The 72,089-nt window shown below is 45.5% G+C and overlaps 1 protein-coding gene across 1 annotated transcript; it reads right to left on the minus strand.

The window, feature by feature from the left end:
* Positions 1–6,124: 6,124 nt before the first annotated feature.
* Positions 6,125–45,114, minus strand: LOC142559639 (uncharacterized). The gene is made up of 5 exons (XM_075671209.1): positions 44,972–45,114; positions 33,547–33,683; positions 21,908–21,987; positions 20,588–20,659; positions 6,125–6,335 (listed from the first exon to the last, which is right to left on the minus strand). The coding sequence occupies exons 1-5, from the start codon at positions 45,080–45,082 to the stop codon at positions 6,160–6,162; spliced, it is 576 nt and encodes a 191-aa protein (XP_075527324.1). The 5' UTR covers positions 45,083–45,114; the 3' UTR covers positions 6,125–6,159.
* Positions 45,115–72,089: the final 26,975 nt, after the last annotated feature.

Here is a 72,089-nt window from a genome sequence, read left to right on the forward strand (position 1 = left end):
AATCTTTGATGCATTTTCAATGTGTCTGTTAGGAGCCACCTGTGTTAGTTCCCCTTCCATAGCACTTTCTGATAAAGAACTTAAGTTCCTTAGAAGTTAATCAGTTTGGCCTGTGTTCACCATCTTATGGTTACTTTCATATTGTTTAATGTTATTGACGCATGAGCAGCAGGAGTTGACCAACGATGGCTCACCTTCTTCTTTTTTCACTCTCTTTATGCCCCTTGCGAATTGTGTATGTTCGCGCAGGCTCCAATAAAGGTGTTGTTGGCAGTCAGCGCTCGTCCTGTTTCCTCCCTTGTCCGTGTTTTTTGGCGCTGTTTTAAATATAAATGATCGGTACCAAAAAGCTCGCTCCCAAACCCTTCTGAGACAAAACCTTTATTTGTCGCAAGTGTTCGGCTGTAGGTCATTTGAACAGGATGTGCCCAGTTTCTAGAACACAGCCGGACTCGGAGCAGGAACTGTACCATGTCATTAACACCAACCAATCATCTGTTGAAGTGAGTGCGGAAATTGAAGGGTGTACACTGAATATGCAAAGTGACACAGGAGCGGCTGTCGCGATTGTCGCGGAGCGGGTGTACCTGTCTGAATTTCCACACGTAAAATGTGATCCATTCAAAATGTCGCTTCGCACGTATGCTGGTAAGCAAATACAGCTAAAAGGGCAATGTGACGTGGTTGTTAAGAATAGCGGCCAGTGCATGACTCTACCAGTGATTGTTGCAAAAGACAACGGGAGGAAGTCGCCTGTACTAATGGGGCGAAATTAGTTGGAGCGTTTGAAGCTTGACTGGCTCGAAGTTGGCGATATTGCAGTAGAAGACAGACTTTACGTGCTAAAAAAGACGTACCCTTCCATGTTTTCTAAAAATCTGGGGACAATCCAAACTTTGAAGAAAAATTTTTATGAAACCATGTACAGTTTCTGTATTTTGCCACGCTAGACCAGTTCTGCTTGCGTTGCAGGAAAATTGGAGCGGCAGCTGCGAGAACATGTGGAAAAGGGCATGCTGCGTCTTGTAATGTTAAGTGACTGGGCTACGCCCCTTCTCAGAGTTGTGAAGGGAAACGGCAGTGTCCGGTTATATGGGAATTATAAGACTACAGTAAATCTCTCTCTCAAAACAGATCAGTACCCCCTTCCCAGACCAGAGGACTTGTACACTGCCACAGCAGCAGGAAAGGTGTTTAGTGTATTAGACCTTTCTTCGCCATACCAGCAGCTGTCACTCACTGCGTAGTCCAACCATTTTTGACAGTAAACACTAGTCTTGGGTTGTTCGGATTTCAGCGCCTTCTGTACGGGGTGGCAAGTGCACCCGCTATCTTTCAGGCAATGAGGAACGAGGTACGTCATGGCATCCCACTCGTAGGGTGTAATATTGACAGCGTTATCATCACAGAGATATCGGCGACTGCCAGGAGACGCTAGAACGTGTCGTGCAACGCCTCAGTGAAAAAAGGCATTTATCCTGGTTAAGTGTAATGTTGTGTTAACATTAGACTTAACCAGGATAAATGCCTTTTTTCCAAAAAAATCGTTTACGTACTTGGGTCACACAGCGTCTGAGCAAGGCATTTACCCTACCGACACAAAGAAGAGCCCAACCTTACAAGCCCCTGAGCCCAGTACAGTTACAGAGCTTAAGGCGTATTTGGGAATGCGTTACTCAAAGTACCTAAAGAACGGCTCAACACTTGCAGACCCGCTTTATCGGCTACTTATAAAAGATAAAAAATGTTCGCGGAAAAAGGAGCGCAACACCGCGTTTAAAGATGCGAATCACTTGCTAACAAGCAGGAAGGCGCTCACATCCTATGACGTCAAGAAAAGCTCGCAATGCTTTTCGATGAATCGCCATAGGGCTTAGGAGCCGTTATTTTTCACGAGGTGGCTGAGGGTGAAGAAAATCCAATTCATTTTGCTTCACGTACACTGTCAGAAGCAGAAAAAAAGATACGCGCAGTGCCAACGTGAGGCCCTGGCGTTAATCTTTTGCCTAAAGGAATTTCACCTGTACCTGTGCGGCCGAGAATTCACTATATATACAGACCACCAACCACTACTCGGGATGCTATGGTGTGATCAGCGTATCCCGACTATCGCTGCCGTGCGTATGCAACGCTGGATTTTAACCCTAGCCACTTACAGGAACAGAGGAAGGCTAAAAGCAGTAAAGAAGAAACTAGGAATCGGCAAGAATCAGATGTATGCGTTAAAAGACAAAGCCGGCAATATCATTACTAATATGGATGACATAGTTCAAGTAGCTGAGGAGTTCTATACAGATTTATACAGTATAAGTGGCACCCACGATGATGATGCAAGAGAGAATAGTCTAGAGGAATTCAAAATCGCACAGGTAACGCCGGAAGAAGTAAAGAAAGCCTTGGGAGATATGCAAAGAGGGAAGGCAGCTTGAGTGGATCAAGTAACAGCGGATTTGTTGAAGGATGGTGGGCAGATTGTTCTAGAAAAACTAGCCACCCTGTATACGCAATGCCTCATGACTTCGAGCGTACCGGAATCTTGGAAAATCGCTCACATAATCCTAATCTATAAGATAGGGGACGCCAAAGACTTGGAAAATTATAAACCGATCAGCTCACCGTCCGTTGCTTACAAAGTATTTACTAAGGTAATCGCAAATAGAATCAGGAACACCTTAGACTTCTGTCAAGCAATGGACCAGGCAGGATTCTGCAAAAACTACTCAACAATAGAACATATTCGCGATATCAATCAGGTGATAGAGAAATGTGCGGAATATAACCAACCCGTATATATAGCTTTCACTGATTACGAAAAATCGTTTCATTCTGTCGAAACCTCAGCAGTCATGGAGGCATTACGGCATGAGGGTGTAGACGAGCCGTATGTAACTCTATATATCTATAGCGGCTCCACAGCCGCCGTAGTCCTCAATAAAAAGCAACAAAATCACAATAAAGAAAGGCGTCAGGCAGGGAGATACGATCTCTCCAATGCTATTCACTGCATGTTTACAGGAGGTATTCAGGCTTATGAAAAGGGCTCTACTTAAATTGAGTACGAAGCAACGAGCTATGGAAAGAAGAATGATGGGTGTAACTTAAGGGATAAGAAAAGAGCCGAGTGGGTGAGGGAAAAACGCGAGTCAATGACATCTTAGTTGAAATCAAGAAAAATAAATGGGGGACATGGGCAGGACATGTAATGAGGAAGGATAATAACCGATGGTCATTAAGGGTTGCACACTGGATTCCAAGGGAAGGGATGCGTAGCAGGGGGCGGCAGAAAGTTAGGTGGGTGGATGAGATTAAGAAGTTTGCAGGGACGACATGGCCACAATTAGTACATGGCCGGAGTTGTTGGAGAATTATGGGAGAGGCCTTTGCCCTGCAGTGGGCGTAACCAGGCTTATTATGATGATGACTTACAGGTACAGGCTGAAATTTAGGAAAAATATTTTAGAAGTGGCAGACGCCTTGTCAAGGCTGTCCCAACCAGGATCGGTGCAAGGCGAGCCATCATATAGCATGTCAATATTTTAGTGTCTCCTGCTGACAGCAGAGGAGATTGCAAGGGTTTCGAAGCGAAGCTTGACTCTATACTGCGTGGCACAATACACCCTAAATGGGTGGCCTGGACAGCAGGCAGACGAATTGAAATCTTACTATGTTCGCCGCGATTAGCTGTCCCTAGAGCAGGGCTGCGTGACGTGGCACGTAAAAGTCGTAACTCCGGAGCTGGTGAGGGACCGCGTGCTAAACATGCGGCCTGAGGAGCAACCTGGCCCCAGCCGCATCAAAATGCTAGCGAGGACTTTTTTATGGTCGCCAGCAATCGATTTGGCCATTGAATAGTACGTCCAGAGGTGCAAAATTTGCCAAGTAGTTCAGCCAGCTTCTCGGCCGCTACCTCTTCCCCCTTGGCAATACCCCGTGCAGTGTTGGTCACGCGTCCAAGTAGGTTTGGCACATAAGGGTACGAACGTGTTTCTGGTGTTGGTTGACTCATTCTCAAAATGGGTCGAAGTATTTCTGATGTCGTCAACATCTGCAAGAAATACATTGAAAGAACTTCGGCGTACTTTTGCCGCTTATGGCTTGCCCGAAGTATTGGTGAGTGACAACGGGCCACGGTTCCCCTCAGCGGAGCTTGCAGAATTTATGAGCACCAACGGTGTAAAACACGTTTGTATTCCTCCTTATCACTCAGCGTCCAATGCTGCTACAGAACGAACAATACAAACCGTCAAAAGGGCCTTGCTTAACAGATGCTCGAAAGTGAGGATTAGGGTAAGCAGCCGACAGCACAGGAAAGTATTGATAGTTTTCTCATGGCCTACCGGAACACACTGAGCAGTGTGACAAGCAAATCACTAACTGAACTGGTTTTGAGGCGCCAGCCACGCATAAAGCTTTCACTGCTGAAACCTGGTTTTGCAAAAACCATGGCAGACAAACGGGAAGGATGCCTGCTAGAAAAGAAGATTTGTAGCCAGGTTAGAGTGAGTGAATCCCATTTTAGTGCGGATAATCCTACAAAGGGGCAAGAATAAGCTGCGCGGTCAAACGCTTTTGAAGAATCAGGATGCCGTCAGTTTGTTACTTTCAGTCCATGCAAAAGTGCAAATCCATCGTTCATTTCAGCACGTGCGTTTTACGTGAGAAATCTCTTGGGAAACCATGCTGCTTTGTGAAAAAAAAAATGTACTAGATACCTGGCGAGAATAAACACGGACGCAATAATGTGCTGCATCATTTTACAAAAAACGCACAATAATGATTTGGGTCAATAGTATTCAACTAGAGTTCCGTAATCGTTTTTAAATCTAGCTACTACTTTATTGGTCTTCTAATCAGTAGGCATCTGACCAGCTGTTAGTGACTGCTACAAAACGTGAAGTAGAATCTTGCTTAAAATTGACGCTATCCTTTAGCATTTTGGAATTAATGTTATCGATACCTGCTGAAGCGGAAAGCTGGAGGTTACTAATTAGGTGCGCCACACCATCAGTTGCCGTGTCTAGGAGTGCCACATACTGGTAGTCTAGATGTGCAATCTCGGGCAGATCATCTAAACCTTCCATCATGAAAATGGATCAAAATAAACCATAGAAAACTGAAGGAAACTCGTTTTCTAGAAGACGAGCACCGTTAGCATTGTGCAAGGTGATGTGATTATCGCGACAATCAGGATATCGAATATGCAGAATTTCTTGAGGTTAGATTTGAGGAGCGAGGGAACATCTTGTCAAAAATGTTGCCCTTTTGTAGCCTTAAGAGCTTGGCGGTAGTTTCTGGCGTAGTTGTAATATTTTTCCCAAGATCAAAGTCTGTGGAAACCTTTTATGGCTTTATAGAAAAGCTTAATATTTCGGAGCTTACAAACATTTATGGTAAACCATGGATTGCATTTGTCTGCTGTTATCTTTATTAGAGGCACGGTTTCGGGAGCCAAAACTTATGCCTTGGCTCCAAACTTTAACCAGTTGTCCTCAATAGGCCATGTGTAGAAAGAGAGACGAAGTGTAATGTTAAAGAAGGAATCACGTCCTCCATTATTTTCGGCCTAATTGCCCTTGTGATCACGTTTACTCTTTGTGGTTACTCCCTCAAATTTTAATGAAACTATTGGTAGTTTGGAGTTAATTGTGATCACTAAAGCCTTCTAGATGTGTAACCTCACCCGTAGATCCGGGGGCCTTCGCAAGAATTCGGTCTATAAGTTTAGTTCCTCGAGTCAATTGATGGATAATTTGGGATCAGTTATAGTCTATGGCTAGGTTGATCAAATCTATTGAGAAACTATATGAAACGACAATTGTGACCAATCAATTATATTGTACATAGCTTCTAAGAACCATTCTTTGACAAACCACGTACGATTTGCATTCCGTGTATGTCAGATCCACTTTTTACAACGTGGCCACTAAGGTATCCATGGCAGCGCATCAAAAAAATAAAACGCGCGTTAGTCATCTATCGTAAATGTGCTAAAAAGCGAAGACACTGAGGACCTAGGATTTAAAACCAAGAAGTGAAATTGCTCCCTATAAACATTTGGATAAAATGTCCAGTGCGTTTCATTGCCGGCGCTACTTGTTCATACAGTGAGTAAATTCGATTAAAACAGATAACGCATTTATTCTTTTGCCTTGCCTACATTTAGCAACGGCTCTTCAAACCGACGCAAATATAATCTGGATCTATGCAGCTGCGCTTGTAAATCTGGTAGCTCACACCGCCACAAATTGTTTGGAACGCTTTGTCACATTCACCCGTCGTCGTTGCTACTTTCGAATTCCAGACGTGCTGCTCGCACATGCTGATAGCACTCGAACCTGGAACAAACGACAAAAAGTGGCACCACAATTTCGACGCATTTCGTTGGTTTTCAAAGCACGTAAACTACACTGCAATCCAATGTATTTATGGTTTTCAAACTTGTTTACTGATGCATGTTCCTTGTAGCTTTAATAACCTTCTATAATTACACTTGAAAATCTATGACTTCTGTGTAAATGATGTGTCTTCTGCAGTGTAGTTTTTGCTGTATAGAAATAGAAGGATTGGCTGTCGACAATTTAGACGGACTGTAAATGACCAGACATAACATAACTTGACATGTATGAAGGACCCATGTTGTAACGAGCCGTGCCAATTAGCGTAGCGGGCACGTCTTTCTTGGATTACCGCCTATGCTGTCTTAACAAGGCGTGGTAGCGCCTTGCTAACACAAGTGGCGGCGAAGCATTTACAGACGTCCACACGTTCAGAAAATGCCAGTTAATTGGCGGTTCATGGGGCTTACTTTCATCGGCGTGAGTGTGATGCCGGTTCTTTTCTTTAATTGTTGCAGAAAGTTGCCTGAGGCGGAGCCTCGGAGAAATCAGTTGAGGAGATAGCCGTTTGTTGCATAACGCACACAAAACTTTTAATGCTGCTATTGCAGAGAGGAACACATAAACACTCAATCAACAAATGGAAACAAGAAATATTGTATACTCAGAGCTATGAAAGTACCAACAGCACTTGAGTATGGGGCAGGCTGTGAGTATGAGCACACGCTACAGGTCGACGCGGAGGGGCGGACACGAGGCGGCAAAATAAGTGGCGTTGGCCTGACCCCAATAAACACATAGTTGACCGATGAGCCAGCGATCAGAGCGTGGCAGCTCTTTCTTAAAGAGGGAATGCAGGTGGTTTGACGGCCCGGAGAGATGAAGGCGGTGCTCTGTCCTGGCATCTGTGCACAAGCTCGTGCCTGTAAACTTACTGCTCCTGTTCTGCCTGCAGGCGCAGAAGTTCGCCGGCCTCAAGTAGTAGTCCGTGCTCGGGAAGAGTAGCGACGCCGAGAACGGGTTGGCAGGAAGTACCGGTCGGGTGAAGTCCTGGAGGTTCGGGTGCGGAGCCCGACGACCCGTCTTCCCCTCTCGTTCGGCGGCCACTCTTCACGCTTGCGTCGTTTCCTGGAGCTCTCCGCCTATTCTGCCTGCATGCCTCGTTTTTCTCCCGCACTGGCCAATTTCCCTTTGCCTGATTGGCCCCTGCAAACACCGTGGACTTTCGAGATCGGGTCACTCTCCTTTTTTTGCGCCGCACGTTGTCATGCTTGACGCTCCTCCACCTCGTCGTCTTCCATTCAGCACGGGACTCACCTTCGCGCGTGCACTCTTTGTAATTCTCTTCTTTTATTCTACCACGGAAATGTATGACGCACTTACACACCACTGTGAGTAGTGAACACTTTCGATGGAACAAAAATTACGGAGCAGTCACGCCATATCCGCTAAACAATAAGGGTTAGGCCCTTTTTCTCAGAGCAATTTTTCTTTATGGCAGGTTTGCGATTTTGACGGTATTTTTAAACATCAAGCAACTCGAAACGAATCCGCTCTTCAGTAGTCAACACAAATTTGAAACTTCACGAGATGGGTGCTTTATGGTGATGCTGGTTCTACATTTAAAGTCCTATCGAATTCGGACCCGTGTACATCAATGAAATTTAGACATAATGCCACTGTGCCTTGCTTTTTGTGCAAATATAATTACTCTGCGTGTTGATCACCTTGGCACTACCTTGGCGTTTGATTATTATTTCTTCCACGGAGGGCAAAACACACCACATCAGGTACCATATGTTAGTGCATTATTTCATTGCTCCTCAGGTATGTGAGCACTGTATAGTGGAAATTCATGCTCTACATTGATAGTTGATGTGTTGAAATAAAAATAATTCACAGATACGCCCTAACTTCTGGCAATACTCCTTTCAGAGACTAAAAGTGATTAACTCTAAATCTACTGTTTGGCACGCAGTCCCTACAATCTGCGTCAAAAGAAAGATACGCATCACATTACACATTCCACGATACGCTGCGCATGGCAGTCATAATTCGCGTTGACATATTGATGTACAAATGCCTCAATATTGGAGTGACTAGAGAATACACCAACATACCGCAATCGGCTGTAACGGCGAGAACATAGGTACAAACTTTGCTTAGACTTCCAATTTTCATTCTGGCGTTGCGTACATGTATTAAATATTGTTATGCGAACCAGGGATGAAACCCTGAATCCTATATAAAATGTATATTTATAAAAACAACTGCAGCGCTGGCCAGTTCAGCGGACAGCTTCAGAAACCGTAGCACTTCCTCTTCGTAGGGGCGTTTCCGTGCATCGTCCAAAAGAAAAACGCAATATGCATGCACCTTTATTCCCGGCGGCAGAAGCACTGTCCCGGTGCGTCTTAATATCGGTGTCAACAGCTGAGTAATGAGACTTGAGGCGTGCGACAAGCAGAACGCCAGTGGGATGACGGGGCAGATGAGGCACTGACATTGACTGGGGCAATATCATACGTAACTGGAGCCACGGTACGCCGCACTAGATATACGTCTGTGTGCCGAAACAGTTTTGCTGACGGCACAATGCCACGGATCTGCGGAGACGACAGTAGTACCAGAGTCCCAGGCGAAAATCCACGTCTGTGAGTTGTCGAGTGCACAAACGCCGTTGGTTTTCTTGGGAGGTCAGGGGGTGAGCCTGTGCAATTTACATGTTTGGGCTGCCCTGGGGTGGCGGCAACTGCATGCTAGAACTGGTACAGCGCAACATAAGAAGGAAGAAACAAGCCGGGCCGGCCAGATAGAGGAATAGAGCGGAGAACAGAACAGAACAGTTCTTGGAGAGAACCGAACCAGAACACCACCGCTCTGTTCCTTTATCTGGCCGGCTCGGCTTGTTTCTTCCTTTGTATGTTGCCCTGCACCAGTTCTAGAATGCAATACCAACTCCCCCATTCCTCAACCCCAGCCAACTGCATATTTCCTGGCCTCTGCTGCATCGGAAAGAAAGGATGTGTCCAGTAACAATGTAGGTTCTTGCCGAACAAGAGCAAGAAGGAGGAATAACGGCAGTTTCCGTGAACAAATATACGCATATGCGACATAGGGCATGGTAGAAGGTATAGGGTTGAACCAGATCCCAAAAGTGTGGCCGGACTACACATACTTCGCAACCAAACTGTCATGGTTCGATGCAGGCGCTCCGTTAGGTTGCCGATGGTAAAACGAAGTCACCTAGTGCCTGGCGGAGCAGTACTGGACGTTTTCGGCGATGACCTTTAAACGAATGTCCGGCCGCATTTCGTGAGCAGTTACATCTTATAAAATAGCGCCGTGTAAAAGCAAATAGACTACATGTGTGGTGCAGCTTGATGGGAACACTGTAATGATTGCATAGCGCGTGGTGTAGTTTGTCGCCACAGTAACCTACTTGTTAACTGGCCTTTATAGAGGGAAAGGGCCAAGCAAGTCATTGCCAACGCTGGAGAACGACTCCGGCGGGACGTCGAGCGGTTGAAGCCGCCCGGCAGAGGCCGCCCATGGTGTTTCTTGGCGCTACCATTTCTGACACGCCGCGACGTATTTCTGGACGGAGCGCGCAAGGCGTGGCCAAAGCAAGCGGTGGTGAATTTGGTCGTAAGTGCGGCAGACGCCAAGAAAACCGGCGGCTCGTAGTCATGAAGCTCATAAGAAACTGTTGACCGGGGGTGCATAGAAATTACGAGGGGCTAGGCAGGGCCATGGGTGCGAAGCTTCAGACGGTGTAATACGCCATCCCGGAGGGCAAACAAAAATGAAGTGGCGAATTGGAAGGTGAAGATTCCAAGTGATCAATAATGGCGCGCAAGGTGCCATCCTTGCGTTGCTCGTCGGCGACGTGCACCAGTTCAGAAACGGAAAAAAAGCAAGCGTCGGTATCGGTGTCAGACACCGCGGGTGGTTCATCCACTGGTTAATGTGATAAACCGTCTGCGTCTTGATACAGGTCGCCCGACTTGTACACTACTATATAGGAATATCTTGTAGCTGCACAGGCCAGCAATGAAGCTGGCCGGTAGGATCCTTGAGTGACGAAAGCCAACAGAGCGCGTGATGGTCCGGTATTACAGAGAAGTGCGTGCTGTACAAATAAGGGCGAATTTTGAGGCCGCCTAGACGAGGGCCATGTATTCGAGCTCTGTAATGGAGTAGTTGCGCACTACTGCTGTAAAGAGACGGCTAGCGTAAGCGATAACAAGGTCTTGTCCCCTTTGGCGTGGGGCTCAGACGGCTTTGATCCAGTGACCATTACCGTCCGTACTCAACTTCTGCCAAAGAGGACGGCTAAAAGTGGGCCAGTATAGGTGGCGTGGCCAGTATGGTGGCGAGGAGGGCAAAAGCGGCACCTTAAGTTGGGCATCACGTAAACGGCAGCTCCTTCTTCAGTTGATGAGTAACTGGTTGGGCGCTCGCGGCGATATTTTTCATGAACCGTCTAATGTAGAGTCATAGTCCTACAATACTTCGGACGTCTTTGACAGACTGACGTACAGGAAAAGACCACACAGCACAAGTTTTCTCCGGGTCTGGTTCATTACCGATTCCGTCAACAAAGTCGCCCAGCACTGCAATCTACCTGTGACCGAGTTGACACTTCGATGAATTCACCTGGCGCCCACCCTTGCGCAGGACTTGAAGAATACCTAGTAAGTGTTCAAGATAGGTCTCAAATGTAGGGGGAAATGTGGGAATATCGTCTAGGCAGCTAAGAAATCTTGGCCATTTTCACCCTTGAAGCCGAGTTCATCATACGTTCGAACGTTGGTGAGGCCTTGCATACACGGAATAGCATAACGTTGAATTCACATAGTCCATCAGGAGTGACGAACGCCATCTTCTCTTGGTCCTGTTCATCCACCGAAATGTGCCGATAATTGGACCAATGGTATATTATTGAAAATTTGTTGGCATCGGGGGAACAATCGAGGACGTCGTCAATGCGAGGCAAAGGGATGACGCCTTTTTTTGCTAATTTGGTTTAGATGACAATAATCTATGCAGAAACGTCACGTGCCACCTTTTTCTTTAGCAAGCACGACGGGCGACGCACACAGGCTCGACGAGGGTTCAACAACGTCTTGGCAAGCGTCTTCTTCTCTTCATCTTTAACAACCTTACGCTCTGATGCAGAAATTCTATATAACCGGCAATGAATGGGACTAGCATTATCAGTACTGATGTGATGCTTAACACGTGAAGTCTGGAATAATTGTCAATTATGGAAGTTGAAGAGGTTTCGACAAGAAACCAAAAGGCAACGTGTAGCTTTTGCTTGTTCAGGCACTAAGTTCACTGCAATCATGGGACTAAATGTGGCATCGACGCAAATTGCATTCTGCGGACATGCGGAAGAATTGGAGCAGACGTCTTGTGAAAAGCCGTGACCTGGTGATATACTATAGCATGTTGCGAGGTAATCAGTATGCCATGGGGATGAACATGCATTGTCAGGTCATAACTGACGGCGGGCAGGCGTGTCTGGTTGTCGGCACCGGCTACGACGGAGAGGGGTACAGTAACATTGAGCATCAAAAGGAGACCAGGAACAGGTGTGACGACGTAATCACCATCAGACATAGGAAAAGGTGACAGCGAATTGACGAAAGTCAGCGCTTTAGGCGGCTGGCAGACGAAGGTGGTCTTAATAAAGTTCGGGAGATCGGCACAAATACACGGGCGAAGAGGAAGTTCGAGCAAAGGGTACCAACAGGACACTGGAACAGAGCCGAATGCGCCGTAAGAAAGTCTTGTCCGAGGACAAGGTGACGAGGATAATTGGTCAGCACCGGAAAAGAACTGGTACGTTGCGGCCACCCATGCCTATACGGCTGTACACATTTCGGCGACGGCAACGACATTCGCATAGGCGACGCATACTGCTCGTGTCGTAGGCGGCGTTAGGACCTTCTTGTGTCGACGACAAACATGATCCCTCGATCCCTATGTGAACTTGGGCTCCATTATCAATTAACGCCGTCCAAGGGACACCGTCGGCGTGAACATCAAGTTCTGGTTCAATAGGAGTGTTAGTGGAGGGTTTCGGCACGATGAAACTAATGCAGGACTACCTACAGGAGTTGCATAGTCTAGTTTTCCGTGCCAGACGGTTCATAACTGGTGAATCCTCCCGCAATAGTGAGATCATAAAGTGCCATGGGCAGTTTATTTATTTTTCTTTGTATTCGTATTTGTTGGCCGCCCTTGCATGTCACTTGGATTCCCAGTGGCTGTTTAGTGTCTCTCTGGGGAGCACTAGAACTCATTGGGTATTAAGGAACGGCTTCCTTTCTAGCTCTCCAATTCGACACCCAAGTCTTGATTTTGCGCAGAATCTCTCGTACTCGAAGCTGTCAAATTCCAGCACTTTGATTTGTATCCAGTAAAAATCAATCACTTTCCATTGCTCCTTTTTTTCAGTTTCACAGGACAATTTCTCTTTAGCTGTAAGATCTACTGGAAACCCTCTATCTTACGATGTCGATGACGCATGCGCTTGACACTGCTTCGCAGGAAGTTCTTCAAGTTTCGTACGAAGGGTGCACCTTCACTTCCTTAGCTGTTCGTTGTCAAGATTTAAGGTATTTCTTTTCGCCACGATGTACTTAAAATCATTATCATAGGCGTTGTTCAAATATTTCTTGTCACTGCCGTTCTTGTCTGTATTTTGCGCGTTCGATAATTCTGCTGCCATGGCGCTGGCTCCTTCAAGGGCGAGACATCCAGGATGGTTAGCTCTGCATTAACTCGGCATCTAAAACTCGGTAAGCCAAATTGGTAACCATTGTGATGAAGTTCCAACAGCTCGGCAGGCCGACAGTCGTTGTTTCTGAGAACTAGTTCTATAGGATGAAGCTTCCGGATGAAAGTCGCTGTGGGACGAGAGACGACAGCATTTGACTTTCTGGTCGCTTCGTGGGCTAAGCTTAAAGAACGACCGTTCGTCGCAGAAATTTGTTGTCATAGCCAGGCATGCTCGAAGTGGTGGCCTTATTTAAAATTTGGTAGATTGCATGTGTACCATTAGCTGATCAAGAGCTGTACGTAGAGGATGTGCCCTGCGTATCTTCTTGGACATCTCAAACTGGCGGATCTTGGGCCACCGTGCGGAAAGGCATGGGGGTAAACGAATACTATCCCGCCTCGCGAACTTCCATGCCTCGCGAACTGCAGCCTAGCCACTCCAGGGACTAACACTCTTAATCACTGCACAAGGCCCAGTGTTACTTTCCGGTTTCGGCAGCAAATGTAAAAATGCGGACCGATGCCCTGACTGCCTCTAATTTTGTTTCATTAATAGAATTCCGATGATAATGATTATAGTCTTTGTACCCAACGCGGCCAAGCTTTCTTCTATGTTCAAAAGTGTTCTCCAGATAAATACTCTTACCAGGAACAACGCTTTCAGTAACTACTTGCACGCTGGTGAAATACTTAGCCATAGTCTGTTGTGATTCAAGGTGGGGGCGGTGGTTACGGTGAAAACCAACACGGTGTTTGCTGCTCCTGGAGCGCTACAACGTAAAACTATCCCAAACTTTTCTATTCCAATTCTGCAATCAGCCTTCCGCGATTGGTCAAAAACATTTTTAGACCACCCCCACTTCGCCTGTCTGTCACACGACATCACGAAAACCGCGATAGCTCCCCATCTGATATGATCAGTGCACACTGATTATGCATGATTCGACCGGACAAAAGAAAAATAGTTATTTCTAATTCGATGCCTGTTCCCCATTAGCCTCGGTTATTGGTCAAGCGTTTTCGGGCTGCACCCACTTTACCTCCCTGTCACGCGACGTCACAAAACCGCGAAAGCTGACCACGTCAAAGTGAGGTGTACGCGTTAAAGATGCATTATTATGCCGAAAAAAACTTAACTTTCTTCTGAATAGCCGCAGGCTGCCCCGTTCCGAAAGGAATAAAAGATGGCTGCCGCCGATAATTCAGGCACTGGCTACTCGCACCTGCCGGAGAGCATGGGTTTATTTGCGTATAATCAAGCTTTCTGCGTGACCATGTAACGTTTTCGAGCACTTTCGGCACGTTTACGACCTCGTTCTACCAACGCTTCTTTGCTGGGGATCCCTTTTAGTGTCATTCTTAAGCTTTCGGTGCATGCCGCCGTGATTTTCGATTAGTAAGTAAGGGAAAGCGGACCAATCGCAGACAACGGCACCACCCTTTTCATCCGGTTATCGATCTTCAGTGAACTGGCTCGGCCCCATCGCATCCCTCTCCACTTGAGTCGGCTCCACGCCTCTTGTTAGCCAGTTAGACAAGACAAGCCGCTCAGTGTAATCAATGTTATTCGTTTTCAAGCCAAAAAAAAGTGACCTCCTATGATCGAGGAGAGCGTTTGATTGGTCCGTTCTGACAACCCTGCGAGTCACCGCCCGATGCTTGCGTCGGTGTTTACGCAAATATGACGTCACGCGATTGGAATAAAAACATATTAGAATAGTTTTACGTTATAAGGCCCCTGATGATCTAGTGGTGTTCGAAGGCCTCGGCGATTTCGGATTTACATTCAGCGTCACTCACGTGCATTTCATTGCGGCCTCAGTCTTTGTGTTCGAGCTCGTCTACGTGGACTCGGGAGTTGAAAGCTGTCGGTTCGGTTGCTTCCAAGGCTTCGGTATCTGGGTTGGTTATTCAGGAAGCAGCAACTCGAATGAGGCGACGCTGATGGCGTAGCCAGCCCACATTTAGTTTTTCGGACGGCCGCCGCCTTCCCAGTTTTCATGGCCCCATTAGGTAAAGAAGGAAAGGACTGCAGGTTTCCGGTTACTATTGTTCATTTAGACTTTTTTAATACCTTTTGGTCCTGGTGAGATGAATAGAGACATCCCTGAAAATGTGGAGCACGATTCATGCAAAGAAACAAACAGAAAAAGTTAGGCTTTTACCGCGAACTTTGCACCTCTTGTGTCAATTGCCAGACGTTCATATTGAATGTGGCGATCAAATCATTGTTCGGCCGCAAAATCGAACTTAGAAAATCAATAGTAGCGGCGACACTCTTTGCGGCCCTTTAATACGTTGTCAGTGCGAACAAAATGGGCATGTCCTTTTTCGTATTTTATTGTACAATTAACTTCTGTTGAATAGCAGCTGAAGAAGAAAGATATAAGCAAGGCGTATCTCATAGCTATTCTAAAGCCTCATTTTATGGTGCGCTAATTTAACGACGCTAGGGTTCAGTGGATGTAGAAGGGAGATTTACTGTGGTTACTTTGTTTCTTTCGACATGTTTCCTGAGGCGTTTTCTAGAAGCATCGTGCTCAATTCTGTTGTTCGTTATTGTAATTAATTGTTCGGACTGTTATTTAGCTTAAAGTGTCATATAACCACATAGGATAATCAGCTGAATATATATTATCTATTGCTAAAAGTAAAGAAGACTCAGTGATCTCATGAGCAAAAGTTCTCAGCCTGATGAAAGAAAGCTCAATATGGCTTCCATGAGTTCGGCCCCGAATTATCAAACATCCAACGCGTGCGCCGGCCGAGAAAACACATCTCAATCGGTAAGTGTGATAAGCTTCTTCAGATTTCTTAGCGCTATACTGCTATGTTGGAACATTTATACAGCCAACATCACGTTTAACAAAAATGTAGACTAATATTTTCCATCCCAACATAATCAAACACAAGAAAACTGTTTGTCATAGAATAGCTTAGGTGTTCATTCATAAACTTCGAGCAAGTGTGTTCTCATTAGATGCGTCTTCCACAACGTTGCTAAAAACTGTAAAATTTCAATATTGCCTTAGCCTCATGCTTCGCAATGCTTTTTGGCGCTAAATATAATAAGCAAGAAATTTCGCATTGAAATAATAAATTCAAGTCCAGAAGGGTTAGAATCCCGTTTTCTCATGTCACAAAGGAGCGATGAAGCCGTGCTTCTTCCTTTTCTATTCCGAACAATATATTGGCAAGAGAGCAAGAATCTATCGTTGGCACCCAGCCCGTACAAGATATTAGGAGGAAGTTTATGTAGGCAAATTCGCCATAGGGGACCGCGATCACAAGAAAACAGTTACAGAAACTGAAAATCAGTTGGACACGTTTCTGACCGATCGCCTCTTTATGGGTGTGTGTCATAGTATGTAAATGATAGCATCATATCATGAGTACGCTGCGATCATCTGAAAGCTAGCTGGCATTGGCACGAAGTGTACCGTCCACTTCTCCGTTTCTCTGATGCAAGGCGGAAACGAACTCGCGTCATATATATTCAGAGTCTTGTCTTGCGCCACCTAGTTTTCCGTGTCAGCAGGAGAGGGACGTCGACGCAATATATATATATATATATATATATATATATATATATATATATATATATATATATATATATATATATACATGGCGCAAACCTCCCACTTGTCGGAGGCGCCCCTAGATGGCACAGCGTACGCAGGACGATGCGGGAGAGGAGACCCTACTGCCTACACACCTCAAACATGAGGTGTCTGTTAAGCGACAGGATGGTGTGTCATTTAATTGCTCAGTTCGAATCGCATTAGTATCGGGATTGATCTTGAGGTGTGTTCGGCCTGTATTTTTTACATTAGGAGAAATATATTACGGCAGAACTCACTTCAGAATGACTATCGACGGTAAAGCGATAAGCATTCGAGCTGCGTAGTGATACACTTCCTCCTAGACTAACGCTTATTAGCCGTCGTTAGCTGTCAATCTCAGACTTTTGTTGATTCACCTATATGCAACACACTCCGTTTACATTCCACTTAGCAATGGCACTCGCTTGCCAAGGTCGCCTACGAGCTTGATGGCATGACGACCGCGCAGCTATGACAATGAAGCGACAAATAAATCATCACGTCGATAGAACGACAAAGGCGGTATGACGACAATGGCGTGGTGCCAATTAGATTACAAATTTAGATCATGACAGTATAACGACTATCGCGTGATGACGACGACGCAGGGCTTATGGGACAAACACGAAAACGTGAAGATGATGGCTTCAAGACGATGGTATGACGACAACCATATGACGAAGTTGGAAAGACGACAATGACACGACAATAAAGGCGTGACGAAGACGACGTTGTAAAAACGTATGCACGATAAGGACTCTCTTACCGTGACAGAATGACGACCTGTGCATAACAAAGATGGCAATTGCGATTGAAAGATGACAACATCAATACCATAGAATGATAAAGAACGAATGACAGTTATGCGTCAGCGAAGGTGCTATGACAACGACTGTATGACGGCAATGGACTGGCTTTACAGAAGTAATGGCAGCGGTGAAGTGACCGCATAATAAAATGGCATGACGAACACTGTGTGACGACGATGGAATGATAGCAGTCGTATGTAGAACCCAAAATGACGAGAATACAATGACCACGACGACATTACAACGGTACTATGACAACAAGTACATGACGACTGCTGGATGATGATGACAAAATAACAACGATGTAATAACAATGTTATGCGGACAATGGCATGACGGCGAATATATGATGGCAACCTGATGACGACGCTATAATACAGACATTGACATGATTCCGATGGTGTGATGACGAAGGAATGGCAATGTATAGGTGAGGACGACTGTATAATAGCGGAACGATGACAACGGGATGACGACATGTGTCTGGCGACAATGCTTAGTGTGACGGCGACTCTATCACGAAGCCTGAATGACTACGATGACGTGACAATGACGGCATGTTGAGTGTCGGTTCACCAAATTTGAATCACGACATTTCAATAACCATGAGGGCATCACGACCACGAGAATCTACTAGCACAACGTATTTGCTAACTTGGGCCACTGTGTCGGTATAGAAGGCATGAAGGTGATGGCATTACGGGAGTCTCAGCGCGAAGCCGGAATTACAAAACTGGAATGACCAGACGGCATCCCCACCGACCTAGTCGTTAACGCGCCTAGTGGCTGAAGCTGGTAGACCACTTGGGTCACTAGGTCGGCGTAGGAGGATGGATGGATAGATAGATAGATAGATAGATAGATAGATAGATAGATAGATAGATAGATAGATAGATAGATAGATAGATAGATAGATAGATAGATAGATAGATAGATAGATAGATAGATAGATAGATAGATAGATAGATAGATAGATAGATAGATAGATAGATAGATAGATAGATAGATAGATAGATAGATAGATAGATAGATAGATAGATAGATAGATAGATAGATAGATAGATAGATCGATCGATCGATCGATCGATCGATCGATCGCTGGGAGGGGCGTTCGTGTTGGCACCGGCATAAAGCAAAGACCGAAAATTGTCTTTGGCTTTATCGTCGTGACATAGCTGCGTCTATGTCGAGAAATGTGCAAATTCCAATTTGTGGTTAGCGTTTGGACAAAGCTTGAAAGCTTTGTGGGTCTTAAATATAAACTCCGTGTAATAGTAAAGTTCTAACCTTAGTGGTAAATAAACATAAACATTGCGCAAAATTGAATTTACAGAAACGAAAGGTAAACGCAATTGTGTATATTCCTATCGGTTATTTATATATTATTACACTCCGCTCTACTGTCACTTCACTTATAATGATTTCAATCATCAGCTTTAGAACTGCATAACTTTTCGTTGATCACATAAGGCGGGAATTTATCTAGTATTGACGTAGATTTTCTGTCAGCACTGAATTTGTTCAGGAACTCCTTCAACTCGGTCGATGTTTTATTACAAAGGCCAAACCTTTCTAGGCTCATGGTAATGTTTGTGTCAGCAGTCCTGACCGCCGGAGTGTCCGCCGAAGCGTCATCACGCCGTATGAAAACAGATTAAAAGCACATTAAAGAATTAAAAATGATTCGTAGTGACCGTCAGTGAATGATAACGTTATAATAGATATTGGTAGAGGTTAATAATGACTAGCAATGACTTGTAATGACTACTAATGGCTCCAAAATGACCAATATGTCTAACGACGGCGTGTAAAAATGACGAGAAATGCTTACTAGTGAGCAGTAATGATTCTTAATCCTGAAATGACTTGTAATGACTACTATTGACTACGACATGACCAATATGTCTAACGACGGCTTGTAATGACCACAATTGATTAGAAATGACTGGAATGCTTACTAGTGAGCAGTAATGATTAATAATGACACAAATGACTTGTAATGACTAGTGATGACTATGAAATGACCAATATGTCTAAGGTCTAAGGACAACTTGTCACGAGTACTGATCACTATGATATGACCAACATGTGTAACGACGACTTGTAATGACCACAATTGATTACAGATTACTTAAAATGCTTAATAGTGAGCAATAATGACTCATAATGACTGAAATTACCTGTAATGAATAGTAATGACTACGAAATGACCAATATTTTAGCAACTTGTAACAACTACCATTCATTAGAACTGTCTAAATATGCTAAGTAATGACCAGTAATTGCTAATATTGACTTAGATTAGTTGTCGTAACTACTAATGACTAGGATATGACCAACACGTCTAACCACGCTTTCTAATGACCAGAATTGATTAGAAATCACTAAAAATACGAAGTAGTGAGCAGTAATGACTAATGATGACTGAAATGACTAGTAACGACTTGCGATGACTACTGATGAGTAGGATATGACCAACATGTCTAAGGCCGGCTTGTAATGACCACAATCAATTATAAATTACTAAAAATGATTAGTAGTGAGCAGTAATGACTAATGATGCCTGAAATAACTTGTAATCACTAGTAATGACTACGAAATTACCAATATGTCTAACAACTTCTAACCACTACAATTCATTAGAAATGAATAAAGATGCTTAGTAAGGACCAGTAATGACTAATATTGACTGAAATGACTTCCAAGAAAAAACAGAGAAAATGACAAAAGAAAGAGGCAAACGAAAGAGGTGGATAGGTAGGCTTTTGCCATTCATCTCTTCAGAGAGATGTTAAGAGACCCTGTAATTTTTCTAGTATCCATTATGTTAGAGTTCCAACTGATTGGATTCTATCTCTTCTCTTGGTAGCGTAGCGAAAGCGTAATTCTGTTGAGAAAATTTATAAAAAAAATTAACCTCAAAATATAAATTAGATAAAGTTGTCACATGAACACCAGCGGTTCGTAGAGGCACCTCCTTTGAAAGCTCTGAAAAATCATACTAGAGGCACAAATCCGCAAATATACTTGGGCGTAACGTTGCACTTACCTGTGTACTTCAAAATGAAACACTTTTCCTCTGACGTCCAATACTCAAAGTTGTAGGGTCTCCCTTTAGATTCTATAAAGATACCACGCGTAGTGCGCATTGCATAAGTCTACAAAGTAAACAAGCGAAAATATGTGGTTTTCTTTGCATACATTTACAAGTGAGAAGAGATGCCGGATTAGGGTAATAATAAAACGATGCTTTGTACTAGTGTGCACTCGAATGCTACAACATAACGTAGGCAAACATCAGGGACAAGCGCACAATCCGAACATCGCAACTCATGGCTCACCACTGCTTCCACGGCTCACCACGACGATCATGTATAATTTGATGGCAAGATTCATGGCATCAATTCACGACATGGCCTGAAGTTCTGCTACAGCCGGTTGATGCGTGCTTACGACATGCCCACATTGGGTTCTGCAGGTATACTCAAACAGCGTCAGTGACAGCAACGCCAATTTAATGTCATCAGCAACGTTCTGCAATCGGGCGTATCCTATGGTTCCGTATTGTGATGCGGTTTAAAACGACGATGGAATTTGCACTGTGGCATTGAAACTTTAAAACACGTTAGCTGCTATAGGACAAGTCGTGATAAATGTTGCGCGATCTCAGAGACGGGGGGATGCAGCCTAACACATCATCTAAAAGGTCAAGCTGTCATAAGAAAAGAGCCACGCAAAGCACGCTCCGAACGTCTCAAAGAGCTAGTGGTTACAGCATGTGCTCGGAGCACCAGGTTCGATTCGGCTGCCAGCCGCATTTCCTTTTATTACATTGGTCAGAAATGTGACGAGACAAGGAATATCCAGCTACCTACCTACCTCAAAGCGATTAGAATGAGTCAGAGAATGGCTCACTTTAAACAATGGGTGACATGTCTGCGCATTCTAAAATTTTTTATACATAGCATGTTTTACTCAAGTAAGAAAGTCGGAAATAAGTGTTACAATTTCTATTTCGGTATTATTTCAAGTCATTTAGTTTGTGCCGGCCTTACTAGCATTTTCCGTCTCCCTTTCATACTACACAAGGCAGCATTCCTACAAAATAATTCTCTCTTTATGTGCATTCAAGCCGGCGGTAATAAGCCGCTTTATCTTATACGGCCCTTGTCGACTGCTTCATATTTAGGACATGATGTCTCAAAGCAACATTGAAGCTATATAAATCCATGCTAATTTTTAACTCCATGGCAAAATTCAATCTGACTACGCCAGAATTCGGCGTTCCGAATCTGGTTTAGGTAGCCTTCTCATACGCGTGGCAAAATCAACACCAAGTTCGCGATAAACCGGCCGCATTATTGCTTACCTTGCTCTGCCTTTAGTCTAATTTTCATTACAGGCACGTCGGTTCCGTTGATAAGCTTGGCACGTTCCTCGTATTTCGTCCTGCGGCAAGACCAGTCAAGCTTTACTTAGTGCCGTAAGAATGAGGTGCCTAAATGGGTGATGTCCGCTGCCAACGAGACTTGTCAATTTTGTGTAGATACATTGGAAACTAGCTTATTGAACGCAAGTAAAGGAATCTTCTTAGAGGTTGTGATAACTTCCAGAACGTGTGTAATGTACGCTTCCCAAAAATGCACAAGAGAGAGATGGCCACCTGGTGGCCTGAATGAGTTAGCAAGCAATGAGTAATAACTATAGATGAATATGGATAAGTAAAATGTTTTACACATTTTTTCGTGCAAATGCCAGGCCACTGCCATAGCCACTGGCAAACCTGAGATTTTTTACTAGAAATTTTGGAACCTGTATCTGGGGACACACAGATGCTTTGATAAACAGATGTGTCATACGCAAGTTAATCGCAGCGCCAGTGACAAATCTATATTAGCATGATAAATGTACCGCCCAAAAACAAGATTACATTATTATTACACAGGCACAGTTTGACAACAGATCTTCAGGAATATTGTCTTCTAAACCTGTTTAGGCATAGACATATGTTTCATATTGGAAGAATGAACCAGACGCATTCAACATTGCTTAAAGAATTGCCGAGAACCAATGACTTAGATGAACACATGCTAAAAACGTTGCCACAGCAATGAATTTAGACTCGTAAAATCTGTGATTGTACCCAACGTGGTGTGGCTGATATTCGTATACCACACTTTTCCAATAACCTATGTGGAGGTTAGTACACAAGGAGTAAGTTGCATCCTAGACAGAGCCCAGGACGTCATCTATCCTAGGCCAGAATACACGTTCTCCTGAACGATTGTGTTCAGGCGGAGATACTAGACCGGAACTACACCGCAGCTCCAGCTGTGAGCACTTGACAACGAGGTAGCCAAGTTTAACCGGGGAAGACAGACTTCGCTTTTGCGCATGGTAGCAACGACGTTCGGAAGAAAAAAAGGGCGTCAGCAGGATGTGTGCAACAGCAGATAGGAAGTGGTTTCTTCTGCTACTGCATGGGCAACTTCTAACACGACCCATTTGTTCATTTCATGTGGCAGGTGGGCAAAACCAAGAGAGTGTAAGCAGCTCATGCACCACGCATGACATTAGTGTGAGTAGGATGTGCAAGCTTCAGAACATCACTCGAACAAATATTGAGTGCGGCGGTATGTGTCGACAGAAAATCAAGGCCGAAAGTAATTTCGTGACCCAGCTAGTTTCATGGCCGCCAATGCTTACACCGGGCTGCATCAGTGGCGTAGCCTGAAATCTCGCTCGATGGGACGGGGGGGGGGGGGGGGGGGCACGTTGCAGCTTTGCCTCCTCCTGCTGGAATTTGTCGAGGGATCAAATACATTAATAATACTGCATTGCCGCTGCCAAAGATGCTGCAAACTAGCTCTTGAATGCTACGCACTGTCAAGACAAGTAAAATATGTGTTTGTGCTTGAAAGAATACAGTATGTCTCAAGCAGTGCGCCCTAAATAACTGATATCCATGCTTCTGTGGTTTCTGTATGTTTATTAAGTAAAGAAAGTGCCACACGAACTTTATAACTACATCAGTTTGAAACGAGCAAAACAGTTCAGCCAGAGACATGAAAAGTGTAAGGGCCATGAAATGAACAAGTTCAGGAGAAATATTATAATGAAACTATGCTAACCTCCCCTGTCGTTCTGTGATTTCCATCTCTCTTTCTGTGTCATTTAAGAAACTTGTCTACATTTCTGTACGTATGCAACGACCAGGGAAAAATCTCAATGACGCTGTCCTTCGTTCCAATGTATTGCGGAGGAGCAGCTGTCACCGGTCGTGTATCGTGAGTAATTGCGCCTAAATAATAGTCGCAACAGAGAGCACATATAAAAAGCACAAGTTCTGCAAAATATACGAGGGCGAGTGAAATGAAAGCGAGCCAGTGCGAATATTTGACAAACGGGGTACTTTATTCCAAAGAAGTCTCCATGAGCATTTAGACATTTGATCAACTGAATAACGAGTCGCGTGATTCCTGTCTCATTCAAATCTTTTGGTTGCTGCTTTAAAGAGCCTGTAACTGTCTCTTTCACGTCATCATCAAAGACGAATCAGCTTCCCTTGGGCTGCTTTTTTTTAAATGCTCCATATTGTGGAAGTCGCAAAGCGACGGGTCTGCGCTGTATGCCGGATGTTGCAGCATTTCCCACTTGAACATTGCCAGTTTTGTATTAACCACATCAGCGACGTGGGGACGGAAATTGTCATGGAGCGAGATCACCCCATTCCTAAGTTGTCCGCTTAATTTGCTCTTGATTGCGATACAAAGGCTACCCGACGTTTCACAATAACGGAAACGATTGATAGTCTCTCCAGATTTAGAAAATTCTATCAGTAATGGCACCTGGCGATCTAAAAAAAGTCATTATCTTTCCGGCCGAAATGACGGCCTTCGCTTTCCTTGCGGGGGTGAATTCGAGTGTTTCCACTGTAAGCTTTGCCGCCATGTTTAAGGCTCGTAGTAGCGGCACCATGATTCGTCCCCGGTCACAATTGCAGACAAAAAGCCGTCACCCTTGTTGCGATACCGCATTAGATGAGACAGGACAGCACCGAACCTCTCCGTCTTTTTGTAGTGGTTCAAAATCTTGCGCGTTCATTGCGCACACAAGAGCCGATATCCGAGATGTTTATGAATTATGGTGCGACCCGTACCGCGACTGATTTTCGCATGCCCGACCAATCCATTGATGCATATGCTCCGTTATTGTCTAATCAGCCTTTGCAATTGTGTTGGGGGTGACTGCACGGTGGCTTTGGCCCGGTCTTGGATCGTCTTTGCAACTTTCACGTCCTTTGAACCATTTCCTCCAACGCCTCACAGTGGCAAATGAAATGCAATGCTTAATGTAAACGGCAGCCATACGGCAATTAATTTCTCTTGGGGAAACATCTTCAGCAGCCGTAAACCTCACAATACCACGCTGTTCAACTTTTCGAGCATCCATTATGTAACGCAAGCATGTTCAACGCAGTGTATGAGAGCATTAAAGAACATTTATCCTCACACCTGAATTTCCGCACACATGTGACACCTGCATCCGCCGCACACATGTCACTTATGCAGCTGCTTGTGTGCTACGCGCATGCCTCGCAGATAATGAACCGAACCATTATTGCACAGGATGGGTTGGCTCACTTTCATTCGACTCGCATAGTATATAAGAAATTCGAAGATACAATGGAATCTACAAATGCGGAGATACAGCTTAATGAAGGGGGGGGAAATGTCACTGGAAACAAATTTCACTGCATGTAAACACAATACTTCGCGACAAGATAATTAAATATACGTATAAGTCTAATCCGGACAGGCCGCCAATGGAATATGAACCTGGCAACGTTTAACGCTAGAACTTTATCTAGTCAGGCGAGTCTAGCAGTGCTATTGCAGAAATTAGAGGGCAGTAAATGGCTATAATAGGGCCCAGCGAAGTTAGGAGGACAAATGAAGCATATACAGTGCTAAAAAGCGTGCACGTCCTGTCCTACCAGGGCTTAGCGGAGAGGCGAGAACTAGGAGTCAGATTCCTGATCAACAAGAATATAGCTGGTAATGTACAGGAATTCTATAGCATTAACGAGAGGGTGGCAGGTCTTGTTGTGAACCTTAATAAGAGGTACCAAATGAAGGTTGTACAGGTCTACGCCCCTACATCCAGTCATGATGACCGGGAAGTCGAAAGCTTCTATGAAGACGTGGAATTGGCGATGGGTAAGGTCAAAACAAAATACACTGTACTGACGGGCGACTTCAGTGTCAAGGTATGGAACAAGTAGGCTGGAGACAAGGCAGTGAGGGAGTATGGCATAGGCGCTAGAAATAGCAGGGGAGAGTTATTAGTAGACTTTCCAGAACAGAATAACATGCGGATAATGAATACCTTTTTCCGCAAGCGGGATAGCCGAAAGTGGACGTGGAGGAGCCCGAATGACGAAACTAGAAATGAATCGACTTTATTCTCTGCGCTAACCCTGGCATCATACAGAATGCGGACGTGCTCGACAAGGTGCGCTGCAGTGACCATAGGATGATAAGAACTCGAATTAGCCTAGACTTGAGGAGGGAACAGAAGAAACTGGTACATAAGAAGCCGATCAATGATTTAGCGGTAAGAGGGAAAATAGAGGAATTCCGCATCAAGCTACAGAACAGGCATTCGGCTTTAACACAGGAAGAGGACCTTAGTGTTGAAGCAATGAACGACAATCATATGGGCATTATTAAGGAGTCTGCAATAGAAATCGGTGGCAACTCCGTTAGACAGGATACCAGTAAGCTATCGCAGGATACGAAAGATCTGATCAAAAAACGTCAATGTATGAAAGCCTCTAACCCTACAGCTAGTATATAACTGGCCGAACTTTCCAAGTTAATCAACAAGCGTAATACAGCTGACATAAGGAAGTATAATATGGATAGAATTGAACATGCTCTCAGGAACGGAGGAAGCCTTAAAGCAGGGAAGAAGAAACTACGAATAGGCAAGAATCAAATGTATGCGTTAAGAGACAACGCCGGCAATATCATTACTAATATGGGTGAGATTCTTCAAGTGGCTGAGGAGTTCTATAGAGATTTATACAGTACCAGTGACAGCCACGACGACAATGGAAGAGAGAATAGTCTAGATGAATTTGAAATCCCACAAGTAACGCCGGAAGAAGTAAAGAAAGCCTGGGGAGCTATGCAAAGGGGGAAGGCAGCTGGGGAAGATAAGGTAACAGCAGATTTGATGAAGGATGGTGGGCAGATTGTTCTAGAAAAACTAGCCACCCTGCATACGCAATGCCTCATGACTTCGAGCGTACCGGAATCTTGGAAAAACGCTGACATAATCTTAATCCATAGGAAAGGGGACGCCAAAGACTTGAAAAATTATAGACCGATCAGCTCACTGTCCGTTGCCTACAAAGTATTTACTAAGGTGATTGCAAATAGAATCAGGAACACCTTAAACTTCGGTCAACCAAAGGACCAGGCAGGATTCCGTAAAGGCTACTCAACAATAGACCATATTTACACTATCAATCAGGTGATAGAGAAATGTGCAGAATATAACCAGCCCTTATATATAGCTTTCATTGATTACGAGAAAGCGTTTGATTCAGTCGAAACCTCAACAGTCATGGAGGCATTGAGGAATCAGGGTGTAGAGGAACCGTGTGTAAATATACGGAAATATATCTATAGCGGCTACACAGCCACCGTAGTCCTCCATAAAGAAAACAACGAAATCCCAATAAAGAAAGGCGTCAGGCAGAGAGATACGATCGCTCCAATGCTATTCACAGCGTGTTTACAGGAGGTATTCAGAGACCTGGATTGGAAAGAATTGGGGATAAGAGTTAATGGAAACTCAGTAATGGAGACCTCAGTAACTTGCGATTCGCTGATGATATTGCCTTGCTTAGTAACTCAGGGGACCAACTGCAGTGCATGCTCACTGGCCTAGAGAGGCAAAGCCAAAGGGTGGGTTTAAAAGTTAATATGCAGAAAATTACAGTAATGTTTAACAGTCTCGGAAGAGAACAGCAGTTTACGATAGGTAGTGAGGCACTGGAAGTGGCAAGGGAATACATCTACTCAGGACAGGTTGTGACTACGCATCCGGATCATGTGACTGAAATAATCAGAAGAATAAGAATGAGCTGGGGTGCGTTTGGCAGGTATTCTCAGATCATGAACAGCAGGTTGCCATTATCCCTCAAGAGAAAAGTATATAACAGCTGTGTCTTACCAGTACTCACATACGGGGCAGAAACCTGGAGGCTTACGAAAAGGGTTCTACCTAAATTGACGACGACGCAACGAGCTATGGAAAGAAAAGAAGAATGATAGGTGTAACGTTAAGGGATAAGAAAAGAGCAGATTGGGTGAGGGAATAAACGCGAGTTAATGATATTGCTACGGCACAATCTGTGCGATCACGAAAGGCGAGCAGTGTGAAGACGATGACGACGATTAGAAGCTAGCGCGGGCTGTTGCCTCTTGGCCAAGCGCAGCGTATTGCCTTGTAAATATACTTGTAAATAGCTTTTCGTCGGTGTCTTCCTACGTAACATATCTGGTGGAGGTGCTGGGTAGACGGGCAAACTTCTGGTCAATACGTCGGCTTTTGGCGAGTTCCAGGCGGCGGCACTCTTTTATAACAGCATCCACCGTCGCTACGTTGTTGCACACGAGCAAGTTGAAGGCGTCATCGGCAACGCCTTTGAGGATGTGGGAAACCTTGTCCGACTCAGTCATGTGGGTGTCAACTTTGCGGCACAGAGCCAAGACGTCCTGAATGTACGTGACATAGGGCTCTGTTGACGTCTGCACACGGCAGGAAAGCGCCTTCTGCGCGGCAAGTTGGTGACCGTAGGGGTTGCCGAACAAGTCTCGAAGCTATGTCGTAAGTGAATCGCAACTGGTGAGCTTATCTTCGTGCGTGCGATACCAAACTCTAGGGGTGCCACCGAGGTAAAAGACTACGTTGGCGAGCATAATAGTAGGGTCCCACCGGTTATTGCGGCTGACGTGTTCATACAGGCTGATTCAGTCATCGACGTCTTCCCCATCTTTGCCTGAGAATACGCCAGGATCACGGGGAGCGGGGAGAGTGATGTAGGTCGTCGAAGTGGCAGCAGGTGTTGGAGCCGGCGGAGTCGGGTTGTCGTCGCCGGGAGCCATGAAGGAAGGCTCGACGTACCGTCCACTGCGAAGCTCCGTGAAGAGGTACAGGGAACGTCCACCTCCACCAGATATGTTACGTAGGAAGACACCGACGAAAAGCTATTTACAAGTATATTTACAAGGCAATACGCTGCGCTTGGCCAAGAGGCAACAGCCCGCGCTAGCTTCTAATCGTCGTCATCGTCTTCACACTGCTCGCCTTTCGTGATCGCACAGATTGTGCCGTAGCAATATCATTAACTCGCGTTTATTCCCTCACCCAATCTGCTCTTTTCTTATCCCTTGCCAGTACCAGTACAACGCCCGCCATCGTGACGTACAGTTTTCGCCTGGTGCGCTCGTGCTCCTGTGGTCGCCCACTCGTCACATCGGACTTTCAGAGAAGCTCCTTTCGCGATAAACAGGGCCCTACCGCGTGCTGCGCCAGGTGACGCCTGTGACTTACGAAATTGCTCCTGTGGGTTCAACCTCGTCCTCTCCTCTGGCATCTAGTGATGTCGTACACGTCAGTAGGCTCAAGGCCTACTACACTGCTTCCGAGTCCGATCTTTAGTCGCTCCGGGACGGCGCTTTTGCCGGGTAGTGCTACGGCACAATCTGTGCGATCACGAAAGGCGAGCAGTGCGAAGACGATGACGACGATTAGAAGCTAGCGCGGGCTGTTGCCTCTTGGCCAAGCGCAGCGTATTGCCTTGTAAATATACTTGTAAATAGCTTTTCGTCGGTGTCTTCCTACGCAACAATATCTTAGTGGAAACAGAAAAACAAATGGACATGGGCAGAACGCGTAATGAGGAGGGAAGATAACCGATGGTCATTAAGGGTTACGAACTGGATTCCAAGGGTAGGGAAGCGTAGCAGAAGGCGGCAGAAAGTTAGGTGGGCGGATGAGATTAAAGAGTTTGCAGGGACAACATGGCCACTATTAGTACGTGGCCGCGGTAGTTGGAGAAGTATGGGAGAGGCCTTTGCCCGGCAGTGGCGTAACCAGGCTGATGATGATGATGATAAGTCTACAATAAATCTACTTATCTAAGAGAAAGATCATTGTATATAATGCGTCAAACAAGGCAAATAAACATGTAGCGCAAACAAACGTTAACAGATCACAGCTCCCCCTCCCTTCACTCCCACTGATGCATCGCGCGAGACAGGAGGCGGCGCTCTTTCTCCTTGCTTCATTCCTTGCGCACACATGGCTGAACCACCATCGTCGGCTCACGCATGCCACCCCCACCCCCCCTACGCTTTCACTCTCTCATACAGCATGCGGGGCGCAGTCACGATGTAATCGCCTTCGGACTTTATACGGAACATAAGGGTGACGGCGACGGCAGGAATGCGCCTCGAGTTCTATATAATTGATAAAGCAATAATATAATAAGAGTATCCGGCTGAAGCGTCTCGTGGCCCATTACTTTCGGCAAAAGAAGTAACAAGATTGAACTTTCACCATGCGACAATTCGCTTCGCCGCAACCATGTCTTTTTTTTTTCTTTTGTGGGTTAGGAGGGGGTTACCAAAATGACAAAAAAAACGCAAAGCAAAGCAAGTTCGCCACAATCGAATGCCTACAATGGGTACCTGATGTGGCTACCGCATTGATGTTGAAGAAAAATGGAGACGCTTGGTTCACAGAGAAACATACACGTACTGCTCGGTATCCTACATCGGTGAGGCATGATTACCGGAGAGGTTGCGCTCAAGCGAACGTGTTGAAATCCGTCGAGTCCCCACAGTGATGGCAGCAAGCTGCAATGCATTGTTCTTTTTCCTCTTCTGCTAGCCAGAAAGCGTCCAGAACTCTGCCAGGTGACAAAACACTCGGCCAGAGAAAAACGAACGCGCATCGAAGTGCGCCGCACAGTGGTCGGAGCAACACGAGAAAAACGCATAGGCTCTGGCTGGTTCTGCTAACCCGCGGGTAGCCAGAAGAAAAGAAAATTGTAGACGCTCATTGTGTCCTCGCGAACAACAGTCAAAGTAGAAAAAATCGATCACAAAGTAGTTACCTTTGCTGGCTTTAGTGTCTTGACATGGATGCTTTCGCGTAGGTGAGGAACAAATGTTGATATTATTTTCTGTGACGCGACGGCGCAAATGAACCACCACAATGCTTCCTCTCATCAGACTTCGCGGCGTGCTGTCTGAACGTTTCTGATAGTGTGTTGATTTGGCGTGTCTCGTTGTATGATCAGATGCCGAACTTTATAAAGATCAATGCACCTTTGGCGTCGAATGTTTATAGCAACATTAAACCCACAAATTTCCGGAATTGAAAATCTAAAGCATGACTTTGGAAATGTCAATGCACCTTCCGAACCAAACGTTTGGGAAGTTTACACTAATAATGTTTCATAATTCGAAATCCATGTGCTCCGTAGATTCCGCGGCCACAGCCAGATGCCGAGACGAGCCCGCTCGCCATCAAAATGCCGTTGAAACTGTGCTCGGATGGGGCTCCTTGCGTTACAGTATGTACCTCCTGTACACAGGCGTTCCCGCGAAATACAGCCCGATTCGGCAATGTTCGTGCTGAAATGTCTTTTAGAGCGTGAAAAGGACATTCTAGAAGAAATCCAGCATCATTTCCGTCGCCGGGGGCTGTTTTGGTCGGCGACGCATGACAGCACGAAAAAATTGCGGGGTGCGGGGCTGAAGCACCATAAGCCCCCCTCCCCGGCTACGCCCTTGGTCTACATGTATATTTCTATCAGCGAGATGTGCAATCAATCCAAAAAAATTTCGATGCTAATGCAAATATAAACGCTCATTGCTGAAGTCCTTGCTCCAATGACTACAAGCGCCTTAACAGGAACACGATGGGCTCAAAGATCGACTAAAGCGCATCGAGCAGGTTAACTAAGGCAAATATTTTCGGACCACGTTAGTAATGCTCTGTCAACTAAGAGAGCGGGGTTTGTAGCATCGCCGATAGTATCACCCATGGTAGAACGCGAACGAAACACTACGCGATAGCTGTGATGTCTCTTCGTGCACGGCAAGCGGCTTGCTGTGAGGACAGTGTCAAGATTCCTCAGTTCAAACTGGAGAAAAAAGTTACAACTGCAGTTAACCGGACAACGAGTAACATCAGTGCTCGAGCTGAATGGCGACGAGCAGCGGATGCGACTGAGGCACGCATTGTGTCCGATGGTTGACCGACCGAAATTTTATTTGCATGTACTCTTTGCCTTTCGGTCATTACAAGGTGGGTTAAAAGTAGCACATACAATAAGAGTGAAATTCGTGAGTAATGCAATCATAAACTAATACAACCAAAGAAGAATACATGCAGATAAATATACTAAAGATGAAACATATGCAGCAAGCATTCAAAAAGAGGCGAGGAGCAGTATACCGACTGTACACAAGATACAAAAATAAAAAAACCTAAATGAGATATTACTCATAGCATCCAACATATGATGTACAGTGCACTTACAATACATGCATTTTAGATGCTATACATTTTTATAACAGGCCTTTCACGTACTGATGCAGGTAAATTCTTTGGTTCCTAAATGTTCTTGCAAAAGGAGCAGGCATTGGTTGTAAGATGTAATGTGGTTGTTGAAAAAGACCGTCGCGGCTTGTTCTTAACGCTTTGCCTCGTTGTGGGGTAAGGTTTGATTTACTGTCGCTCATAAAATGATTTTTGTTACGCAGGAAAGAGCTTATTAGTCGCTTGTGCAGATTCGTACACGAGCAAGCAGGCTTGTGATAGAGAGTCAGCACAGTGCTCGTCGCTCTGTAGACCGACAGGGAGCGATAGCCCTCGGCTGTGTCGTGGGAGGGGAGGAAGGCCAGCTGCAGGGGATATAACTTTAAGCTAGCAGCGAATGGAGCACGTCAAACCTTTTGGTATCATTACATCACGTGATTATGGCTGAATCTTCAAAGGAAGATGTTGCCGTGGTATTGGCCCAACTGTCCAGCAGCTGTTTCATACGTCGAATTTTCACGCTAAGCTTGTTTTACCTATCCGTTCGGTTAAGCTCTAAGTCATGGCACACTTTTCGCTAAGTTACACAGCAATTTTTGTTGCTTGGCGACCGCCATCGCCGTTGCACGCTCCAGGCGACAGTGTTTCGCTAGGTGGACAGTGCTGTCGTGGAGTCGTAGTAATCGGTGCGATTGTGGGCACTGCTAGAGTAAGCGCCGTCGAATCGTATGCTTTTCTGGAGCCGCATACTTTAGCACGTGTTTTACGTTTCATTTGCCGCAGCTGCAGACTAAGGAATTATGCCTGATGTCCCATGTATTTAAGGACAGCCAAGAACAATACTAATCGCATGCTTTAATAACATAACAAAATGCAAAGGCGATTGCTTTTGCCGTTCTTTTCACTGTAAGGATACAGTCAGGACTACTATATCATGGGCAACTTTGGACACGACTTCGACGGACATCGCTCCGTTTGGCGCCGTCAATGACGCACATGAGCTATTTCAACGGACATCGCTGTGTAACGCGTGTGGCAGTGGTAGTTTCTTTTTCGTTGTTTATTGCCATAGTCACTGCAACTAAATCTACTTTTCGGCGTGGGTCGTCGGTTTCTCTAATGATAGGCACGTGACCCAGCCAACTGACGTGGTAGTGAATGTTAGCGGCACTTATGTCCGCACAACAAGCAAATAAATCAGCGTATGAGTGCCTTCACCTATACCTATACAGAACACCGACGTCAGCCATAGCGATGACAATTTGTTCCAAAAGTAATCGAAAGCATGAGGTCAGGTACGAAACAGCAACTCAACAGTGTTAATGCAGAATTTCATAGCCTCTTCTTTACTTACTATTACGCCGTTTCCTAGCCACTTACCACATCTTTCCCTTCCGCTCCCATTGATAAAAAAAGTAATCAGTCCTGTTAAGAAAGATTCGTTCCCAGTAAATACAATCCTGGCTTACAGCATAGTTTCGCTGCTTCATCCAAATTTTCTCGCTCGTGTTCAAAGCCTAGACAAAAGGGGGAAGCATGTAAGCATGGCTCTAACTCAGGTTCCCTTAAGCACAAAAGCAGAGACACATATCTACGTCGCAAAGGTGCACATCTGAGGCATGAAGGATCCCGTTAGCGTACCTTATCGGCTTGAAATGATTTCCACGCATTAGTGGCACAAATAGGCTCTAATTATGTGCGAAGCGAGCAAGTTGTAAGGCATTTCCATAAGTACAAAGGTCCTAAAAGGGGAGCCAAAGAGCACAGCGCCAGTTTCCATTGGAATACTTCAAAGCAGGGTATCAAGGATCAAACCACTTTGTCCGGTAATTGCAAGAACAGTTACGGCATTTGGCAACTCCATAAATTCGTTAAGGCTCAGCGGGTGCCATAGTTAGCAGCACAATAGACAGAAACAACAGACTTCCATATTGTCACGAGGCTCTGACGGCGCCCACCCATGCAGGCACCCAGGTCGGGAAAAAAGCTTTAAGGCTGCAAACAGTTCATTGGGCTAGATTGTGGCCCCTTGATTGAGATACAGCTCGTCATCGGCAATACCAGTTAAAGCCGTCGGGAAACTCAGGTTAGAATGGTAGCCGCTTTCATCGGGCCGTTTATATTGTTGCGGGGTTAAAAACAGTCAGACGTATATTTACAACATATTTACAATAATTGTAGCAGCTGAGAACGTGGCAGACAGCGCGCGAAGTCCAGAGCATTGTCTTCTTCCGACCAGGGGCGCTATAACGTAAAACAATTCCAATATGTTTTTATTCCAATCTTCTGACGTCAAATTTGCGTAACCACCCACGCAACCACTGGGCGGCCACCCGCAGGGTTGTCTGAACAAACCAATCAAACGCTATCCTCGTTCATAGGAGGCCACTTTTGTTTGCTTGAAAAACGAATAACATTAACTACACGGAGCGGCTTGTCGTATCTAATTGGCTGACAAGAGGCAAGGAGAACGCTCAAGTGGAGAGGGATTCGAAGGGGCAGAGCCAGTGCACTGAAAATGGATAACCCGATGAAGAGGGTGGTGCCGGCGTCTGCGATTGGTCCGTTTTCTCTTAGCTTGCGGTGGCTTGTCAAAAATCACGGCGTCATGCAACGGAAGCTTGAGAATGACACTTAAACGGAACATCAGCAAAGAAGAGTTGGCCTAATGAGCTCGTAAACGAGCCGAACGTGCTCTAAAATGTTACGCGGCCATGCAGGAGGGTGTCCATCATTCGTTCAAATGTGGCCGGGGCATTACATAAACCGAAAGTCATCACAGAGCAAGCACGTCCGGGATGTAGGTGAGGTAGGATTCAGTGCACGTCTGGACACGCGAAGCGAGGTCTTTTTGGGTGGCGCGCTGACGTCCCACAGGCTTGCCAAACAAATCTTTAAGCTTCTGTTTACAAATGTCCCAGCTGGTAAGTTCCTCCCCGTGGGTCATATATAAAAATTAATGTTCTGTTGAATCATGTTGCGTGAACAGGTTGCAGTCACAAGTATAGATTACAATCCCTCTATGAATGGGCCTCCAAAATTCTTGAAACTATAAATTGTGCTATTTAGTTACCATTAAACCTGTGTCCCAAAAGGCGTACAATACTGCCGAATGTTCCTTATTATCAGTATGTAGGTGTTGTAGGAAACCAAAGGCAATTGCATTACGGTGCTTCAGTTTAGTCAACGTAACGACAACCACCGAGAACGTTTCATGAGATGCTGGTAGACACGAGAAGGCGATAACTTACATTAATAGAATTCAGCATACTGTTCGCGATTAAACTGGGAAATAAAATTTTAGATGTGCATGGAATGTTGCCACGAAGTAGGGGCCAGGAACTGGCAGTGACATCTTAGTACTTTATGTGCAATGGGATTACAGTTCAGTCGAGTGCAAAAGTTTAAGGATAAGAGTTGTTGCTAAATTTGTTTTTTCTTCGCAGCCTAGGCATAAAGGCTGACGTCAACTGTACTGTCCACGTGCACCTGCTTGACCAGCGCCATACTTTTACACAATTTCACACTGCCCAGGTGTGCTAGAAGAAATTATTTGTCTTTTGTTTATATGTACCGTGGTCTCAAGACTTTTGCACTCGACTGTACATAAGCCGGCTGTGTTTTGGTGCACTATGCTGATTGTTTCAAATCGCAATCTCTCTATTTGGCAGGAGTTTGCGCTCTATTCTTTGCAGTGCTGCAAGCTAAAAGTAGCCACGTTAGCCAGCAGCACTGACTTAGTGTCAACAATTGGCGCATAAGATCTGGGGAGTCCATCATCGCATGACTGCCCACATGGGAGTATCTGTACACGACCAAGTTTGCGAACGACTGCCACAAGTTCTGTGGCTTGCTTGCGTGATACAAAACGCCATTGTTAGTGATAGCGCTTGGCTATAACTTCAACCAGAAAAAAATAGCATCGAATAATTGCGTCGTACATAAGTGCCAGCACAGCATAAATCGAGCTTTTGCATATTCTGACACTTCTCACCATGGCGGCCTACACAGGGAAATTTTACGCCCTTCTGGGTGTAAAAAGAGTGTATTCACGTTTCCACATTCTTGATTACACCTTTTTAGAACCTTTTGCCATTCACTGTGATACCGATGGCACCCGCTTGGATGTACATTTGTCCCACATCAATAATCGTCATCTGCCTTGCTTGCGTTTTCTTTCTTGAATACACCGCGCTCTCTAGATTCTTATCTTCAATGGTATGTCACCCTGATAACCCGCATACCATTCGTGATCTGGAAGTAGTGGGTTCGCACTGTTGAAGAACGGCAATGCAGGCAAAATAGAGGACGTATATTTTGTGGAAAAAGTTAAGCCCCAAAGGGTGCAAATTCTTAAGAGTGGTATTTTGCAATACTGTACTCTTTCAGTACGCTGATAAAATTTCATAAAACCGTTTTTACGTTTTATATGTATTTGAATAGGTGGCATTGGAGTTGTGCCAGAGCTAAAAGCTCGACTCGTTTTCTGTTTACTTCTGACACTGTTAGATCGTTCGCGGCGCGTACGGTGCTGAACAACTGAAGCGCTGTACTAAAACCACACGGCACTCAGCGCTTTTGAGCCATCGGAGGGCGCTGGGTGATAGCTTGGGTACCATGCAATCCTTAATTCGGCCTTAATTCGTAACGAAAGCTCTCTTAGTGGAAAAGCATTATGTGACTCATGAGCCAGAAAAGCCGACGTTGTCCACAGCGAGAGGCAGGAAAGAACACTATCACACTCTTGTATATTTCCATGACAAGATTGAAGCCAGAACGCATTTGCGTAAGGTTACTGCAGGTGGAGTAAAGTGAAATAAGGTGAAGGGAAGTGAATGAAGGTCAAATGAATGTGATTAAGGTGCATTAGAGAGTAAAGTTGATTTAAGTGTATTAAAGTAGAAAAACTTTACTAAGGTACTTTATTGTGGATTATAGATCGAATAATAACATGGAATAAGGTAAAATATTATAAAGTGGATAAGGGTAGATTAAAGTGGTTTAACTGTATTGAGGTAGATTATCACGATCAGCAAAACCCGCCTATCGCGGATAAATCACGGCAGTTTTTACGAATGTAAGATTTACGAAAAGGGGTGCAGCAGCTTCCAAGGCAGTGTGCCGAAACATGCCTGCTTAGATGCCCCCCTTTTGCATTACATTAAAAAATTATATTAAAAATGTAATTTTTTAATGCCAGAAGCACAAAGGGCCCCGTGTCGTAGAAAATCCGGCGTTGGAGTCCGGATTTGTTCGTGAGCGAAATTTTCCGCATAAATAGGTAAATGTATGTGCCAGTGCGCCCTATCCACTCTCAATAACTCGGCCTTCAATGTAGCATAATTTGGATGTACCCCGGCCATGTCTTGTGGCCTTTCGGGTAAGAGAAGCTATCAGTTCCGCCTTTCTTTTGCCCCCTACTGGTTTTAAGTAACGTTCGAGGTCGTCGAAATGTATGGTGTACATAGCCACGTTCTCGATGGTTAGAACCAATTAGAAATAATGGTATATTATGCTTCCTATCGCTATCAGCAAAACCTCTCTGTTGTGGATAAATCAATAGAGTTTCTACGCATGTAAGATCCAAAGTGCGGTGCCGAAACATGCCCCTTAGATGTCCTCTTTTGTAATCGAAGCGAGGGCATCATGCACGTTATTTTTATTTTTCAGCGCTAGTAGCGCTAAGCGCGCCGTATCGCTGAAAATGCAGTGCGAGATTCTCTTTGCTGAAATTCGCTGCCGTTAGGCGGCCTCACAGCCTGCAGGGTTACTTGACTAACCTAGCTTCGATGCTCGGCAGCCACAGTCAGAAGTTCGAACTATCGGGCTTTTTCTTTCTCTGTTTTATATGAAGGTGTTAATCCAGAATTCATCTCCTCCAGTACATTACCTCTCCGGGCTTCGAGTGGCACCTGACACCGGAAAAATGCCTAGGGCCAGTGGGCGCTATACGAATGCAATGAGGAAGACCCATTAAGCTTCAACAAAAGACAACGCTTCACCATAACAGGAATTGGCCTCCCAGTTAAGTATTCGGCCACTCCTTCCCAAATGAGTCATTTGATCAGCCAATAACCCAGAGTCCCAAGCAGTTGTAGAGCGTCTGACTAAGGCGGTGATCAGACCTGTAACGCAGCAGAGTGTGCTATAAATCTTCGGACCCGGAGAGGATGCCAATGCAAACTAACACTATCTACATTTAGCACCCGTATTCTCTCGAGTGAGGCTAGCTTAGCAGGTCTGTTTGAGTAACTCTTAAGCATCTTATGGAAAGTTAGAACAACTGGTAAGGCTTATACGCGTACAGTGCTGCCGTATGGCCACATCCTCTGCAATAGAGGACTTCCAAAAAAGAAGCAATACGCAGTAGGATTCCTTCTTTCATAAGGACATAGCGGGCAACATTGACGTATTCTACAGCATTATTTAGAGGTTAGCAGTAGCCGTATTAAAATTTCATAAGTGATAAAGATTAAAGGTAGTACAAGCGTACGCTCCAACCTCCAGTCATGATGATGATGAAGTAGATAAATATTATCGAGAGGTGGAATTAGCGATGAAAAAACCGCAAACTCAGTATATTGCAGTAAATGGCTACTTCAATGAAAAAGTAGGGAAAAAGCAGACTGGTGAACAAACTATTGGCAACTGCGGCGTCCATTCTAGAAACAATAGAGGATGTTGGTACAATTCGCGGAGGGAAAAAAGCTGAGAATGACGAACATCTTCTTCAGAAAATGTAGCAAGAAAAAGTAGACCTGGTAAAGGACAAAGGGTGAAACAAGAAATGAAATTTATTTCATTTTTCTACCGATCCCAGTATAGTGGAGGATGTAGAAGTGTTAGGTAGGGTAATGTGCAGTGATCATAGTTTACTGAAGCCCAGAATTCACCTCATTTCCAAGAGAGAAAGAGTAAAATTGCTCAAGAAGAAATAGGCTAACCTAGACGGAGTAAAGGTAAAGGAGACCAATTCAGCTGGTACTTGCAAATATGCAGCCTTCGAAGAGCGGGATGAAGAAGACATAGAGGCAATGAATGAAACCGTAACAAGGCTCGCTACAGAAGCAGAAATGGAAGTGGGAAGTAAGGCACCAAGGCAACCTGTAGGTAGGCTCTCCTACGTAACGAAGGACCTAGCATAAAGGACAAAGAATGAAAGTGTCAAACTCAACAGATCAGATAAAATTTGCCGAATTGTTAAAACTGATCAACAAGGAGAAGCTAAAGGATATTCGAAATTATAGCGTAAGAAAGACTGAGGACGAAGAAGGAAATGAACGCAGCATGAAATAAGTGAGATGGAAATTTGGCATAGGACAAAGAAAGATGTATGCAGGGAAAGAGAAGCGGGCTAAGATCACCAGTAATTTCGAAGAGATACTAAAAGCGACGGCGGATCCGGATCATGAGACGGAAATAATCAGAAGAATAAGAATGGGCTGGGGTGCGTTTGGCAGGCATTCCCAAATCATGAAGAGCAGGTTGCCATTATCCCTCAAAAGAAAAGTATATAATAGCTGTGTCTTACCAGTACTCACCTATGGGGCAGAAACGTGGAGGCTTACTAAAAGGGTTCTACTCAAATTGAGGACGACACAACGAGCTATGGAAAGAAGAATGATAGGTGTAACGTTAAGGGATAAGAAAAGAGCAGATTGGGTGAGGGAACAAACGCGAGTTAATGACTTCTTAGTTGAAATCAAGAAAAAGAAATGGGCATGGGCAGGACATGTAATGAGGAGGGAAGATAACCGATGGTCATTAGGGTTACGGACTGGATCCCAAGGGAAGGGAAGCGTAGCAGGGGGCGGCAGAAAGTTAGGTGGGCGGATGAGATTAAGAAGTTTGCAGGGACGGCATGGCCACAATTAGTACATGACCGGGGTTGTTGGAGAAGTATGGGAGAGGCCTTTGCCCTGCAGTGGGCGTAACCAGGCTGATGATGATGATGATGATGATGATGATGATGATGATGATGATGATGATGATGATGATGACTAAAAGCAGAGAAATAATTCTCTACTGACTTATGCAACACCCAGAGGAGCCACGATACCTCGATTCGAAGCAGTCATGTACAGGCTATAGAGGCTCCTTCTATACCAAGCGATGAAGTTAAAAGTGCCTTACAAGACACGAAACAAGGAAAAGCGGAAGGAGAAGATGAAATAACAGTCGTTGTAAACGAAGATGAAGGAGACATCATGCTTAAAAGCTTCCGGCGCTTTATAGGAAATGTCTCACGCCTTCAAGGGTCCCAGAGAACTGAAAGAATGCCAACATTATACTGATCCACAAAAACGCACACCTTAAAGAATTGAAAAATTAGAGGCCCATCAGCTCCCTTCCAGTATTATACAAAATATACACCAAGATAACTCATAATAGAATAGGGGCAACACTTAAATCAACCAAGAGAACAGGCTTGATTCAGGAAAGGATACTGTACAATGAAATCACATCTATGAAATACATCAGGTAATCAAGAAATCTGCAGAGTACTATCAGCCTCTCTAGATGGATCTCGTAGACCTCGAAAAGGCATTTGATTCAGTAGAGATACCAGCAGTCACAGAGGCATCGCATAATAAAACAGTACAGGAGGTTTGGATAAATATTTGAAAGATATCTACAAAAATTCCCACAGCTACCCTAATTCTCTACAAACGTAGAAAAATACCTATAACGAAAGGACCCAGGCAAGGGGACAATCTCGGCAATCCTATTCGCTGCATGCTTAGAAGTATTCAAGCTCTTCAACAAGGAAAGCTTACGAGTGAAGATCAAAGGATAATATCTAAGCAACCTACGCTTTGCAGATGGTATTCTCTTGTTTAGCAACACTCGGGACGAATTATAACAAATGCTTAGATACCCTAACATAGAATGTAAGAGTGGGGTTGAAGATTAATACGCCGAAGCCAAAGATAGTGACCAATAGCCTGGCAAGGGAATAAGAGTTCAATATTTGCCAATCATCCTCTACAGCCTGTGAAGGAGTACGTTTTTCTAGGCGAATTATCCACCGCAGACCCTGATCATCAAAAGGGAACTTTAGAAGAACAAGAATGGGCAAAAATACTGCAGACATACATCGTCAAATCCTGACCGGAAGCTTACCATTATCATTAAAAAGAAAGGTGCACAACTAGTGGATTCAACTTTTGCTAAAATATGGGGCAGAAACTTGGAGACTGACAAAAATGTTCGAGAACAAGTTCAGGACCGCACAAAGGACGATGGAACGAAGAATGTTAGGCGTAACGTTAAGAGACAGGAAGGCAGCGGTGTGGATCAGGTAGCAAATGCGGATAGCCGATATTCCTAATTGACATTATCAGAAAGAAACAGAGCTCGGCAGGACATATAATGCATAGGTTAGATAACCAGTGTGCCATTAGGGCTACAGAATGGGTGCCAAGAAAAGAGAAGCGCAGTTGAGGACGGCAGAAGACTAGGTGGGGTGACAAAATTAGGAAATTCCGAGGCGCAATTCGGAACCTGTGGGAGCGGGAGAGTGGTAATTGGTGATAGCAGGGAGAAATATTCGTCCTGCAATGGACGTAAGATAGGCTGATAATGGTGATGACAATGACGATGAAGGAAATAAAGCAAATTACGCTAGAACAAAAATCCTTTTTCTACGCCTTAGAAGAGTGTTGACGTACATGACTAGCACAGGCAAGCATCTGAACCAGAGAAAGTGCCAGTTCGTCGCTTGCAAGCTTACAGCTCTAAGTCACGCCCAATCTCAAGATGGAATTCTTCCCGACCCTTCGAAACCTCGGTCTGTAACAGACTTTTCATAAACCTAAGACACTCAAACTACTCCGTGCCTTCATTGCCCTCCGATCTTACTTTAGACTGTTTGTTCGTAATTTTGCCTAAATTATTTATTAGGCGGGGCCCACAACCTATCCTTCTGGTCTCCAGCATGCCAAACTGCATTCTTTGCCTGAAGCGGCCTTTTCACATCTCCGCCTGCAGTTCCACACCATGACTCCAGCGCCCCAACAGAAGTGTACACCGACCACAGCGATATTGGCCTGATGCTGTGCTTGTGCAGCGCAAACCTGGCTACTAGGAGTACATTGTTACTTACAAAAGTATCGCACTGACTAAAGCGGAAGACCTCTACAGCGTCCCTGAAATACAATGCCTGGTCATCGTTTGGCCCCTGAGGATGTTTCTCTGTATATATACGGCCGCCCTTTCAACGTGTTAACTGAACATCACGCCCTTTGTTGGTAATCCTTTTTAAAAGACCCGTCTGGATATCTTCCTCGGTCGGATCTTCGCATTCAAGACTGCGACAAACACGTAGAACTAACGCTCTGGCGGTCAGCATATTGACGAAGACGCTCTACCGCGCTCTCCGCTACCTGCTGACACTGCCTCCCTCTCCACGAGTGAATGGTGTCGTCGGCGAACATGCACCCTTCGCATCAAAATGGCGCAATGGTTCCTGGGTTCTGGTTCTTTTTTTTAGATGCACTTCTGTTCCCAGCGTCACCAAGCTGCCAATTTTGCCATCCGGGATGACCTGCGTCGACGCAGCTACCATCCTGATGGTCGCAAGTGGTTTTCGTGTTATTGCTATGACTTTGCGTTCTGATATAAATTCATCTTTCCACACCGACCCACAATGTGCGCACGCAACCACCTCCAAGACGTATGAGCCCTCAACAACATTGCTACTGCCAAGGAATGTTTACTTTCTTCCAAAACTTTAAGCACTTGCGTTCGCCATGCCAATGCCGCATCTCTCTGCGGTTAATTACAGCCCATTCTATGCTGTGCTCATGGCTTCAACCCTGCGGGAATTGACCTGTACGGGCCGCTACCACTAACGCCCACAGGTAAAGGATGGATTATTGCTGCAGTTGATAACCTTATATTGTAGGCTGATGCCGCTGCTCTACTTCCAGACATCGCTAGTGACGTTGCGTCCTTTCTGCCCCATCGTTTCATTCTTCGTCATGGCCCACTTAAGAATTGCTGAACGGTAGAGGCCGTGTGTTTCTGTCGTAAGCGATTGAAGACTTGCTTGCTCAAAGCCGCGTTTTTCAGCGATCCACCTCAGCGTACCGTCCTCATACTAATGGGTTTACGGAGAGTTTCAATCGAACCCTTGGTCACATGCTTGCCACATACATCTTATTGGAACCTACAAACTCGAACATCAGCCTTCTGTTTGTCACTTACGTATATAATACGGCAACACAAAATACTACAGGACTTTCCCCATACTCTCTCCTCTACGGTCTGAAACACTCCCATTCCATAGATACGGTTGTACCGCATCAATCAGACGCGTCACATTGCGCTTCCGTTTTGGTCGTCGCCAGATATGCCGAGAAATGTCGTCAGTTAGGCCAAATTTTCACCTCCGACGACCAATAACAACAAAAGTTCAAACGTGATTGTGGAAATACGAACCATAACTTCACTCGCGGCACAATATTCTTGCTTTCCGCGCCTTTTACCACGCCTAAACTGTCAGCAAGACTTCTCTCGAGGTGTGACAGACCATTCCGCATCATCGGACGCACCACTCTTGCGAACTATATCATAGAGACACATACGCCGACATCCTGCATGCTCCGCCGCGAACGGGTTGCTGCTGCTGTTCCCCGCCTGAAAGAGTTATGAACCGCTCCTCTCCAAGTCGATGGTTGACAGGATGGCTTCACTTTGGACGGGAGTAATTGAAATAAAGAAAAAGCGAGGACGAGCAAGGCCGGTCAAAACCTCTATTCGATTTAAGCAGTGCAGCCACTCAGCCAGCCAGATGACCAGTGCATGGCGCATGTGTAAGCCACTCGGGCATCCGGATGTACTTGCTCTGTGTAGCCTGACTACTCGGTTACGATTCACGCTACACGCCGAAATGTTGACCAAACCCCTTTACAAGATTTACAATGTTGCGACATAAATAAACTCATGAGGAAGAAAGTGGATCTACTCTTCTTCGATAGACTATTGCAAAACATTCTCGGTTGATAAATCTCAATAATGGCGAACTCCAAAGGTTATGAAAATATATGAAAATATACTACGGCTATTCGGCCGGACGTTACCTTTGAATTCAAGTGTACACTATTTGTTATTTTTTCTAGGCACCTGCCACATTCCACCGCGTGATGGATGCGGTACTCACAGATCTGAAGTAACGGACCTCTCTTATATTTCGCATGATGTCCTGCGGTCCCTACAATTTAACAGTCACCTGACGGGACTTGAAGCAGTATTATTGGAAATCAGGTCGTCCGGACAAAACCTGAAGCCTAAAAGGTGTCGCTTCGTCGAAAAAATCCCCAGTTTTTCTAACAGAAATATGCCACGCATACATGAACCCAAAATTGTCAAGCAGCGTCGGCATCGCATTGAAGATCGACAAAGCTCTAGAGACAATGCAAGTGCACTGGGCTGCTCAGCAATATGTGTGCCCACAAATTACGCTAGAGGCGAATAGTTAATTTATGGCCGTACTATAAAACATAGCAATAGCAGAAACGAGCACTCTGACGTTGCGTTGCGAGTGGATTACCTTACAAGCAGTTAACAGAACTGCGAACGATTGTTAATAACAAATGTATGGTTTATTTATATGCAGATATTATTCTATTATAAGCCCTAGTGCAAAGTAGTACTTCGTGCAGTGGCAGTAAATTATTTCAAATGGATGAAAACAGTAAAGTTAATGTGAGCACAAGCAAGAAAGGGTCATATTACAGTAACCCTATGGCATATAACACAACATTTTGCCACAAAAGAATATCGACTTGTAAAATGTAATTACCTCTAATAAATCAGTGAAATTGGGCTTGGCATACTTAAAAGGCTCAGAGGCACTGTGTGAACTTGCAGAGACGAGGGTAAAAACACAGCTTAGATAATACAAGAACATCATTTCTCTGTCCTATCGTGTTATAAGCCACGTGGAGAAAGATCACGCCTTCCACTGAACAAGTTTTGCATATATATATATGTATATATATATATATATATATATATATATATATATATATATATATATATATATATATATATATATATATATATATATATATGTACACATTTCAGAATGTACCGGCTTTTGAGGGTGGTCTCTCGGAAATTCTCTCTATGCAGCTGCCAAAAGCGCTACGCATTAGGTGACATTAGGGCGCAGCACAGGGCAATAACCCAGAGCATTTGTTTAAGCGTGACATTTTGCACTCTTTTCAGAGGTCATCCCCTAACCTATACACATCGGCTGTGCCTCAGCTTGAACATAGGGAGAGTGTGTTTGTGAGGTTCTTTGTTACAGTACGTTAACTTGAGCGAGCAGATTTCATTTCGAGCCTAATATTTTCATTGGCTTAGAAACGAACACGAAGAAAAGGGCACGTTGACGCGAACGCACATCCACAGCCACCGTTCTTTTCTCGTTTTATTTTTTTAACTCTAGGCCGGTCTTCCTTATTACCTTCTATTTTGAGGAAATATACTAATGTACAAAGAACTCCTGTATCTGATGGATCTTAGTTTTGTATCACCAGGGCCCTATCCACGAAACCACTAGCCACTTCCCAAATGTAATGATGTAGTGTCCTCGAAAAAATTCGGCAGGACCCATCTCACGATGACTTTGGACGATAGGAGCTATAGGTTTCAGTCAATATAGCGACACCCTGTATTTCGCCGTCCATTTCAGCTAGTACGAGGAGACTACTGCACCAGAATTCGTTCACGCTTCCCTAAGAACAACCTGCGTGCAGCCTCCGAAATCCACGGCGCGCCGGTGCCTGCGAACGCTTAAACAAGCGTCAAGCAGTAACCGGGCTCCTCTCTCGCCCTTGCTTCTGTACACGCTACGCCACCTAGTGGTACTGTCCAGAACTATCCGCGGGGCCCACGAGACGAAAAAAACGTGGCGTGCCGGAGCCTGCTAATGCTGAGAATTGTTTCCTCGCTTGTCGCAAGCCCAGTGGTTCATGCTCGCTGCGTCAAGTTGGCAGCGATCGAAGAGCAGTACAAACCCGTGCATAGGCATCGCAGAAATTTAGGCCAAAATTTTCGCGACCCAAGTTGGCATCAAAGAGGCTTATTAGAGACCAGTGCCTACCAATTAGCACATAACCAATGCTCCAAGCCGGCGCTGTTTCTTCGAACAGCGTTATCTACTCGTTCCACGGGTCTTACAGTGGCCCATGTCAGCACGAGCGAGAGGAGGAGGAGGAGAAACATTTATTAAAAAGAAAGGACAAGCAGGTGTCTGTCTGCTTGTGCGGGAGGCGCCCTTAGTCCAGGGCTCCTGCGGCTCTTGCTGTCTCCCGGGCCCGCCGCACCAGTTGCTGCTGGTTACGAGGGTCCGAAATAGTCAGCACGGCCTCCCACTGCTCGGGTGTGGGGTTGGGTATTTGCGGGCGGGTTCGTTGAACACCGGCTCGTATGTACATCGGACCAAATGCTCAGCGACTCAAGCCCGTCGGATGGTTGACTTCGAGCCCTGTTCCCTCAGCACAGCAGCCCGATACGCTGCCCACTCGACCACGGACTACCCAGAGAGCTTGTTAGGTAGAGAAATGGTTGGATACAGACATACCTGTAAAGATACACATGAGTAGATGGCTATCCAGCCAATTTGTTTTACCTCACTCTCCTTCTAACTACTTGCTTTCTCTTCCTTTCCCCTAGTCGCGTGTTCGTCGCAGGCCACGCGACGACTCCTTTCTTGCAATTGACACTACATATTTCCTTCGGCTCTTCTTTACACCCCACTTGAGGTCGTATGAAGTGACGTTGCCTGTGGTGTTGGCGTCATGCTTGCTCACTATGGTCTTCGTAATATATTATCTTATGGGCTCCGCATAACTTTATCGTCTTGGTGGCCACAAAATAGCTAATGAAAAGAGTTTTGGAAAGTTTTGGAAAGAGTGTCTGCCATCAAAACCTAGTTTTTTTTATCGTGTGCTTGTCCTGGTCTTCCTGCTCCCTAGTTCTTGGAGTTTGTGAATGAAGATTTTGTTTGGTAATCCGAGCAGAAGATTTTTAGGTAGTAATGTATAGGTCTTAAGTTAGTCATATCTCCGTAAGATGCAAAATGAGGAGGGCACCTAAGTCCCCCTGTAGTGTGTGCGCGATGGTGGCGGTCCGCAGCTGCTTCTAGACCACATTTTAAACCACCATGGAGGTTCGAGGACAGCTTTATAAACGTATTTACATCTCTGATCAATCGCAATGCTAAAACATTCCTTTTGGGATGGTATGACAAACCTTAGCGCGTTCCGTCTTCCTTTCGCCAAAGTTCTCAATTTCTTGCTCTAGAATTCTGGTTCATTGTAGGAGACTATAACATTTGTTCACTTGAAAGTAGCTCCCTCCAAGGAGTGCATAGCCGCATTGGTATATTCTTTTCCTGGTTTCGCACTATAGTGCACACATAGACTGCACCCGGAGAAGATGGTGTTTTTCATGCCCCCACTTTCTTCTTCTTGGATTCCGCAATCTCAAGATGGATTGCTTCAATGCGAATGTCAGAGTACGAAGGAATAGTGATCTTCGACGGTATCTAGCTTTCTTCAATTTACCGCGATGGCATTTCTTTACGTGCGTGGCACTACTTGCTTTAGAATTTCCTATATGAATCTTTGTTCCAGCTTCATGTCACTTTTGAGATACACATCAGATTCAGGGCTGTCATACAAAATACTTCGACGACTTGTCTTCGATGCTGGAAACCTTCCATCATTCACTATTTTTTTCTAACCCTCCGAAATGGTGGCAAATGCAATCCCCGATTCATGCTGGTGTTTTTATGTGCAATCTTAACATGGCATTGGCCCCAGAATGCCTGTCTCGTGGCAGACGTGCTATATCAACTACAAACTGCTTTATTTCGCTGACGCATCTTGCAATCCCTCCTCTATGGCAAAGCAAGGCTTGCGAAGCTCGTAAGGGCCTGGTTATCAGTTAAGAGCTTAAATTATTGACCCTGAAGACAGCTTTGAATCTATTTCGATGACATCACAATTGCAGGGCTTCTCCTTGGTGTTTCAATTATCTCCCGATCTACTGAACGTGGAGGAGCACTATCATATTGCGTTTAGTTGATGCCTTGGTACTTTACATAAGTGGCGCTGATGTAAAACTGCTCAAGTGTCCCTTAGGGATGCTTCGGTAGAGTTCAAACTTTTTACAGCAGTCTGTCAGAACTATTTTTTACTTATTTACTTATTTGGGGTAACCTCATTTGGGGTTTGGGGTAACCTAATACTTACGTGTGCATCTTAGTGGGGAGGGACAATGTAATAAATACACAGGCAAGTAGAACAGTACCGTGCGAACAAAGAACATCACAATAGCAACTCATAATGTCAAGAGCTACGAGAAAACTACATTAGTTACCGCGTGTCTGAAAAGCCATAGGTCAGAAATACCGGTGCAAAATGAAGGATGGCTGTTCGAGTCAGTGCCCCTTTTTATGAAGAATGAGTTGCCATAAGTGTGGTGTTGCTGCGAGCTATACTGACTTTGAGCAGATAATTTCGACGTGCTGAAAAAGTTGCTGGCAGGATACAGAGAGAGGCGAGGGTAGAATGGCAAAAATATTTTCTGATAGAAGCATGTACGGGCGATTTGCTGGCGTTAACGTTAGTTGTAGAATTAAAGTCGCTTTTTTTGCGTAATGCTGACAGTTGTCTTTTCATCATTAAGGATGCGGCGTGCTGCACGGTTCAGTACTGTTTCCAGTTTATTTAATGAAATAGTCTCGTATGGACCCCGCACTGATGATGCGTATTTTAATTGGCCAGGTCAGTAAGACCAGGTCAGTTGAAATTGTTTTGAGAAGTTCTTCTTATGCTCCCTCGCATTCCTCATTCCTGACACTCAGGACGTCCTTCTTTGTGAGAGTATGTCATCGTATTTAGGATGTGGAATATCTCACCGATGCTCTAAAATGTCCTGCAAGACCCTGAAACACTCTCAAATAATGCAAGTCGAGCGGATTTTCTTGACTTTATATTCACTTCACTGATTCCTCTTTAGTGTCTTTAGTGTAACTGTCAAAAGTGTTTCCTAGAAAAACGACACGTACCTGGCAAAACTCACCCTTCTTTACGTCTATCTTAAGCTTCACCTTACGTAATGTATGCAGAATTCTCGATAGGTGAAACTCATGTTCTTCTTAAGGGCGTATATACAAAAATATATCGCCAATGCACACAATTCAAGAACAAGCAGTCAAATGTTCTAGGTTTTCCTAAATAAATTTCAGGAACCACGCTCCAGTGTCTATCCAACCAAGTGGTAGTCTTTTGTATTCTTAGACGTCTAAAGGTTTTCCAAATGTTGTATATTGTTGCTATTCCTCTCGGAGAAGTATCTCTCAGTACCCTTTACACAGAGCAATTCTTCATAACAAATGGCAGCCTCCTGCTACGGTAATAATGTCACCAATTCTCGGCTTTCGAAATGGGAAGGAACCAGTTTACTCGTTAACAAGCCGACAGTCAGTACATTGTATAAGTGTGCCAAGATCCATCCCCATTACTGTAATAGAAGAGGCAAATTCTGATGTTGACGGTTTGATGAATCCATCACTCAGATTTTCATGGAGTTGATTTTTCAGCCCTCCTTTTAATTCAAGTATGGGCTGTAAGGATTTCAGCGAACGTCGGTCGTGCCCTATAGCTTAAAGCGAACCTCCATCGCCCGTCACAGGTGCGTATGCTCCAACGCAAACTAAATTAGAGTATGCGCTCGCGACATTTTTCTTCCTTTTGATAGCACTAAGAAACTTGCCATTTCCATTAGATTCTTGGAGAGCCGTACTATCGATGATGAGATCATCCTTCCAAGAGACGTTAACTCTCAAGCGCTTCATGTGCAGTCGCAACAGCGTAAATGTAAAGTCAACTTCCCTCGTAACTAATGCAGAAACATCGAGTTTATTTCATCTAAATTTTGCGTGAACAATCTTTACTATCTTGGACTTCTGCTCACGCCATCATAGATGTGCACATTGATAGCTTTCTCGCGACGAATCCTGCCCTGGTTTATGAAATGGAAATTTAGGAAACGAGTGGATGCTACGTTGTCAACTATTATTTACCGCATCTGCAGTCAGTTTTATAACAGCTGCACAATGCGGGCATCACAATAAATATTCAGAAAGTCAATCTAGCCGCCAGCATAATAGACTTCCTGGCATATATCGTAGAGAACGACATGGAAAGCCTTGTTTGACTATCCGGCACACACAGAAGTCGTAGTTTCCGGTGATTTCAGAGTATTATCATACTTTAGCACCATTTCAACTAGAACTACCCGGCCGTAGGCCGCCCCTGCGTCAGCTGCTGCAAAAACACACGCGGGGGTCCCAGAGAGATCAGGAAACCACGGTTTTCCTGTCCGTATCGCATGCCCTTGCGCACTTAATTAGGCTGCGGCTTCCAGACCACAAACGACTTTTTGCCGTCTAAACAGGCGCCAGTGAGTGTGGTGTGGACGCCTCCTACAGCTATACTCGGTTGCCTTGGCTAAGAAGACATTATCAGTGGGCGAACGTTGTCCATTGCGCGTTCCGAGAGTTGCGACTGGGAACTACAGAGCGGAGATGCTTTGCTTATGTGCTACATCGCCGTTGCTAACATAGATACCGGTAAACCGGTAAACCAACATCCGCACTGCCGTACCAAATTCTCTTCAACGCGGCTTGCTTAAATACTTCAGTGACTCCTCCTTAGCCGGCCTCAGCTACGGAATCAGGACACACGGTAAGCTGTGATGCGTCACCACGGAGCCACGAATATAGCAATACATCATGCGGTAAGGTCGCACTTACATAGTAGGACGATTCGTGAAACCTCGGGGAGAACTATCAGTTCTAATGCAACCATCCTAAAGGAAGTGTCCTTGGTAGATCGCTGCCATTGACGTCGCGGTACTACACTCCAGCTCGCTAAGGGCCGTCACTACTTCCTCATGGTCACAGTGCACTTCCCTAAGTTGACTGGCCTTTTCCCTCTTAGAAAAGTAAATTTTTGGACATAGGAACAAACTGCTGGGAGCATTCGCACGGTTCCGCTTCCCAACACAGCTCCTCACCGATACTGCCATATATTTCACCAGTACGGCTTTCGCTGGTCCCTGTTCCGCTTTTGGCATCGAGCAAAAGATCGCCTACTATCCCCAGAAAAGTATGGCATAGGAAGTAAACAGAAATTTCAAGGCTATGTTAGGGGTAATCATGATGAGTCACAAATACCGGAAAGTCCTTAGAGAAGAGATCACGTTTGCTACAAGAATAGCCACTAACAGTTCCGCTAGATTTACAATAGTGGCACTGCTCTCCCGCAGCAAATTCGCTTCCCGAGAAAAACTGAATTCGCAAACCCTCTGTTGCTCAATGGCGATATGGCACAGTATACGCAGAACCTGCCGTCTGAAAGTTATGCTTGTACAGGCACGGGCAAAAGCTGGCAAAAGCATTACCACAATGATGTGATAATGCAGGCAGCTTAACAAAGCAAGGCGATCTTACGAGTTTACTGAATGGCACAAGATTCTGCGTCAATTATCGACGCAGCAGAATGATTTCCAGCCTCACTGACGAGGCCGTGACAAGGACTCTGTGAGGTAACACCAGGCTTGAGCCCGGTGACGTGACTGCTCTGTAACCTCCAAGGCAGCGGGAATCAAAAGGCCCGTGGACATTATTGATATTAAAGCCAGCTATGGGCACCAGCACATTAAGCTTGCAACAACCAAGAGATGAAATTGCTTCATTGACATTACTTGGAAATGCGCCTGAATTTCGTACAAGGAACGGAAACTGATAACACTTTCCTCTAGAACGGTATCCATGATCTATAATACTGCAGAATGCCGAGCGCCTGAAGTATATGCTGACACGGGCGCCGTTAAGGCGGACATCGCACACTACTGAGACCAACCACCACAGCGCATCGATCGCAAGTTCGCCCCTTACCGACGCCACTGGCCCTACCACGAACCGCAGTCCATTCCAAGCCGACCCTCCCTGCCCCCTCACACATGCACGACGGCGACCTGGTCTCGATTGAGCAATTCATTGCCACAACATAATGGGCTGTATACACGCGTTCTTCCTTTCTTAATCCTAATGTTAAAGCCCACTGTTTACGTATGCTTAATGCACATTTCCCTGTCATATATTTGCAAACCTAATTTTGACCATTTTCACTTTTCCTATACCCTTGAAGGAACAGAAGGCAGCCACTCAGGTACCCAAGTTTTTCAGAAATCAATCCTTTCTAATTTGTCTTCAAGTCGTCTGTCTCAAGATGAGTGAGGACATCGCTTAACAGAATTTTGCTGCCTAAACTGATTGATGGGAATCTTAGTGTCAATATGTCTCTTGACCAGAGAGGTTGGATAAAAAGAGGGCTGTCCCGCATCTCTTCGTGCGGGTTCGTGCTGGAACACTCGTGTTTCTAGAGCGGTGTGGAATACTTTACGGTGGTGGCACCTCTCGACGAAAAGGGCTCTGCCCCGATTGGCTCCAGATCAACTTGTGCTGGACTGCGGATGGAATCGCTCGCCGCGAACCAATGAAAACGCCAGTCAACAGTCGGGTCATTCCCAAAGGCACTATACAAATATGGCCCGCAATCAGGTTCTATCTGCACTTCGCAGTAGTCTCAAAAGTCTGAGTCAACTGTCACCCTAACATAGATGGGAAAACAGGCCATTGGCGCATTCTATTGGCATAAAAGGAGTCGAGGTAAAAAAGTAGAGACGAGCAGAGCAGTAGCCCAGATAAAGTGCGACTGCTTCCACCCCCATTGAAATGTACCATGTGCTCCAAAGCAGGCGCGAGGGCGAAGGTGTATCACTTGACAAATTCGGTTACCTTTCCGTAACGACTATAACGTTAGTTTTCCTTCTAGCCGACATTGCTGCCGCTCACTGAACCAAAACCACGCAAACACAGCAAAATAAAAGAATGTGATGCATCTGCATCACGTGACTTTTTTCGCACTCCATTTTGTGCCTTAGGAGTAGCTCGAACTGCTTTCAACTACTCTCGGCATTACCAAATTTGGCTGCTCTGGAATTTCATCACAGCGATCCTGCTCCTATTGGTCCATTGGAGCGCAGCTACACTTGAAAGAGCAGTTTGTGTACAATTTCGAATGCTCCTGTTCGGCCAGTGGAATGTGCCTTGTGAAAAGCTACAACAGCCGAAACTGTCTGTGGCCGTGATCGACGCCTGGTAACGGCAATTCGACGGAACTTTTTTCTACGGCACACCCGCCTTGGCTCCAACATCTTGATTTCGACGTCCCGCGAGAACTGGGCTGGACAGGGTACTGAGATCACTCCCCATAGCATTCGGGGGCGACCACATTAATCTAACCTGTTTGTGGTAGAACCAGAGTATTCCAACTGATGTATTATACAGGGATTCCGCACAATACCATGCACGCGGCATTAATAGCGAACCTCCGGGTACGTAACCAAGGGGTAGAGATTTAGCAGGCGAAAATGCTTGGCTGTTCGAAACGGACATTGTCACCTTCACGGGCCGGGTACTGCATACATGTGTTTGCTTCGTGGGGGCGGAATCCCTGCATTACTACTACAAACCTGCGAACCATGTGTGCAAGGTTCGTCACCAAACCAAGCCTTTAGGGAAGTGAATCCAACACCGAACGTTACGGTGTGCCACACATGTGGAACGCGAGGGATGAAGATGATAATGATGTTTTATTGGCATCCCCACTGATACAGGACGGCGACAAGTAGTCACCTCACCTGCTTGAGTAACTCAGCTGTGCTATACATGCTTTTCATTCCAGCATTTTTGTATACATCAAAGGAAATTAATGTGCCCTCATGTGTGCGACGTCTGGCGGAAGCCATGTTACAGAGGACAGACGGAGCGAAACACACCAAAAATACAAGACCTAGCAGAGAGGCGTAATCGAAGAAACCACATTTTCCGCGCTGGTTCAGCTCTGAAAGGAAGTCATCTTGGAGCCGCACTCGCGACCGAGGTAAAGATCGCGAGCAACGTCAAATTCAGATGATCCCGTTCCTAACTCGAGTGAAGAAACTGAAGAATCGAGGTTTTGAGCAGAAGCAGACCCATAAGTAGAAGAGCACAGCCACCCGCCCGGCTGCCACACCGGTGAGCTGAACTGGCCTTGTCGCGCCGCCTGCTCCGACAACAGCTAATGCAGAATGCCAAAGAATTGTTAATGAACGCGGGCTGTTTGCCACCGAAAATAAGCAACTGAGAGAAGCGTTCGTGCATCTAAAAATTTAATCGTGACCTTAAAACCAGACTTGAGGTCTTGGAGACGGCGAAATGTGATGTCGGCCCTAACGCCATGCCAGCAATAACTCCCCCCTCAACGGAGGTACGCGAACAAAGTGGCACGACGCAAGGAATTGCGCACCAAATTTAATCACTTCAGATCCAGCAGCATCCAGCAGATCAGTCACCAAAGCATTAGCATCCCCCACCCCAAGAGAATGGGAAGGCGCGTGCTCACATCTTAAACATATCATCATCATCAGCCTGGTTACGCCCACTGCAGGGCAAAGGCCTTAAACATATATAGCCCGCGAAAACGCAAACGAGACGATTTTGCCGAGCGTTTCTCAGAAGAATAATTGTAAGCGGGTGCCAAAGATCAACTTAAGTAGTGGTTGATTTCGATGCTCTCAATACCTGTCAGGGACTGCGCCAAGAGAAGCTGCGCTTTCGACTGGTGACTCTGCCAACGGCACCCACAAGGTTAGGAAGCAGCGTAAGCAGAGGTAATTTCCTAGACTTAACTTTCACTTATAACATTAGGAACGACACGTGGACGAACATGGACGCCAATTTAGGAAGCGGCCACTTCGTTACAAGCACGTCCATCGCTTCACCGAAGCTGCGCAGTATCACGGGTGATGTACTTACGAACTGGTGGTGATCATGATGATGCTTTATGGCCATCTCCATTGAAATGGGGTGGTGACAAACAGTCACATCGTCTACTTGAGTTGCTCATGTATGCGCTACATGCTTTTCATTCTAGCATTTTTGTTACACATCTATTTAATCTTTCTTCTCTTCCTCAAAACTTCTATATCTACACTGTATCGCTACCTAAGCCGGAACAGGACTGGTCCAACCAAACCCTTCAATGCCTTTGTTTCCTCAAATACTGTAAACGTCTCTTGCCTATATCGACAACTCACCGGTTGATACTTCCGTTGACTATAAATCCAAGCGCTTCGGGAAGGTGTATATTACCTACGGGTCTCAGCGGGTGATACCATTCGCATTCTATTAAGATGTGCCATGTGGCTTCCGCATTTTTTCCTGCACCATTAACATGCCTCACCTAGTTGCGAATATTTTCGTTGGTATATTTTTGTCCTTAGGCAACGAGTTCGAGCCGCAAATAGCGAGGCATTTCCGTTCGTCACATTGTACAAGTTTTCTGTACTTATTTCGTTCTTGTCATACTTGTCAATGTCCAAGGTCTTTTTGTTTGCTCTTTTCGTATCCAATTCACTATCTCTGTTTCTGTCACTTCCATTCTGATGACTTCTGGTTGCATGTTTACACTTTCATTGAACCTATACTTGGTTGCCTACTTTCTTGCTCTGTTCCTCCATTCGGTGTCTATACTTTATCAGTCAAGCTCCTGCGTCGCCGCTACCAAAAGGTGACCCCACGCAGAGAGCGACCTTTCGGAGGCAGACCACTGTTGACGTCAATGGCTGGGTGACGTTCATTCGAGAGGCGCGCAAGGAAAATTCTATAGAAGTCGCGCTCACGGCGCGAACCCCGGTGATGGACGAACACTTGCTGCTAGTAGGCGGAGCACTCCTAAAATGATATACGACGCAGCGCCTCTACAGGAACTTGCACAGGCGCACAGCTGCCCTTTTGGTGTGCGTAAACGGTTAAGCAGCGCGGTTTGCTGCTACACTGGGCACCGCTCAGGCGTGTGTGGAGCAGAGGAGTATGCTGGCACCAGACAAGTTCAAGTTCGCAGTGAACCGCACATTACGGAAAAATGGATCAGGAATTATGCCAGGCTTTAAATCGAAGGATATATAGGAATAAATATCATACCACCAGAAACGGAGTATGAGGGTACCGACAACGCTCCACTAGAGGCACGAATTTTAATTTAAATATGGGGTTTTACGTGTCAAAACCACTTTCAGATTATGAGGCACGCCGTAGTGGGGGACTCCGGAAATTTCGACCACCTGGGGTTCATTAACGTGCACTTAAATCTTAGTACACGGGTGTTTTTGCATTTTGCCCCCATCGAAATGCGGCCGCCATGGCCGGGATTCGATCCCGCGACCAAGGCTGAGGTGTGCTTGGCAGCCCAGGCATGGGGGTCAGATAAGATCCGCCACGGTGTCAGACAAGATCACCAACTCCATTGTTCGGAATATCAGCGATGAAGCCCTAGAAGACACTACTCTGTTAATTAACGAACAGTGCAAGGAGAAGGGCCAATGCTGTCCTGAATCGAAAGAATCCACGGTTATAACTATCCCACAAACCGAGCAAATGACCCGCGCTAGGAGACTTAAGACCTCCACCAGTAGCAATGTATATGGGCAAGCTCCACAAGCGTGTGATTGAAACATGGCTCCACAATTACATAGCGAAAGAAAGCCTTTCCTTGTCATCATGATTGGTTCTCGCGCCGGATACTCGACTCGAAACGCTTTTCTCCTGCTTGGAGTGGAGGTCCTCGAATGGGTGCCCATAGGAAGGGGCACATATACTAGCTGTCGATCTTGAAGAGCTTTCCATAGGGTCTCACTCGGTAGTCCTCACGGAGCGCAACGCAGTTGGACATCGCGGGCATGATTTGAACTCCATTAAATCCTTTCTTTCTGGTACAACGTCTGGCGACGTTCGGGCTAGGGCAGATGAGATGAGATTAACTTCTAAGGACAGTTAAGGGTAGAACGCCGGGTGCTATAATTTCCCCGCTACTGTACAACATCCGCGCGTGCAGACTCGTTTGTGCCTTAAGAATATTCCGCAGCTGGATTGCACCGTCAATGCGGTGTATGTCACCATGTGGGTGACGAAGGGTTCATTAACGCAGAAAGGTCAGGCTTTGCAGGAGGCTTCGGCGGCCGTGACGGAGTTCACCAGAAACAGTGGATTTAGCTGTGCACCAGATGTGCCGGAACTCATCTGAATACATGAAGGTTTTTATAACAGTAACGGTGATATTTCGCTCTTGGTAGACGACCACTTCATCGCCGAGGTCACCCGTGCCCGAGCTCTGAGTACGCAGGATGCAGGGCAGCGTTACCCATCTCGTAGAAGAGCTGTCTGAATAAAACTCCAGCGGGTTGGGAAGTCCTCACTAGGATAGGAGCACCGCTCCACCCTCAGCATCTCAACGAGGTGTTGGCGGACGTTCCGCCCGGCGTTCGGAAAGGAATATCAGTGCTGCAGGTGCTCCCCCAAAAAATGAACCTCCATTCCACCCTGTGAAAGTACATGTATATCTAACTTGTTGCCGATGTTGGACAAGCATGACGAACGTTAGACACCTCGGACACTCACCACCACCACAAGCGGCGTTCTGCACGCACACACGCGCGTATGTGGAAGTCCAGCAAACATGCTGATTCCTACAGGCGCTCGCGAAGCTCAAGTGCTTTATTGAACAATTTTTCAAAGTGCGTCAAGAATTCGTAAAGGGCGACTTACACACAAGCTCCAGACATGAGAGCTTCGCATTACAATTCCAATGTATCAGAACACTGGCACCCTCACATGACGATGCTGCCTGATGACGTAATCTAGGGACGTATTCACGTCAACCATGACGTCACGCGATGGCGTCTTTGTCATGTAATGATGGCACATGGTCAGGTAAGGCGATGTCTCTTGAAGAAGCAGCCGACTGAGAGCTTCCCGCTCCTTTGCAGCGTCTCCGGGATCGACCCACATTTTTATGCAAACACCGTGCACGCGGACAAAAAATCCCAACCTAACCAACTATACGTTAGCAGCTTCGCTGTAAAAGATGCTTTGCGACTACCACGAGGCCAGGCGTACCACGAGAGTCAAATAGCTGCATAAACAATTCGGAACTTCAGTTTCTTAGTGCTGACAGGGCAGCCCACTCTCAGGCACACATGTAGTCAATAATCCATGACTTCATGGGAGCATTCTTGCAGCTTGCGTGGCGGTTTCTTGCAGATGTTTAGTCGGCGGGCTGGTGCGTAGACAAAATGGAAGGAGACCGACAATTCATAGTTACAAGTGCGAGCTTGAGTATAGCCTCCAGTGCCGGAGGACATCAAGGCCAATACTCGGCACATAACGTAGGGGAGAGGGAAATCACACGTGTATTTCAGCACACCTATCCCTTTCAATGTTGTAGATTGTGTCACTGTTTCGACGAATGCTGTGTCCGTCACGAAAATCTTTGTTCTAATGGATGCAATGGTGTTAACTCGCATATGTGTTTGGCTGGTTTGTGACTCTTTTGTGCAATTGAAGGTTTAAAGAATAATGTTTTGGTTGTGTGAGAGAAAGCGGAGGTTCGAGCCTGAACTGGACAGACGCCTTGGCGTTTGAATAAATCGTCTCTTTGTCTTCCTTCGCGCGGCCACCATGCACTCGGGTCATCGAGGGGCGACGGCTTCGAACATTGTACCCCTTCTCTCCTTAACCAGTGTTGAATCTAGCAGGTGCTAAAGAGAAAGGAAATCGCCTACACATCTGATGATTTTGTGGATTGGCGGAGGTAGATATATATATACAAGTCTGTACGAATTGTACGGGAAGGTCTTAAATGTAAGCAGCAAACGGTATACATTCCCTTAGGACTAAAGCAAGGATGTCCTCTCTATTCATTACTGTTCATGTTTCTATCAAAGGCATAGAAAGACGACTGGAAAACGGCCATTTACAGTTTGGTTTATCCTGCATACGTAATGGCGAAATTGTATGACACAAGGTCTCCAAACTAATGTATACAGATGACATACTGCGACTAGCGGACAATGAAAGATATGTACCGACACTTGCAAATATTTGCGGCAGGGCAGTGGAATATCTAGGCCATAAGTGTAGCATACAGAAATCGGGAATTATAATGTTCACAGAAAGATCAGTAATTACATGATCTCAATTCAACAGCAAGTCATACCCATAGGCTATCAATATATTGCCACATAGTAGCGGCAGTGAAGAGCACAGCAACAAAACTATGAATTAGGAAATTATGTTTTTATAGTGGGAACCTGCGACCAGCAAAACAGGTTGCACTGAAAGAATGACACTGGCGAAAACAGTTGACGATCATCGAAACTTGATCAGCGGGTCAAGTGCGTCAGCTTTTATACGTCGCCCTTCGATGGTTTTTTATTTATTTATTTATTTATTTATTTATTTATTTATTTATTTATTTATTTATTTATTTATTTAAAATACCTTACCGGCCCGTTTAAGAGCATTGGGTAAGGGGGGGGCAAAAAGTAAGTGTTTCAACAGGAGTAAACAATATAAATATTGATGCATGCAGTCACAAGATAAGTAAAGCAAAGTTCAATATATATTTGTCTAGGTTAATCTTTAGACAGTGTTAACAAAGTAGTCTAGTCATACACACAAAAAATACAAAAACACACGTATGAAAAACAGGGAAGGAAAGCAAGTCAATAACATCCTTATACAATGTTTCTAAAGGAAGCTTTGCGATTCCTTCGCGAAACGCGTCGCGATTTCTTAAGCCCACAATGTTATCAGGAAGACTATTCCATAGGGTTATGACACGTGGCAGTGCTGATGCGTTATATGACAGTGTATTGCGGTGTATGCGCATGAAACTATGGCTATTGTTAAGGCGACGTGAGCTTCGCGCTGGCTTTTCAAGTTGCTACACATGAGGTCGATTACCATGAACGTTTCTATGTAAAAGGCAAAGAAGACTTATGTGCGACGAGCTTTAACTGGGATAAGCGAATTATCTGCTTTAATCATAGATACCCTGCAAGTTCTGTCGTCGTTTCTTGTGATGAAGCGCGATGCTCTGTTTTGAATTTATGCTTCTTAATACATGAAGCGCCAAGGCGGTAACTGACCTGTAAATACAGCAGCAGTAACTGCCCCATGTCAGCGTAGGTGGCGTGCCCAAAGCCAGCCGTGACCGGGAGCTGCTTTTATCCCCTGTAGAGAGCTGCGATGATAGCGGTAAGATCCAGGTTGCCAGCCCATCCATTGAAGCGCTCCTAGTCTAGCGGGTTGAATTGGGATCCAGGCGGCGATGAGAGTAGAGCACTTGAAGGTGGGAGCCATCATCCAGTGGACGAAACACGGACGCCACAAAAAATGGCAGCCTGTAAATACAGCAGCGGTAAATGCCCCATTTCGGCGTAGATATGGTGTCGTGTCGTTATAGTCTAATCGGTGTTACCAGTGTGGTTTCCAGAAACCACTACACAAATCGTGTCGCACATGGAACCTTATAATGCAAGGGTCTGTGAAGACTTACACAACTGATAGAAGGACTGATAAGATTCGCATAAGTTCCAAATCATGCATGCCCGTCTTGCGCTGCGCAATAGCGATTAACATTTGTTAGCCAGTTAATAACGGTTTCGGGACACACATAATTAAACAAGTGTCAACGTCCTCTTCTTAAATAGCATTGTTCCGAGACTGCGAACAAAGACGATAGCGGGAAGAAAGCCATGCATAAGAAAGAAGAAACACACCAAAGAAACAAAGTCCCCAAGTTCGTCAGCTGGTGTAGAAAGGCTTAAGACATGCCACGTGGATAACTTCAAGTCGTGCGTGGCGCCGATGTGATTACCAATGCCGCGTGGCACGACCCCATGGTCCAGTGCGCCAATACGTCAGAAGATCTTGTAGGGTCCAAGACAGCGTCGTAACAGTTTCTCGCTAAGTCCTCATCGACCTGTCGGAGCCCAATCCCAAACACGGTAGCCGGGTTAGTATCCCACGTAGCTTTGTCGAAGATCGTAGTGTCAGCTGTCGGTTCTCTGCTCGTTCTTGGTGCGCACGCAGGCGAGCTGTCAGTCTTGTTCGGCGAGCTGCAAATAGGCGGCACCGTCGATATTCTCTTCGTCGGTTACGTGAGGCAGCATAGCGTCGAGAGTATTCGTTCGGCGCCTTCCGTAAACCAGCTTGAACGGCGTGATTTGGGCTGCTTCTTGCACTGCCATGTGATAAGAGAAAGTTACGTTCGACAGGAAAGCATTCCACATCTTGTGCCTCGCGCCCACTTACATTGATAGCATCTCTGCGAAGTTCTTGTTATGCCGGTCCGTAAGAACATTCATGTGCGGGTGGTAGGCCGTTGTCCTCCTGTGGCTTGTCTGGCTGTATTGCAGGTTGGTTTGGGCGAACTCTCCTGTATATGCCATTCCCCTGTCGGTGATGAGGACTTCTGGGGCACCACGTCACAGCAGGATGTTCTTGACGATGAATTTCACCACTTCGGCTGCACCACCGTGCCGAAAGGTAGGGCATGTGCTGAGAAAAGTAGTGCGAGTATACGGAGAACACTTCGCTACACCCTCGCGACTCGAATGGGCACCGCCCGAGCATTGTGGAGCCCTCGTAAACGACTGCCTAGATGTGGTAATTAATGATAAAATAGGTGGTGACCCTTTGTCACGTCCACTCGCCGGCTAGACGTAAGGTAGTGCAGCGCTATTCTTGCCGGTGCATGGCTGCAGTCCAGGAATTTTGTGGAGATGCGCTGTTTCTTTCTTGCAGGCTCCCCTGCTTTGGAAAGACCGAGTAGCAAAGTGTCCGGAGCAGAATACCTTTATTAAGGTGTTCTTTCTTTACACTTGCAAAGACGTTAAAGGTCGTTAAAGACGCCTTCACAGCGTTTTCCCGAAGACGTCTACAAGATTTGTGGGTACACTTTTATTCCAATATTTGTTTAAAACTAGACATTGTGGTGCTTTCCTTGGCTTCATACGGCTAGAAACATGTCGGGCGCCCAAAACCACCACAGTCTGCCCTTAACACTTGCATGCGCTTCCTTTCATTCGAACTGTTACTTCCCCGTTTTAAAGACGCATATTTCCGTAAGACAAACACGTATTGTTGACCGGTCTTCCAGCGTTGGTCTCTGTACGTATTTCACAAAGAAGAGAAAATATGAAGGAAAGGTAAAAATTACTACAAAACTCAAAGGACAAATCGTATGCGCACATTAGTGCATGACCGAAAGCCTTTGGCGACGCTCATTGAGAAAACAAAAACATTCAAAAACTGAAAGCGTCAGATTTTACGAGCAGGAACCTGAATCTAATTATGAAGAATGCCGCAGTGAGAGAGTGCGAATTATCACGGAGTTGTGTACCATGCACCTCAATTTGCGTACACAACCTTTTTTTTTTCGTTTTCGCTCTTGACAAAAGGCGGCGGACGCGCCTCGGACCAGACCGGCAAGCTCGAGTTCACCAACGCAACGGTAAAGCCACTAAATACTATAACGGCAGTTAACAGAAAACGTGGGCCTAGGCAGAGCAGCACTGCAATATATTTTGCTACCGCTAGTTTGACCCTGATGGACAGGTTGACCCATTCATGCAAAATATATTTTTGGTGCCACAGATTGTGTGCAATGACCCAATACCAGTATTTGTACCTGGCCGATTTGCCGCAGGTTGTCGCAGTCGGTTTTCTTTAAACAAGGTGCCAGCTGCAGGTTCCAGCTTCACCTCAGTGCGTCAACTGCCCGTTTTTTCACTTCTTCCTAAATCTGCACATTGAACTGCATTACCAGTATCATGTTATGTGTTCAAACACTAAACAACGGTATTATTACACGTTGATTCATTCTTGACTTCTTAGACTTTAGACAGTCGTGTTATTTGAAGTTGCGGTATCGAACAGTCTATTTTATAGTTATATTTATGTGTATAATTGCACGTTTGAAAACGGCCGCTAGAATGGGTGCTACAAATATCCATGCGTGCTATGGCGAGTTGTTCATATAGTATAAACACAAAGGGAGGAAGATCAGACATCCACCCGTTCGTAGCAATTGTTACAAAGGAAACCCATACGGGTTCCTCGAAAAAAAAGCCTCGCAGTTGAAGAAAAATTCGTCCTACTCCGGGACTCCAACCCGGTACCACCGCCTTTCCAGGCCAGCCGGTCTACCATCTCAGCTAACCAGGTGGCTATCTGAGATGGTAGAGCGACTGGCCTGGAAAGGAGGTGGTCGCTAGCTGAGATGGTAAAGCGGCTGGCGCGGAGAGGCGGTGGTCCCGGGTTCGGGACCCGGACAATGACGAATTTTTTTTTTCAACTGCGAGGCTTTTCTTTCGAGGAACCCGTATGGCTTTCCTCTCTAGCAATTGCTACGAACGGGTGGAAGTCTGTTTTCCCCTTTATTAATAACATCTCTCCACCTTGCGCTTTTCCGCAGATGTGTCGCGTCATACTATAAACATGATTTATGAGTAAAATATTTGCAACATCCCCACAGCGTACTAACTTACGCTCCTGGTAGGAACGTTGCGGCGTAAATATTACCGTTCCGGTCGATCACCTTTATGCTTTGCAGAACGGGCAGTGGAACCCCGTCCAACTAATATGGGCTGACACCGACTGATTCCCATTAAGCACTGAAGAGGGCGTCGTGTTTAATAAAGTTTGCACCCACTCGCTGCCTTCAGCTGCCTTATTCGTTTTTGGAAGCTGTGAAATGTCAATAGCTTTTAGTTGGGCGCATCTTGTGCACCATCAGGATAGGTCGCCTACTGCATCGCCGGCGGTTCCCAGCATAACACCAGCGCTGTGGGGTGCCTCGCAGCTGCCGTTCTTCTGTTTTAACGCGATAGCGTTAAGGACATCCTGTCGCAGAAAACCCGTGGTAGGCGTCGGCGGAGGCGGCGGAAAAAATAATTCCGAATCGAATTCCTCACAAAGTTATTCCTCAGAATTTCGAGGACGGTAGCCCACAAAAAATGTAAGAAAAAAAAAACACTGACAGCGCGTATCACTTACGTTAGCTCTTCTCAGACTGAGGTATTAAAATTTCGAAAGAATAACAGGACATCGATGGACGCAAATGTCGCGTTTCCACCAGAACGTTTGCCCTCGTGCACAGCATTCGCCGCCAGCTTCTCTCAGTAAACGTTACGGCTATACAAGCTGCAGTTGCCGGAAAGCATGGAAAGTAGCCAGGGCTCTTTCAATGCTATCGCGTTCTACTGTTAAGAGGAAGCTTGAACTCGGGAGCTGCTATCTAAATACATGCAAAAGGAGAATTCGTTTTTCTCGGCAGCCACGGCACCAAATTCGACGAGGTTCGTTGCACCTAAAAGACAAATATAAAATCTAGTGACTTTTTGTTTCGAATTTTCGATTTACGTCGTCAATATCTGATCCGTCAAATTTTCCGATAGGCCACGGCAGGAAAGGAACGTACGTACACGCCTGGGAGCGAGACAGGTAAAAACCAGCCTTTATTGTCAACAGCAGGGTGGTTATATAGTAATCCAGGAGAGAGAGGGAATGGAAAAGGAACATAGCGAGTTAAAAAGAAAACTTCACGGTTGCGCAGTGTGTAGCCCGCACTATGACACAGCGGCCAATACAACACACAGATTGGCAAAAATCTATTATTTTCAGGAAATGAAACTATCAAGGTTACAACTCTGTAACTCAGCAATGAAATATGATATCCCAATTCTGTCAGCTGCATCTGATAGTAAACCTAAAGCGGGCAATATCCATGCGTTGCGCATGAATCTAAAATAATCAGTATTATGGAAATACAGCTTTTTAAGAACCCTTGTACACAAAGTAACGAATTCACGTAAGATATTATTTGACGTATCTAATACGTCCGCTTTGAAGGGCCTAATGAATGCCGTTTACAGAACCGCGATATCTGTTCTTGATACAGAGCTATTAATTTACAAATTTCACACGTCTACATTTTTCAAGCTTGCGAGTTCCTTTCAAGTTCTTTAACCAAAATTCAGGTCCTAAATTGATATTCCGCTTCAAACAGTCACTCGAATTTAATATTCTCTCCCAAAGGCTACAAATTTTATTAAAATCGGTCCAAGGCCTATCTCGTAAAAGCGCTTTTGCGTTTTACATGTGTTTGAATAGGCCGCATCGGAGTTGAGCCCGAGCTAAAACTTCCTTTTAAAGGTGAAACTTACGCGTGCTCTAATTTTTTGCCGGCGTCTGTAGTTTGCAGCAGCGAAACGGCATCAAAATTCTCATTGGCTGCGACGCCGCGTCATGAGCACGCTCCAACTGAGTAAAGCTCGAGCCAGCTGTTGTGTTTGGAGAGAGGACACTGCCGTGACGTCACGTCACCCTTAGTCTAGTGCTCAGAAGCCGGCGCAGAGTCTGTACATACAGCTTAATCTCGATGGGCGCTCAGCTGATTAAGGTCGTCGTGTCTAACTCTACCTGGCTTGTCAATAAACGTTTTTCGTGGGGGTAACAATACACTTATATAACCTCTACTAGGCTTAGCCATATATAACCCCCCCTGGCTTTGGTGGCCGCTGCTGGTTCCTCGGTATATTGGCGCGTAGGACATCTGAGGCATGCGGCGTTGGCACCGCAGGCTCCTGCTGCTTGCCGTATCTGGTAGCACGTACCGCTACGATAAATTACTCGCAGCGCACTCTGCGGCATTCAGTTGGACACTATTGCTTTTGGAATCACTACTCGTAAGAACTGCTTGGTGGTCCACAAATTTGTTTTTCTCGCGCATGACTTCAGAATGCGCTCTTCTTCCATGAAAAATATACGCTTTAGAGACATGCATGACCTTACATATATTTCCCGAATTTCCCTGTACCTGCAGCAATTATCGAAAGCTGCCGCAGCTTTTACGGTAGCCTAGCTTGACGCGGAAGGCAAATCTTAAGTTTTGCCTTTACACATCTCTTCATTTGAGAAAGGACGAAGCGTTAAAATACTTTACTAGATTAAGCAGACGCACTTTTCATCCTTAGCGTCAGCGTCCCTTTGTCCATGCAGTGCGTGTTAAATACGTTAGAGGTCGTCGGTACGGTCAGTACCCCTTTAGGCATTCCGTGCGTCAGAGATTCTTGGCTGTGAATACTAACACATGAGGTGACAATAAACTCTGCTGAAGTGCGGAGTTTCCAAATTTTGATGACGTGAATACGGACATTGACTTTAGATATGAAGTCAACGTTCTCATATTTCAAAAATGTGCTCGTGCGAAATTTCTGTACACATCTCTTCCTCAGGGGCCCCTCAGCGTGCGCCGCCAGATGTGTCGGCTTTCTATGCTTCTCCCTCCCTGTTCCTATTTTTTCACTGCATTACAGTTCAGTTGGCTGATGCGTCGTCAACCACCGTCTTGTGGTTGATTAGAGGACTCGCGAAGCACTTGTTTCTTCTTTTTACCAATAATTCCTTGAAGGGACTTTCGAAAAAAATATAGTAAACTTTATAGATTTTAGCTTCTGGCACACAATTGGTGGGCAGGCTTTCGAGCATGTTATTGTTGTTGAGCATGTTATTTTTGTTTTGAGCATGTGTTGTTTAACCGAAGTCGGTATGGCTAAAATGACACCAAGCTTCAGTCTAATAATCATATTTTATAGTATACTGTTTTGAAGAACAGAGAATTGGGAACGTTGTTAATAATCCATCCCTCCTCTCTTTCTCTCTCTATACACATACATATATATATATATATATATATATATATATATATATATATATATATATATATATATATATATATATATATATATTCATTCCGTGCGCATCGCGTGATTTGGAATGTTAATAAAATGAAATTAATTCCGGTGGTTTACGACCAAGGACAACGATTTGCTCAAGGGGCATACCGTAGTGAGGGACTCCGTAATAATTTTGACTACTAGGGTATCTTTGACGTGGTCCCATGCACGAGACACGGGCACTTTCGCACCAGTGGCAAGAATGAGTAAAAAATCAACGCTAGCAGCCAGCATTGGCAGGTTAGGAAGGTATGGTTAGGAAGTATGGTTAGTTTAGGTAGGTGCTGCAATAATTAGTGCAAACGTAGCATATACAGCTAGGCCGGACGTACGCGAACAATCGAGTTTGTCGTCCTAAAGATATGACGAATCCATCAGGAGAAACCACTTCTGCAATCACATTCCGCGAAGAATCGCGTTACCGTCAGGGTACAGTGGTTAGAATACATTCCGAGCTGCTTATCATGTGCACATAGCTTCCGGACCTGAAAGAAGCTAGGTGTGGTCTTGCGCAAACAAGGGGTAGAATGTAGGCGCTGTAGCAGACGTCGATGGCCATCAGTGCTACCACGGCGGCGTTTTCCCTACGCAGGCAAAGGAGGCGTTTAGAAGTGGGTCTAGGCGTTGTATACGTTATAGGTAAAATGTTAGAGCTGATTATACGTAAAGTTCGAAGAAAAGGCCTTAGAAAGGATGAAACTTGCAAAAATAATGCGGCAAAGACACACAACAATTTCGAGCCAGCGCTTAAAATTACGACTCCTGAAGAATCTAGGCAGTCTACAGCGGTGGCGATGTGGTCACAGTGATGCGAAGCCCTGAAGCCAGCTTTCTTTCCAAACTTGGATGAAAGATTCCACAGATTTCCCAGGATTTATTTAAGACAGAGAGTTTCAATTTTGTCAAAATTGTTCTTGCAGAGATTTGCAAAGGTTGTACAGCACTGCAACTGCATGTCTGATAGCCACGTTGCGAACTCAGTTTCGATTACCTGTCCTACCTTTTCTTTCCAGTAATCATTTTTTTTTTCTTTTGCAGGAGTTTCTTTGGTGTGACAAAACCTTTCCACCACTTGGATATGACAATAAATTGTGACAGCGAGCAGCGCGTCTTCACTGCCACTCGACAGCCAGACCCATTGAATCCTCGGGTCATGCGCATAAATTCCTTTATTGAGCTGCTTCTGCGCTACCTTTATCCCCATGTTCTTAAGTGTGCTTTCTAGCACGTGTAAAAATGGCTGAAGTAATCTACTTAAGCACGTGACTCTTAAACACGCCTCCAATGCGCATGGCTGTCTGGTAGTAGTGAAGAGTCGCCTCCTGTCATCTTGTGATGCAATATATTAGTGCCCGCCCCGCCCCCCCCCCTCACCCAAAAAAAAAGAATCCGAGCACTTCGAAGCACTTATCGGTTGCGAATGCGAAAGCGATGATGCACATTCTTAAACAAATGTACACCCTTTAGGTCGTATCTGGGCACACAAGAATAACCGTCATCGGTCTTGCTTCTGTCATCTGTCTAACCGTCATCTGAAAACGCTGCGCTCGCTACACACCTGCAGAGAATCATCTGTGATGCTGATAACGCGCGCGCTGTTCGTGACTTGGAGTTACCGGGCTCGCAACGTTGAACGAAGGAAATACGGACAAGACGGATCACGATTATTGTTGTGTGGCAAGGTACAACCCAAAGGTGTAAGTTTGCTTATTACTGTACTATTGAACGCAGCTGAGCGGTCCTTCAAGATATTGCCACGTGAACTCGTTTATCCTTCTTTATCGCTCAGCACAGAATGCGCCGACATATATCAGAAGTTTCTGAATGTTATCGATGGTCCTATCCACTGTCTGTTGTGCCAGCGATTAGTCTGGAACATTAGATGAATGATGTATAAAAGCCGACACGCTTGACCCGCTGATAAGATTTCAACTATTGCTAACTGGGTTCGCCGCTGTCACCGTTTTTTGAGCGTAGCCTGTTTTTGTGGGCACGGGTTCGCCCAATAAAAGTTAATTTCGTCTCTTACAGTATTGCTATTGTGTTCATTGCGGTCACTTCCACGTGACAATATGAGCTCATTGCAGGCAAGCGAGTGGGTTGAGACGTTTGGCGCGTTTCGATTTGGCCTTACCGAGTCGCTGATAGAACGCAGGCAAGAACTCACGTGGTCAAAGAATGTGGCGAGAACACAGCTCTCTGAGAGCTGGGATGACGTGGCGTAGCAGCGATAGCCTGTCCCCACGCGCCATACCACGGCTGCAATGTGTTCCCTTGTGCCTGCTCTGCACCATCGAGGCTCGAGCCAGCAAGCGTGAGCTGGCGTCAGGAGCGTGCCAGGTGTGCTTGTGACGTGGCGTCGCAGCCAATGGGAAATGCGGTACCCCTTCGCTGCTGCTACACGCGTCACCGGCCCTTTAACTCAATAGGTAATTGGACGCTTTCGCACCAAAATGTTTTAGCAATCCCAGGTAAACTGCCGCGCATATGAAAATAACCATATGCTGAATATTATTGAGCTGACATACGCAACGCGCGAATCAGACATTTTGCCACAATGGTACAAAATGGCTGACTTGAGACAGTTTCTAACTTCTAATACTGTGACCTGACTGGCCAGTACTTTTTTACCGTATGCTGTTTTTAAGCGTTTGCTTGACAATAACGTCTCATCAAACCCCATAAACCACGCGTTACCACTGTTGAAATTTTTGGTGATTATCTGCTTGGCTCTGTGAATAAAGCTGCCTTCACAACAGGTGTCAAGGAAGAACCGATAAAAAATTATAGGGTTTTACGTCCCAGAACCACGATCTGATTATCAGGCACGATGTAGGGGGAGACTCCGGAAATTTTGACCACCTCTTTAGCATACACCTAAATCTAAGTACACGGGTGTTTTCGTATTTCGCCCCATCGAAATGGGGCTGTCGTGGCCGCGATTCGATCCCGCGATCTCATGCTTAGCAGCCTAACATCCCAGCCACTGAGCAGCCAAGGTGGGTAATGAAGAATTGCTATGAGCAACAAAGCAAACGCTACGACAGGATTGACTCGCGCCTGCTCTCGAATGAAAACTGAAGGTGAGTTGAAAAGTGGTCGGTGGAGTTAACTGTTACTAGAAGAAACCCCCTTGTTTGTTTCGGTTAGTCAGCTCTTTTAGTAATTTCTGTGCCGCAGTTTTCCTTGCGCATCTTCACAACTGCTACTTAGTGCAACGGCGAGTTTTTGCACCAATCACCTAAATAAATCGGTAGCAGAGTGTAATTGCAGCATTCGTCTATTTGCGAGCACGCGGTGTCATAGTAACGCGTCGAGGGGCCGCGAATGGAATGCGCTTCCTACTTATTTTATTTCTGTGAAAGCGCGTATCCAGATGATAGAATGGGAGGCGGTTGTTCCTAGAGCAGCGATGCGCATGCTCTTGTGCGAGGGCTGAGCTTCCTCAGGCACGCTGCACTGCAACACAGAGAAAGAGCTCTGCGGCAAGCTTTGCATTTATTTGGTTGCTGAGTATATTAATGCTGCCTATCTTTCGTCAAACACGCCAAAGCCAAGGAGGCACATCGGACCTGCTTCAATAAAAAAGTTATGCAGGAGCCCCTGCGGGATTTGTCTCCCAGAGGAGTTTCCAGAGCAGCATTGGGCCATTCGCACATCTCCAAGCATCCCGGTGCCGCTATCAATGTTACCAAACTTGATCTGGCCAGTGCAAACGACATATTTTAAGTCACAGCACCAAACCCACAATTTTTCTAAACAAATTCCTATGTCCTGGCGCTCTTTGGCCTTAGACGCCCTTGCGCCATTAAACTCCAATCATCAATCATCAATCAATCAGTGCAAACGACAGCGCTGCGGCGACAGGAACTTCTGCCGACGGCGGCGCAAGATGAATTGCTGACGCACGGAAACTACCGCAAGTGGGAGCGTCAGGTGTGCTGATGGTATTCTGATCACTATAGGCAGTTATTGCTCTTTAGCGCCTCGTGTATCCGCGTAGCACCGTTATGAACCGTGATCTACTGCACGCCGGTGGCGGCTGCGTCAGGCGCGGCGGCGAGGGCCGTACATTGAAAGCGATCTGTGATGGCGACAGAGAGCGCCGACTGCTGATAGACTCGTGTGCTCTATTGTTCTCGCCGCTGAGCGCCCGTTGAAGAAAGCCGCGTGGGACCTAATCGTGGAAACGATCTTCGATGGGGGCCCAGTTCAGCGAGTGCGAGACAGCTTCTTGTGCCCTGTTTTCTCGCAGCGCCGCTCGCTTAGTAAAGAGAGGCAGCAAGAAGGCGAATTCGCTCGCTGCTGTGGACCTTCTCTTAAAAGTGATCGTCATACAGCATGGATGGACAGACGGGCAGCTTTTCTCGTTGGGTAAGCATAGAAATGCTTACGCATTTAACACTGGGCGACATCCGTCTCACCTAACGGTAAAGGAAATTGAAGGTGGAGAGGTGAAACGTACCTTTAGCCACAACCACGTAAAAAACAGACACGGACGTGCCTTCATCCCAAACAGTATACTGTATTTAATATGCCATGTTTCCCGATCAGTTCGATTGTTTTCGAGTGTAAGTTTGATTGGCTACGTGGCAAGATATGGCGCCTATGAAGAATAGAAGCGAGCATCCTATTCGCAGTGGAGCACCAATATCGGGGCAATAATTTGGATGGCATTTTCATGCACTCATATTTACTTATTCCACATAGTGATCGTGCTGGGGTATGTTCCGTAAAAATGCGCACGTCGGTCGGATAAATTTGACAGTGTGATTGAAAACCTTTAAATCAAGCGATATATTTGCTTCATTTTCGTTGCATTGATTTTGTCAGTTGCCAGTGCACCGATTATTTTTAGCAGCCTTTAGGCGTTCTCACTGCCCGAGAATATTCTATTTCCGCAAATCGTGCAGGCTCTATTACTTATCTGGCTTTAAGTCAGTGTTCTACTCTGTCACTTACCACGTGCGAATCAATAAATGTTAATTCATTACAACCAGTAATCGCAACCAATAAAACATAATGTATATCCAACGCACCATCTTCGAATCTGTGTAAAGAAAAAGTTTCATGAAGCGGATAATTAAATACTATAAGTTAGCGGATTTCATTGATGCGTTGTTGGCGTAAGCCCGCCATTGGCCCGCGAGCAA

Source organism: Dermacentor variabilis, chromosome 10 (genome assembly GCF_050947875.1).
Source record: "Dermacentor variabilis isolate Ectoservices chromosome 10, ASM5094787v1, whole genome shotgun sequence".
NCBI lineage: Eukaryota > Metazoa > Arthropoda > Arachnida > Ixodida > Ixodidae > Dermacentor > Dermacentor variabilis.

Excerpts from the sequence above, each read along its gene's own strand:
- LOC142559639 (XM_075671209.1), bottom strand. The coding sequence starts at position 45,082 with ATGATGTTCTTGTATTATCTAAGCTGTGTTTTTACCCTCGTCTCTGCA. Across the intron at positions 20,660-21,907 it reads TAGACTAAAGGCAGAGCAAG|AATCTAAAGGGAGACCCTAC; the intron begins GTAAGCAATAAT and ends GTATCTTTATAG. Across the intron at positions 6,336-20,587 it reads TTTCATTTTGAAGTACACAG|GTTCGAGTGCTATCAGCATG; the intron begins GTAAGTGCAACG and ends CGTTTGTTCCAG.